Raw genomic sequence first — 71654 nt, 5'->3', positions numbered from 1 at the left:
CCTTTTTCTCCTTTAAATAGGGCTACAACCTTCTCTTCACCCACAACCCCTCTCAGTTCTTTTCCTTCCTTGCCACCTTTTATTGCTAAGGCCATGGTCGTGGATCCTCCTCTTTGGGGACAACTTTTGTTGGACCAGGTGAGATCTATATATGAGTTCATTGAGATTTTTCCTCCGATTACTTCTGGAATTCAAGGGATTGTCTTAAGAGATGAAGCTTCACAGTCTAGATCTTTTATCCAAAGATACAGGTGCTCTGAAGGACCCAAGAAACTTCAGAGGAAATTTTACTACTTATAGAGGGGCAGCCAAATGACCCATGGGTGTTGTGTGAAGGGCACAGCACATGTTACCCTTGGGCTAAAATTGATTGCTCCACTTGATGAGCTCATACGGCTTGAGAGGGGAAGTGGTTTTGACATTTATTTTTCCATTATGGAATGAATCAATATTTCCCTGTCTCGTCGCCCTTGAGCTTTTCTGTTTTTTGTTGCTTTCTTCGTCCAGGGCAACATATTGCCTCTTATGTGCCTTGGCAAGTTCGGACGAAGTGGGCTATTTTCATCTCCGCTCCATGGTAAGTTTGAATCCAGTGGGATTGACATTTTCTAAGTGTTGTGAGAACTTGTGTTTGTGAACTGGGTTATTTGCCTGAGGCTTACTGTTCTAAGGGAAAATGTATCGTTGTGTATTTGATCAGATTCTAAATGTAACAATGGACTCTTGTATTGAATTAAATGATTCTATGAAACTTTTCTGTAATTTACAAGAGTAACTGTAATGCTGCAATCATGACTGAGGTTGTCTTAACTGTGGGCATATCACGACTAAATTTTAAAATCATACCGGCTAATACAACATTATTTTGATCAAATACTAGTTTGCATTTCACAAGGGCATTGATTTTGACATCTATTCTTCATCTAAATCTTAATTCTTAAATACTTTTGTTTTAACCTGGGCTTAGTCAAAAGTCCAATCCCTTTTGTTTTATTATACCCAGTTATATACGTCTTCTTTCGAAGCTTCTTGGCTAGTGATTGGTTCTCCTCCAGGTGAGAGAGTGTTTAGAAACGTACTCCGAGACGTTACCAACCCTAGCGCGATCTGCCCTATTACATCCGATGTGGATGTTTTCATGATAGTATGGCACATACTTTTTCTGACTGTCACGTCACATAGGTCTTTTGCCTTTCTATTGTGATCCTCAGCGTATGCTGAGATACCAATGTCCTGATCTGACGATAGTCGTGCGTTTTTCAAACCCTAAACCTTTCGTCTCCTTTTTAAACCTCGTCCTTCCTTTTCCCTTCTCTAGAGTTCTTTTCCTGTTGCTGTCTCCAACCAGTCCTCGTGCTCACCGTTTCACGACGATCCCCTTTCTTGTCTCCAGTAAGTAATCCCTTGTTTCCCTAGCCTATACCTTTGTTCATGGCTGAGGAAGCAATTGCTCCTTGGTATGTCCATATGTCTTCTGTCTTTGATAAGAATGCTAGATTATCCATCCGTCGTCAATATGAAATTCCTAAGGAATATAGAATCATACTCCCAACACCGAATGATCGACCTCATCATCCTCCTAATAACTGTGTGACTTTTTTCAAGGATCAATTGATAGGGGGCTTAAGGTTCCCCATTCCTCCTTTCTTGATTGAGATAAGTAGGTATTTTGATATTCCTTTGCAGCAGTTTGCCCCTAATGCATTTCGCTATTTGTGCGGTACTTACATGTTGTTTCGTCTGCGAGATATTCCTCCTACTCCTCAAAATTTCTTCATGTTTTCCTATCCCAAGTGTTCAGAACCTGGTGTCTTCTTATTCCAGTCGCGAACTAAAATGGTCCTTTTTGGGGATATGCCATCGTCTCTCAAAGCCTGGAAATCTCGTTTTTTCTTTTTAAAGTTTTCGGGACCTATTCCTTGGTCTCATGCTTGGAAGTCTTTCTTGCCTCCCTTGCCCGACGTTAGAGAGTTTCATCTTCTTCCCTCTTTTCCTATTTATTGTGAGAAGTTATTAGGTCACCGACTCTCGATCCCGAAGTGGTTGAAGGTCGAGCTTCTGTACCTATTTGGTTTAAGCCCCGTCAAACCTGATACCCACATTTCCTTAGGTAACGTCTTGTTCCTTTCTTTTTGCTTATAACTGCCTAAACTATTTCTCTTTTCTATACAATGGAGAGTTTTTATGATGCTTTGATTGACGAAGAAATACGCGTGGAAGAAGAATTGCTTCGTGCTAAGGAGGCCGAATTTCTGGCCGCTATCGCCCCTCCACCCTCAATTGAAGAGCCGGCTTCCTTAGCCGAAGTACTTAGCTCTTCAGGGGCTCGTGAGGTTCCTGAAGGTTCTCCTGAGGATCCTGCTGTAGAGATCATTCCCAATCCTGTACCCATTGTTACCTCTCCAGTGGTCGCTGTTGTCTCCTCCCCTACCTCTCTTCCTTTAGCTGAGCTCACGTCTCCTGGTAGCTCGGGTAAATTGATAGCTGGGGTTTCCGCAGGCAAGCGTCCAGGACGCAAGCTAACCAGGGCTCCTCCCTCAAAAAGGAGGCTCATTCTTCCTGTTGACGAGTTGGTTTCAGAAGGCTTTGCTTCGGGTGACCTTCCTTCTGATAAGCCCACGCTGGCGGAGCTCTATCCTTCTCTTAACTTTCCTGCCTCGCCTTTCTCCAATGCCGGTGCCTCTGGAGATGTTTCTTTTACTTTTCCTTTATCTATACCAACTTCTGGGTCTTTGCCTTCTTCGCCTTCCTCTTACTTGATCTTTGCTCCACCATCTGTTCCTGCTTCTTCTTTCTCGGCTGGCTCTTCTACCATTCCTGTCCTCCCTATATTACTGGGGGGTTCTTTTGCTAGCTCTTGGGATGAGGTTCGTCCCCTTTTTGGGGCGCTTTCCATTCCTGAGGCAATTGACCGCTTTTCTCATAAAGAGAATAAGGTATGCTTATAGATTCCTGCTTTCTATTTCTGAAGTACTATCTCATAGCTATGATTATAGTTCCAGTGATGGCTAGAGAATATGGGTTTCTCTCGACTACTGCACAACCTATATACTGAGAACGAAAAATTGAAATCGGAGAATAAGAGGCTGCAATGGCAAGTTGCCGAGCTGTCTTCTGCCGAGTTTTCTGTTGCCGCCAAGGAACAGTTTGAAGTACAAATTGAAAATCTTCAGGCAAAATTTAAATCGGTTACGGACCTCAATCGAGAATTGACTTCCAAGCTGGGAGAGCTAAAGAATAATTATGAAGCAGAATTGACTGAGAAGCTCAAGGCCTTACAGCTGAAAGAGGATGAGGTAGCCTCTTTGACCACTTCCCTTGATTCGGCTAAAGCTGAGGCTTCTGCCAAAGAAGATGAATTAAAAACCTCTCAGATGGCGTTGGTAGTTGACAAAGGGGGCGAGGATGTTCGTTATAAGGAGTGAGCCACGGCCATGATTGAATCTCCCGAGTTCAACAGACCAATCGTGAGGTCCATTCTATCCGCTTTTACTGTAAGAGCTCAAGGGGCGATTCAGCAATTAAAAGAAGAGCATTATTTATCTCGCGATCCTCCTCCTAATTTCTTAAATAAACACAAACTAATTGAAAACAAACCTCCTGATCTGTATCCCAAGTTGACTCTAACTTAGGTTCGAGTTATTGCAATTCAGTACTGCTAAGCTCGCGTGACTTTGATTACTCCTCTTGGGTTGTAAATCTTACTCTTTCTCAGGATGAAATATCTATTTTCTGTAAAAGTATCTGATGTTATTTGGTTTATCATAACGCGGGATTTCCCTATGGGTCTTTTCTTAATGATCGACCGGTATATATTACAATTGATAAATACCGTCCAATATTTTATAGCTTAGTTATATCTCGCCTGATTTAACACAGCTTCGTCATGCTATCTTTGATATTGGTCGATTTGTTTTGCTCGACCGGTTTACCATTGTATCCTCATATGTCTTTTTCCGCACAGTAATTGAGTCTCACTGGGCTTTATTATAACGTATATTATTTGCCTTACTATAATAAGCCTTTGGTCAATATGTTTTGAATGATCTTTATTTCGGTCGATTTGTCAAAACCTTTCGATTTTCATCTACGGATTTCGTATATTAACTACTATCTGACGCTTAACTTCCATTTTATTATATCCACACCTCAAACTTATGGTTTATTGTACTAATTTCTATTTATCCTTATCAGGGTTTCCTAAGAATACTTCTGAGGAAGCTTACACCTTTTTCCGAGGTAGCTTTTCTAACTTTACTTTTTTCTCCTGATTTTATTCTTTAATATTATCACCTATTTATGACGATCGATATTCCAAGCACCTTTTTCCCCTTTTGTTGTTTCATCTTAAGGGTTTTAGCATAAGGCAACAAGAAAGATAAGGGCTTACGAAGTTTTCTCTCATTTTTCTTCATCTTTCGTCTTCTTCCTTGATTCCTTTCTCTGTGATTGCTTTTCCCTATGGCGGTTTCCTCTCCTGTGTGGTTTCTCTCATGCTCTTCCGACCTCACAGATACAGAAGAAGTGGACTTACAAGCAACCTATGGTTTTCCTTCCTATATCACTCGTCCTGCTCCTCATGAGGGTCCACATCTTCCCCCTCTAGGATGTATTTCCATCTTCCGGGACCAAGTCTTACAAGGTTTTAGATTTCCCCTTCATCCTTTTTTCTGCAATGTCAGTCGTTATTTTGACATCCCGCTAAACCAACTCGTCCCTCAATCCTTTTCTATTCTAATGGGTTTCATTGGGGTATCGAAACTATTGGATTTCCCCTTGTCTCCCCGTCTTTTTCATCACTTCTTCATTCCTCGTTGAGTAGATGTTGGCGTTTTCAAGTTTCAGTCTCGTCCCAAGGCCATTCTATTTAACCGCATTCCTCCTCAAGGTGAATGGTATCGTAAATTTTTCTACATGCGTCTCCCTTCTCCCCCTCCGTTTCCTATCCAATGGATACATGATTTACCTCCACTTCCGGGCATCCATGATCTTCTTAACGATCCCTCTGTTGCTTCTGTTTTACCTAAATTGCGAGGAGCGAAATTCAGTTTGCCACATCTAATTGAAGAGGGCTTAATGTTTCCCTTCGGGATAGGCAACATTGACACTCCTTTGGATAGTTCCTTTGGTGAGTATAATTATTTTACTTCGCCTTTGCTGATTGGCATATCGCTATGATAATGATGTTTATCCTCTGTCTTTTAGCCGATGCTATTCTTCCAGCTTTTATGTACAGGAATTCTGCTATGACCAAGTCCTTTATCAATAATCTTGGAGAGAAATGGTTATTGGCTCGCCGATCCAATCCTAATCCCTCTACTTTGGGCTTGCTTTCCGAAGAAGAACGACGAGCAGAGGGTGTCGCACTCATGGAAGAGGAGGAAGAAGAGCCTTTTGTTACCTTAGTTAAAAAGCCAAATCTTACCAAGGATTCTCCCTTTGGCGATTTCTTTGGTACTTTTGTGCAAGCTCCTCTTGTTCCGACGCCTATTTCTTTTGAGAGAGGTAAGGCACCCATGACTCCCACCAATATCATCTCCAATCCTGCTCTTCGGATGATGAGGCCTGGTCTACTTATCTCTTCTTCTTCTATTATTTCAGCTCCTCCTGCTTCTACCTCTGAGATGGCTGTTATCCCTCCTGTGCCTTCTACATCCTTGGCATTGGCCTTGCCTCCCTTGGCTTATAGGCCTCGAGCAAAATGAACACCTTGCCGGAGATCTTCTCCCAGTGTCAGCCCTTCAGCTGTTAGTGTTTCCACAATTTCAACAACCCCTCCTACATTGCTACCTTCTATTCCATCTAGTTCCTACCCCACTCCTCCTGCTTCTACTATCCCTTTTCCTTCTATTGCCTCCTCTTCTTCTCCGTCTCCAGCTTCCTCTATTCCCCCTCCTTTATTTAAACTGTCTGCGGGCTTACCTTCTCAATTGGGACGGCCTTCCAGCCCTCCCAGCCATGGCACTTTGCAACTGCAAGGTTTATTGGCCGAATCTTGGAGGGTTATGAACAACTACGAGGCCTTAGTCTTCCACATCGAGAGGATCGCCATAGTCGTCAGGCAGTGGCTGTAAGTATTCCTAGTTATGTGTTATTAGCTTTGTAACTTCATCTTTAACCTACATTATCTTCTTGTTTAGTTTCTCGCCACAAGTCTACATATCGATCAACTATTTACAGCTAAAGATCATGAGAACAATAAGTTGAAAGCTCAACTGGAGACATTGAAGGCTGCTTCGCCTTCTTCTAGCAGTGATAGGGCTCAGTTGCAAGAGAAAGTGGCCTTGCAAAATCAACAATTGGGAACCTTGAAGCAAGAATTGGAGGAATGTCAACAGCTGTTGAAAGACAAAGAGCTTGCTAGGAGGATGTTAGAATTATAGGTGGAGAGGTTACACTCTGGTCTTCGACTAGAGATTGCTTTGAAAGAGAAAGCTCTTTCAGATGCTTCTCAAAAAAGCCTTATTTTAGAGAAAGTAGAAAAACTCCATAATGTCTGTCTTTATGACCAAGCTCAGGACTTAGCCTCTCATGATTTCGCTCTCCTACAGGAACAAGAGCAAAGAAAAGCTCAAGAGGTTGAATTGTCATTGCTTCAAAAGGAATTGGAGCAGCTTAAATCAGAGAATAATGCTTTGAAAGATCAGAACGCCAATCTACAAGTTGATTTTCAAAGTTACAAGGAGCAAGAGAAGAACCGGTGGGAGGAATGCCGTCAGGCTTATTTGAAGTCTTCAGCCTTTGCTCGAGAATTTGCTCGTAGGATAGTAGGTGCTCTAAACCATTCTGTATCGGGAGTTCTTCAACAGTTAAGAGAGGGTGGTTATTTACCCCAAGAACCTCCTCTCTCTTTCATAAATCGCCGCAGGCTTAATGAAGAGCTGCACGCGGATTTAAAAGGTCCTTTTCCAAATGTTTAAGAAACTTATTTATAAAAACTTGTGATGTAAGAACCGACAATGAGAAAAGGTGTGGTTAATACTGAGTAATTAAGTACTTGCAGGGTATAAGAAAATTTTAACACTTACTTGCTTCCTCTTTATGCTAGTTTGAGAATACCCCTTCTGAAATGCTTTTGATTACTAAATATAAACTTTATTTAAAAATCCCTTGTTCATCTTTCGAAGTTGAGCCTTGTCTTGATGGATTCTTCCTTAAGTAACATCCGGTATGCTTTGTATCTCCCCGAGGATGAATGATCTCAGTTGAGACTGGATACGAAATTGTATAAAACTATTGATCTTCAAGCTAAGTATAATATCCCAGACGAATTTTGAGTAAAGACTTTCATATATCTGGGCTCCTGTATAGAATCCCTTCTTGATTCCTGGTTAATTAGGCTTCGAAGCCAGGAGATTCCCTGATTAATTATGCTTTGCGCTAGTTTAGCATCTTTGATTTCTTCTGTGGAAACCCGCCTGATGTATTTCATAGAATTTCCCGATCGACTTTGATTTGTCTTGGTTTATAGTCTCCGATTTCTCCTATGAAGACTCGTCCGGGTTACTTCATAGAATTTTTCCAATCGACTTTTTCTCTGAAATAGTTTAGAGTCTCCGGTTCCTCCTATGAAGACCCGTTCGGGTTACTTCATAGAATTTCCCGATCGACTTTTTCTCTTGAATAGTTTAGAGTCTCCGGTTCCTCCTATGAAGACCCGACCGAGTTACTTCATAGAATTTCCCAATCGACTTTTGCTCTGGAATAGTTTAGAGTCTCCGGTTCCTCCTATGAAGACTCGTTCGGGTTACTTCATAGAATTTCTGGATCGACTTTGATTTGTCTTGGTTTATAGTCTCCGGTTTCTCCTATGAATACTCGTCCGGGTTACTTCATAGGATTTTCCTGATCGACTTTGGTTTATAGTCTCCGGTTTCTCCTATGAAGACTCATCCGGGTTACTTCATAGGATTTTCCCGATCGACTTTGATTTGTCTTGGTTTATAGTTTCCGGTTTCTCCTATGAATACCCGTTCGGGTTACTTCATAGGATTTTCCCAATCGACTTTGATTTATAGTCTCCGGTTTCTCCTATGAAAGCCCGTTCGGGTTACTTCATAGAATTTTCCCGATCGAATTTTGCTTTGGAATAGTTTAGAGTCTCCAGTTCCTCCTATGAAGACCCGTCCGGGTTACTTCATAGGTTTTTCCCGATCGACTTTTGCTCTGGAATAGTTTAGAGTCTCCGGTTCCTCCTATGAAGACCCGTTCGGGTTACTTCATAGAATTTCCCGATCGACTTTGATTTGTCTTGGTTTATAGTCTCCGGTTTCTCCTATGAATACCCGTTCGGGTTACTTCATAGGATTTTCCCGATCGACTTTGGTTTATAGTCTCCGGTTTCTCCTATGAAGACCCGTCCGAGTTACTTCATAGGCTTTTCCCGATCGACTTTGATTTGTCTTGGTTTATAGTCTCTGGTTTCTCCTATGAATACCCGTCCGGGTTACTTCATAGGATTTTCCCGATTGACTTTTATTTGTCTTGGTTTATAGTCTCCGGTTTCTCCTATGAAGGCCCGTTCAGGTTACTTCATAGGTTTTTCCCGATCGACTTTGATTTATCTTGGTTTATAGTCTCCGGTTTCTCCTGTGAAGATCCGTTCGGGTTACTTCATAGGCTTTTCCAGATCGACTTTGGTTTATAGTCTCCGGTTTCTCCTATGAAGGCTCGTTCGGGTTACTTCATAGAATTTTTCCCGATCGACTTTTTCTCTGGAATAGTTTAGAGTCTCCGGTTCCTCCTATGAATACCCGACCGAGTTACTTCATAGAATTTCCTGATCGACTTTGATTTGTCTTGGTTTATAGTCTCCAGTTTCTCCTATGAAGACCCGTTCGGGTTACTTCATAGGATTTTCCCGATCGACTTTATTTCATATGGAAATATAATATTTAGGCTAACCTCGTGTTGGCTCACACTTCCTTGAGGGGAGCTGAATAGGGCTCTTAAGATTTCCCCTTATTTTACTGCTTGAAAAATAGAAAAAGGAGGATTCTTCTGAGCTTATCAATTTGTATGAACCATATTTATTTCCTGCGTCGATATTTATCCTGCTTGGTTTTCATCAAAAGAAGCAAAGTACATAAACTGCAGGTATCTCAATTCACCTGGGATTTCCAATAATTGTGAACACATTTAAAGTAATATGATCAAATCAGGCTCGATAGGGTTGCAAATGATTAGCGCTCCAAGGGCACTCCAAAATTCTTCCTTCAGCATCTTGGAGATAGTACGAGCCTGATGCGAGTTTTTCTATCACTTTATAAGGTCCTCCCCATTGTGGTGCCAACTTGCTAACATCCCCCACAGGCTTAACTCGTTTCCATACCAAATCTCCTACTTGGAAAAATCTGGGGATGACTCTTTTGTTATAGTTTTGTCTCATCCGCTGTCGATATGATATAAGACGAGTAGCCGCTTTATCTCTTATTTCCCCAATCAGGTCCAGCTCCATAAGTCGTCGGTCTCTATTATCCTCATCATACAATTGTCTTCTGTCAGATTCTGCTCCTACCTCAATGGGGATTACTGCTTCTCCTCCATAGACTAACTGGAAAGGAGTAATTCCTGTAGCTTCACGAGGCGTAGTACGATATGCCCAGAGAACACTGGGTAACTCATCTACCCAGCTACCTCCGACATGATCCAGCTTAGTTTTCAGGCCTCTAATAATCTCCCTATTAGTTACCTCTGCTTGACCATTGCTCTGCGGGTAAGCCACGGAGGTGAAGGCCTGGGTAATTCCATAACTCTGACACCAGTCTAGGATTCTATCGCCTTGAAATTGTCTTCCATTATCAGAGACTAACTTATGAGGAATGTCGAATCTGCAGATTATATTTTTCCATAAAAATTTAATGACTGCGTCTTCTGTAATCCTAGCAAGTGGTTCTACCTCCACCCATTTAGAGAAATAATCCACAGCCACCAATAAGAACCTCCTCTGTGCAACTGCCATAGGAAATGGACCCACTATGTCCATACCCCATTGATCAAAGTGGACACGAAACTATAGAGGTTCTCAATAACTGGGTAGGATGATGTAATATATTCTGATATTTTTGACAAGAAATACAAGTTCTCACCAGTTTAGCGGCATCTTCATGTAGAGTGGGCCAGAAGTATCCTGCCAAGAGGATTTTACAAGCCAAAGATCTTCCTCCTATATGACTACCACAGGAACCTTGATGCACCTCCTGTAAAATAAATTGTGTATCTTCTGTGCCCACACACTTGAGCAAAGGTCTGGAAAAAGCTCTTTTATATAATTGCTCTCCTACCATAGTATATTGAGCAGCTCGTTTTTTAAATACCCTGGCTTGTTCTGTATCTTTCGGAAGAAGACCTTGTTGTAAATATAATATGATTTGAGCTCGTCAATCACCCTGAATTTCTATATCAGTTTTTCTTTCAATACAGGAGATTAACAGAGTCTGTTCCACTGGTCGATCAAGATTCCATGGCACTACAACAGAGGCTAATTTAGCTAATTCATCTGCCACCTGATTCTCAGATCGAGGAATTTTTTGTATGCTCACATCTTGAAATTGAGCCTTCAACTTATCGAATGCTTCAGCATATAACTTAAGCCTGTCATTATTGATTTTGAAATTACCTGATAATTGTTGGGCTGCTAGCTGAGAATCAGAATATATAAGGACTCGAGCTGCCCCTATATGCCGAGCAGCTTGCAAGCCGGCTATTAGAGCTTCATATTCAGCCTCATTGTTGGTAGCTCTGTAATTCAACCTGATGGAGAGTTGAAGTCTGTCTTCTTTTGGGGATATAAGGAGGATACCAATTCCACTGTCTTGTCTAGTCGAAGAGCCATCTACATAAACCTTCCAGATATCTTCTTCTTCCGGGCCTTGAACCTTTATGATGAAATCTGCTAGAGCTTGTGCCTTGATGGCCGAGCGGGGTTGATATTGGATGTCATATTCCCCAAGCTCGGTTGTCCATTTGATTAACCGTCCCGATGCCTCTGGGTTGAGTAACACCCGTCCAAGAGTGCTATTGGTTAAGACAATAATCTCATGTGCCAAGAAATATGGGCGCAACCTCCAAGCAGTCAATATTAGAGCATAAGCTAATTTTTCTAGTGTAGTATATCTACACTCAGCTCCTTTTAATAAATGACTAGAAAAATATACAAGCTGTTGCTCTCTTCCTTCTTGCCTGACTAATACAGAGCCCACAGCGTTTTCATTAGCCGAAAAATATACCCACAGAGTCTCTCCTACTATAGGTTTAGCCAATACAAGGAGGGTAGCCAAATAATCTTTCAATTCTTGGAAAGCCTTATCACACTCTTCATTCCACTGAAACTTATTAGCCTTTCTGAGTATTTTAAAGAAATGAAAACTACGATCGGCTGATCTAGAAATAAATCTAGACAAGGCTGTGATTCGGCCTGTCAATCTTTGAGCTTCCCTCATGTTGTTGGGCGGCTCCATGTTCTGTAGTGTCTTGACTTTGCTCGGGTTGGCTTCTATCCCCCGTTCGGACACCATATACCCCAGAAATTTTCCTCCCTTCACGCCGAACAAGCATTTGCTTGGATTTAACTTGAGCCCATATTGTCTTAATGTCTCGCAAGTTTCCTCCACATCCCTGCATAGATCAGTAGCCTGAAGAGACTTAATTAAAATGTCATCAACATATACTTCCATATTCCTACCAATCTGCTTCTAAAAGACCTTATTCATAAGCCTTTGATAGGTTGCTCCTGCATTTTTTAGTCCAAAGGGCATAACATTATAACAATAAGTTCCTTCAGACGTTATAAAACTAACCTTTTCTTGATCCTCTTTAGCCAAAGGGACTTGATGATAGCCTTGGTACGCATCCAACATAGAGATATATTCGCATCTGGCAGTAGAGTCAACTAGTTGATCAATTAGGGGTAATGGATAATAGTCCTTTGGGCAAGCTTTGTTGAGATCCCGAAAGTCAATGCACACTCGTCATTTATTCCCAGGTTTAGAGACTAATACTACATTGGCCAACCAGCTTGGGAATTGTACTTCCCTGATGTATCCGGCCTCCATAAGCTTGGTTATTTCTTCTTTGATAATCTGATTTTGCTCTGTGCTAAAACTCCTTTTTCTTTGCATGACCGGGCGGGCATCCGGGAAGACATGCAAGGAATGTTCCATGACAGCAGGAGAAATGCTCGAAACTTCTTTGGGAGTCCAGGCAAATACATCATTATTCTTCTTCAGACATTGCACCAATTCAGCTTTAAGATCAGGATCAAGATCGGCCGCAACATAGGTGATAGCTTCTGGCCGTCCGGTTTGGATCTGAACTTCTTCCTTTTCTTCATAAACCCGTACGGGCTGCTTTTCCCGAATGGCATTAACTTCCATTCTTTGAATTTTCCGGGCGGTGTTAGCCTCAGTCCGAATGATTTCTACGTAACATTTCCGGGCTGTCTTCTGATCACCCCGCACCTCTCCAACTTGGTCCTCCACAGGAAACTTAATCTTCTGACAAAAAGTAGAAACGACCGCCCTAAACTCATTCAAGGCAGGCCGGCCCAGTATTACATTATAAGAGGATGGAGCGTCCACCACCATGAAATAAGATCTCCTGGTTCTCATCAAGGGTTCCTCCCCTAGAGAAATGACTAACTTCATTTGACCTAAAGGTTGTACCTCATTGCCTATGAATCCATACAGAGGAGTAGCAATCGGTTGAAGCTCGCTTGGATCAATTTGCAGCTGATCAAAAGCCTTCTTGAATGTAATGTTAACGGAGCTGCCCGTGTCTATGAAGGTATGAGCGATGGCGTAGTTGGCTATCACAGCTTTGATGATCAATGCGTCGTCATAAGGTATCTCTACCCCCTCAAGATCTTTGGGCCCAAAGCTTATTTCAGGACCGGCCGCTCGTTCCATGCTGCACCCTACTGCATGAATCTCCAATCTTCGGGCATGTGCTTTTCTGGCTCTGTTAGAATCCCCATCAGTGGGTCCGCCTGTAATCATGTTAATATTGCCCCGAGCAGCATTGTTTCTATTCTCTTCCTGACGGGTCATTGTGGTTTCCGAAGGTACTTTCTCTGATACTTGGCTGGTACCAACCGGGACTGGTATTGCTTCTTGACGGTTTCCATCCGGGCGATACTCCAGTTTGGGCGGACTCTGCTGCCTGGGGTACTGCTGCCGGTAATAGTTCTGCCTCTGATATCGCCCTTTATTGACTCGTCTATTCCTCAAAACAAAACAGTCATCAGTATGATAACTGCTAGTTTTATGATAAGTGCACCATCTTCTCGGTGCCTTTGGCTGCATCTCTACATGTTGTACAGCTTGTGGACGATAATCCGGTTGTCGATGAGGTGGATGAGTTATTCTAGGCCCTCTTGGTGGGGGCACGGGGGTCGGAGCCTTCTCCTTAACATGAGTAGGGGAAGAGGGAACACCTTCTTTCCTACGAGTAGCTTGGGCTTCTTCTACGTTAATGAACTCAGTAGCCCGTTCAATCAAGGAATCAAAATTAACAGGAGGATTTCTTACCAAATCTTTAAAGAAATCATTATCATTTAAACCCTGAGAGAAAGCACTTACTAAGATTTCAGTAGTAACATTAGGTACATCTATAGCTACCTGATTGAATCTTTTGATATATGCCCGGATGGATTCTTTAGACGTTTGCTTAATTGAAAATAGACTCCATGGGGTCTTATAATACCTTTTGTTGCTGGAGAAATGATGTAGAAAGACTTTCTTGAAATCCTTAAATTTTCAAATAGACTTCTCAGGTAACCTTTTGAACCAGCATTGTGTTGCTCCCCAAGAATAGTGAGAAACATCCGACACTTCACTCCGTCAGAGAATTGTTGCAACAAGGCTACATTCTCAAATTTTAACAAGTGATCTTCTGGATCTGTCGTCCCGGTATATTCTCCAATTTGAAGATTTTGATATCGCTTAGGAAGCGGGTCATCTAATACACTTTGTGAGAATGGAGAGATGACCTTCTCTGGTGAGCTATCACTAGTCATCATTTTGATCTTACGCTTTTCTCTGTCTGGTGCTTCGCCAGAGGATTCTTGGAACACAGGCCTTTTACCCCCTGGATCTAGGGGAGTGCGAAGGAAAGCTCGGGGACGCCTAGTCGGAGAAACAGTAGCTGAAGGAAAATATACATGTTCTTCTTCTTCTAGCTCCTTTCCTTTCCGATGCTCAGTGGTCGATATCGCTGGATGATGAGCCGTCGGCAAAGTGGCCCCAGTATGAGCTTGCAGTTGTTGTTGCTGTTGCTGTAGGGCTTTCTGAACATGAGAATTAATGAGGAGATCCAAATCCTCGCGACTGATAGTAAGTAGGTTCGACTTCCCAGCCTCTTCCATCACGTAGTCTCAAATTCAGGTGGAATTTCCCACAGACGGCGCCAAATTTGATCCTGTCTGAGAAGCTGACCGCAACGGAGATCCGGAAGAAAGAAACCTATCGTGCTGATGAAGAACAACGCTGATAAAACCTCAATCCGAGAAACCCAAAGCGGATCGGGAGAAAACTAGAATCACTAAAGGAAATTTGATAAGTAGGAGGGAATCCCAATCCGAAGGGAAGAAAGCGGGACTCCCAAGCTTCCAAGGCCCCCTGCACACAAGAGACCAGCCAACACTATCGTCAGTGACCCAAGACCGGGGTGGGAATCCCTGGCTAGGCCCTTCGACGCTCAAGTTAGTGATCTCTCTTGATGTGAAGGAAGAAGAAAGAAGATGAACAGTAGCCCAGAAATTAGGGTTGTGAAAGTACACGATGATGTGAACTTACCTAGCCAACGGAGAGGATTCCCCCTTTTATACCACTTCATATAACCTCCGTAATCATGAAGTGGACCCCGGTTTGTTAGAATTCGTTATGAGATGATGTCAGGTGCGTACTTGCGGAAGATGATTTTTAAGGAATATTTTTTGTACCCCAGATGTACCTTCTTTGTCGTTTAGCACCTGCAAGATAACCTGAAAGCATATTTCCCGTCGAAAAATATATAACACCTGTCATGAATTATTTTATATAACACCTCCTTGTTATGTTACAAAATAACAATAAGCTGCCTTTTATTCAACATGTTTCTAAGGCATTGATTGAATGATCTTTGTTAGCTATCTACTTGAAAGAACATTCCCGACCGATATTAATCTATCCTTATCCTAAGGGTATGTCACGACCGATGTTGACCTACCTTTACCTTGAAGACATGTCCTGGCCGATATTATTCTACCTGTTAGGATCCTTTGTACGGCTAGAGAGGGGGTGTGAATAGCCGACCCCAATTGCTCGCGTTTCTTTCTACAAACTAGGGTTAGCGCAGCGGAAACTAAATGCAGAAAGAAAACAGGAGAAGAAATCAAACCTCAACGCAAGGATGTAACGAGGTTCGGAGATGATACTCCTACTCCTCGGCGTGTCCGTAAGGTGGACGAAGCCTATCAATCCGTCGGTGGATGAGTCCCCGGGAAAACCGGCTAAATCAAACTCCTTCTGGGTGGAGAAACCTCGCCACAATGTCTTGCAACAGCAAGATAAACAGGAGTACCAGAATACAGCAAGAAACTAAGTACAATACAAGAATGTAATAACCCTAGCTTGCCTTCTTGTCGGCTGGATGAAGCAGCAACTTCAAGCGACGCCTACAACAGCAGGAACCCAGCCGGAAGCTCACGCGAAGCTTTGGAGGAGCTCAACAAAGCTCAAGCACAGCAGCACTTAGGGACAGGAAGAAGGAGAAGAAGAAGTAGCACCAAAGCCTTGATCTCCTTTTATAACCTGCGAACCTGCACAGCAAAGACAGAAGCCAGCGGAGAAGACGGAGCGACCCGTTGTGACTCAACGGTCGAATGCGGACCGATCAGGTTCCACCCTGATCGGTCCAGGACCCTTCTGATCGGTCTGGGGACCGATCAGGCCCTGGGCTGATCGGTCCCTAGACCGATCAGTGCTTCACAGAAAGTTGCCCAACTTTCGTTCGTTTCTGATCGGTCTGTGGACCGATCAGGCCACAGATGGATCGGTCCACGACCGATCCCACCTCTCTGTGAGAGACCGATCAAGCTTCATGCTGATCGGTCCCCAGACCGATCAGTAAGCTTGCTTTGCCTTCTGTTTGTTATCTGATCGGTCACCAGACCGATCAGATACACAAACGTATCACTGGATCGGTCTGCAGACCGATCCAGAGCTTGGTTTTTGCCCAAACCAAGTCCCAAGACTTCCAAACCAATATCCGGTCAACCTTGACCTGTTGGTACATTATGCTTAGCATCCGGGCACTTCCGTGACCTGCTAAGACTCTCCACCAAGTGTCCGGTCAATCCTTTGACCCACTTGGACTTTTCTCTTCGTGTCCCGTATCCGGTCCCTCCCTTGACCTACTTGCTCTTCTCAACCCCAGATGTCCGATCATCCTTGATCCATCTGGATTTTTCCTTGCCTGGCTTCACTCACCAGGACTTTCACCTAGCTTCACTCACTAGGGTTTTCACACTGCCTAACATCCCAGTTAGGACTTTCTCACTGCCTGGCTTCACTCACCAGGACTTTCCAACTGCTTAAATCCCAGTTAGGACTTTCCCACTGCCTGGCTTCACTCATCGGGACTTTCCAACTGCCTAACATCCCAGTTAGGACTTTCTCACTGCCTGGCTTCACTCATCAGGACTTTCCAACCGCCTAACATCCCAGTTAGGACTTTCCCACTGACTTCACTCACCAGGACTTTCCACCTGCCTAACATCCCAGTTAGGACTTTCCCTCGTGCCAAGCTCCCTGCTTGGACTTTTCCCGTGCCAAGCTCCCTGCTTGGACTTCTCCAGTGCCAAGTCTCCATACTTGGACTTTTCGCGTGCCAAGCTCCCTGCTTGGACTTTTCCAGTGCCAAGTCTCCATACTTGGACTTTTCAGGTCAACCAGGTCAACCTTGACCTAGGGTTGCACCAATAATCTCCCAACCATCTATTCTTGTCTCACATCAAGAATAGAACTCTCTCACGAGTGTCAAACATGCAACTCAACTAGGTTAACCTTGACCTAAGGTTGCACCGACAATCTTCCCAAGTCAAACATCAAAATACAACTCGAGTCAAGTCACCTCGAGTCGGGTCAACCAGGTCAACCTTGACCTAGGGTTGCACCAACACTACCTTCATCCGAAAGATATGTCTCGACCGATATTGGCCTACCTTTACCTTGAAGACACGTCCTGGCCGATATTATTCTACCTTCATCCGTAAGGTATGTCTCGACCGATATTGGCCTACCTTTACCTTGACGGTATGTCCCGGCTGATATTGGCTTATTTTCATCCAGAAGGTATGTCCTGATCGATATTATCCTACCTTTATTCGTAAGGTATTCCTTGACCAATATTAGCCTATCTTTGTTCTGAAAATATGTATCGGCCGATATTGGCCTGTCCTCCTTCGGCAAGGGATATCCCGACCGATATTAGCCTATCTTTGTTCTGAAGGCATGTCCCGGCCGATATTGGCCTGTCCTCCTTCGGCAAGGGATATCCCGACCGATATTAGCCTATCTTGGTTCTGAAGGCATGTCCCGGCCGATAATGGCTTATTTTCATTCAGAAGGTATGTCCTGATCGATATTATCCTACCTTTATTCGGAAGGTATTCCCTGACCAATATTAGCCTGTCTTCATTCTAAAGGTATATCCCGGCCGATATTGGCCTATCCTCCTTCGGCAAGGTATATTCTGACCGATATTAGTCTATCTTTGCTCTAAAGGTATGTACCGGCCGATATTAGCCTGTCTCCTTTGATTCTTTCTTCCTTTTCTTTCCTCATCGGGAGACCCATAAAACCTAACCCGTATCATGAACCATTTAGATATTTTATGGTATTAATAGATGCATCAATAAAATGGTCACAAGTGTGTTTATTATCAACTTGTAATCAAGCGTTTTGAGGTTGCTTGTACAAATTATTCGATTATGAGCTCATTTTTTGAATTATTTGATTAAAGCCATTGTCTCGATAGTGCCGAAGAATTTACTTCTCATGCTTTTAATGACTATTACATGTCTATTGGAATAAATATTGAACACCCTGTTGCATATGTTCACTCACAAAATAGTCTCGCTGAGTCATTGATTAAATGTCTTGAATTAATTGTGAGACCTTTGTTAATGAAGACAAAACTCCCAATTTCTGCTTAGGGACATGTTATTCTACATGCAATGACACTAATTCACATCATACCTATAAATTATCATGAGATCTCCTCTTACAATTAGTTCATGGTCAAAAACCAAATATTTCCCATCTTATAATTTTTTGATGTACGATATACATGCTTATTACTCCTAGGGATGTAAATGAATCAAACGGTTCGCAAGCTATTCGGAGCTCGATTCGGTAAAAAACTCGTTCGAGTTCGTTCGTTCGTTTATCTTATCGAGCCGAGCTCGAGCTCGATTTCGAGCTCGACAGTTTATCGAGCCGAGCTCGAGCTTAAGGATATTCGGCTCGTGAGCTCGCGAACATGTTCATTTATAGACTCGCGAGCCAAAAAAAATGAGCCTTAAAACGAGCCTTAAACCGAGCCAAAAAATGAGCTCTAAAATGAGCAAAAAAAAATAAGCTCTAAAATGAGCCTTAATTGAGATTTAAAATGAGCCAAAAAATGAGCTCTAAAACGAGCCAAAAATGTGCTCTAAAGAAGCCCGAAAACGAGCCCGAGCTCGCTTAACGAGTTAGGCTCGTTAACTTTGATAATCGAGCTAATAACGAGCCGAGCTCGAACTGTTCGCGAGCTTGATAATTATAAAACGAGCCGAGCTCAAGCCTTGTGATAAAAGCTCGAGCCGAGCTCGATTCGAGCTCGAGCCGAGCTCGAGCCCGAATATAACTTAAACGAGTCAAGCTCGAGCATAATACTGTTCGGCTTGGTTCGGCTCGTTTACATCCATAATTACTCCACCACAACACACTAAGATGAGTCTCCAAAAGAGATTGGGAATTTATGTTGGATATAAATTCATTTATTATTAAATATTTAGAGTCATTAACAGGAGATTTATTTACGACACATTTTGCCGATTGTCAATTTGATGAAATGATATTTTTAACATTAAAAGTGGAAAATAAGCAGTTGGAAAAGGAAATTATATGGCGTGAGTTATCATTATCTCATTTTGATCCTCGAATAAAGCAAAGTGAACTAGAAGTTCAGAAGATTATTCATTTGCAAAACTTAGCCAATCAAGTGCCAGATGCATTTACTGACCCAAAGAAAGTGACAAAATTATGTATTCCAGATGCTAATGCTCCAATCAGAATCGATATCCCCAAAGGACACCCTAAGATTGCTCATGAGCCTAAACTGAAAGTGAAACGTGGTAGACCTATTGGTTCCAAAGATAAACACCCTTGAAAACGAAAAGAAATATAGACTCAAAACAAAGAAGTAATAACTTCGGAAGAATTCCCCAATCATTAATAATATAATTCCAGAAGAACCTCAGGTACCTAATAATCAAGAGATATCAATAAATTATAGTATGACTGGAAAAAGATGGAACCGAGATGAAATCGACATCGATGATATTTTTGCATATCATATTGCATGCAATATTATAAAGATGATGAGAATCTTGAATCAAAGTTACGTTTGTTAATGAATACAGACAAAAAATGATTGGCCTGAATGGAAAGATGCGATTGATGGAAAATTGAAATCACTCGCAAAATATAAAGTCTTTGGACCTGCTATCCCTACACCTGAGGGTGTAAAACTGATTGGATATAAATGAGTGTTTGTGCGTAAACAGAATACTAAAAATGAGATTGCCAGATATAAGGCACGACTAGTTGCTCAGGGTTTCTCTCAAAGACCAAGAATTGATTATGAGGAGACATTCTCTTGTGGTGGATGCAACAACATTTTGGTATTTGTTATGTTTGGCAATTCATGAAAGATTGAAAATGTGATTAATTGATGTCATTACAACCTATTTGTATAGCTCATTTGATAATGACATATACATGAAACTCTCTGAAAAATTCAAACTGCCAGAAACATATGATTCATGTCACCGGGAATTATACTCGATTAAGTTTTGTAGATCTCTATATGGATTGAAACAATCTAGACGTATATGGTATAAACATCTTAGTGATTATTTGTTGAAAAAGAGATGTCTAAATGATCTCATATGTTCATGTGTATTTATTAAGAGATCTAAATCCAAATTTGTTATAATCGCAGTATATGTCGATGACCTAAACATTATTGGTACTATTGATGAATTTTCTGAAATGGTAAATTACCTAAAGAAAGAGTTTGAGATGAAAGATCTTGGAAAAACAAAATTCTTTCTTAGTTTACAGATTGAGCACCTTGAAGATAGATTATTTGTCCATCAAACTGCTTATACATCAAAGATGTTACGGACATTTTATATGGATAAGACACATCCATTGAGTAGTCCAATGGTCGTAAGGTCTCTTGATGTTAATAAGGATCCATTTCGACCTTAAATGAATGACGAAGAACTTATTGATCCCGAAGTACCATATCTTAGTGCTATTGGAGCACTAATGTATCCTGTCAGTCATATAAGATCCGATATAACATTTGTTGTAAATTTATTAGCAAGATATAGTTCTTCTCCAACAATGAGACATTGGAATGACATTAAACATATATTTCGATATCTTCAAGGTATGATAGATATGCGATTATATTATCCTCGTACGCCTAAAGAGGAGTTAATTGGGTATGCTGATATTGGTTATTTATCTTACCCTCATAATGGTAGATCTCAAATAGGTTATGTATTTACATGTGGTGCCACAACCATATCTTGGAGATTTATGAAATAAATGATTACTGCTACATCTTCTAATCATTCTAAGATCATAACAATTCACAAGGTGAGTCAGGAATGTGTATGGTTAAGATCTGTCATACATCACATTCAAGAGGCGTTTGGTTTACCTTTAAATAAAAATGTCCCAACAACATTATATGAGGATAATGCTGCATGCATTATTCAACTAAAGGGAAGCTACATTAAAGGCGATCGAACAAAAAACATTACTAAAATTTTTTTTTACACATAATCTTCAAAAGAGAGATGATATTAATGTTTGTTAAAAACATTACTAAAATTTTTTTTTACACATAATCTTCAAAAGAGAGATGATATTAATGTTCAACAAATCTAATTATCAGATAATTTAGTCGATTTATTTACAAAGGCTTGACCTACTTTAACATTTGAAAGAATGGTATATAACATTGGAATGCGAAAATTGAAAGATCTAAGGGAGATGTGATGGGAGGGGGGCGGGGAAGTACTTAACTAATTATACTGTACTCTTTTTTTCTTATCATGATTTTTTCCACTGGATTTTCCTTGTAAGGTTTTTAATGAAATAGTATCATAAATAGCATCCAAGGGGGAGTGTTAAAAATATAAGTAGGTGCTATTATGATTAAAGACCTATCATCTTACCTTGATTAATGATAGAGGCTTTTAGTTTTTTATCTCTCCTTTTAATGTTAAGAGACCTATCACTTCATTTTCTCTTCTGTAATACTTATATTCTTAGTCCTATAACTAGGATACGTACAAAGTTATTAAATATATTTGATTAGAAATCAAATAAATATCTTCCCTTTCTTCTCTCTTGCTCTCTTGTTATTATGCTCTTAGTTTTATAATAATATATGATATATTATAGTTTTAATTAAGTTTGAGTAATATTATTACTATCATAATTACTTATAATTTAGTCCATATTATAGTAGCTATGTCTAAATTACATAGCCATTATAAGTTATTTAAAACTGCTAAGGGGAGTGTTAAAAAGGGGAGTGTTAAAAATATAAGTAGGTGCTATTATGATTAAAAACCTATCATCTTACCTTGATTAATGATAGAGACTTTTAATTTTTTATCTCCCCTTTTAATGTTAAGAGACCTATCACTTTATTTTTTCTTTTGTAATACTTATATTCTTAGTCCTATAAATAGGATACGTACAAAGTTATTAAAATATATTTGATTAGAAATCAAATAAATATCTTCCCTTCCTTCTCTCTTACTCTCTTGTTATTATGCTCTTAGTTTTATAATAATATATGATATATTATAGTTTTAATTAAGTTTGAGTAATATTATTACTATCATAATTACTTATAATTTAGTCCGTGTTATAGTAGCTATGTCTAAATTACATAGCCATTATAAGTTATTTAAAACAGCTACAGTTTGGATTAATTTAAGTACAATTATTTTGATTAAATTTAAATAATTTTGATAAAATTGATAAAAAAAAATTAATATAATAATTCACTACATATAATTTTGAATTAAATTTAAAAGGAAAAATTAAGTCAACTGCTATTTTTTTATAAAAATATATATAATATTATTTTAATATTAATAAAAATTATACATTTTTTATGATAAAAAATTAATTTTATTAGAGTAAAAAAGTGATATCTATAAATATATTTTACACTAGTAAAGTGTGATTTGGGGGGAAAAAATATACATATCCTTTTATTGATAACATGAATAAGGGGCATTTTAAAAAAAATGTTTACACATAAATAAATTGTATGGCACGATCGTGAAATATTTTCGCCTTGCCTATAAAAGTTTATCACGCGGCCGTAGAGCAATTACCGATAAGGTATACAATTGGGTGTCGAATCATGGCGCGCATGATTTGTTTTCTCGTCGTCCCGACAATGGAGGTTTAAAACCTAACCCTAACTTCAAGATACGCCACCAGAACCCTACTCGAGGAGCTCGATGGACGATCCCGATGGAGCCCTCAGCTTCGACTTTGAGGGCGGTCTTGACTCTGCCGCTCCTGCCTCCGTCGCTCCGGCGGCGGCCGCTGGACATCTGACGGCACCAGATCCTACGGCCGCCGCTGCAAACGCGGGAGTCGCTCCGCCTATCGGACCGGCCGATCAGATCGGTGGCGCAGCTGGAAATGGGCACGGGAGGCGGAGCTTCCGGCAGACTGTCTGCCGGCACTGGCTCCGTGGCTTGTGTATGAAGGGAGAGGCGTGTGGATTCCTGCACCAGTACGACAAGGAGCGGATGCCGGTATGCCGCTTCTTCCGCCTTTACGGGGAGTGTCGCGAGCAGGACTGCGTTTACAAGCACACGAATGAAGACATCAAGGAGTGTAATATGTAGGTATCAAGAACACCTAACTGTTTACTTTGATCTTGTCGGCAGTATTTTGGCTTCTGCCAAATTGGTTTGCTGATAACTTCTGAGGCTTTCTTGTTGTTCGTCTGATACTTTGATTTGGAGTTCCTATTGTTTATTGTTAAGAGACTCTTGTCCCTTGCAAATCTTTGGTATTTCAAAGACTTCATTTCTTTGGGCCCTGTAACATAGTTTATTACAGCACCTGGATTCTTGTTTTCAAGTACAAATTCTTCTTTTCTCTATATTGTTTTCATTTGTTCTCTTGAGTATCCATATGGAAGTTAAATCTACTTTAGAAATGAAAAAATGGGAATATCTTTTTGCAATTTTTGTTTCAGGGAAGACAGTAGAATGAACTATACAAGAGAGAAAAGAAAAAGGGTAATAAGAGAAAGTACTTTTTTCACAATATTCATGTTTCCGCTTTATTTGAGCAGATTTGTTTGTTTATGAAAGAAAATAAATTTTCACTAATTATTATTGATGTTTCGGATGATAAAATTTCATTTATGTTTGTCGATTATACATTCTACCATGGACACAAGACATCTTAGTGAGATGAGCAATGTTTCTCTGCTGCCTTCCAATTTATTTAGACTGGGATCAACTAGTTCTATTGATGATTTAACTTAAACTTTTACATTTTCATTTTTATTTTGTAGGTATAAACTTGGTTTCTGCCCCAATGGACCTGATTGTCGATACCGACATTTAAAGATGCCTGGGCCACCGCCTCCCATTGAAGAGGTCTTCCAGAAGATACAACATCTGAGTTCTTTTGGTTATGGATCTTCTTCAAACAGATTTTATCAGCACAGGAGCAACAATTATAACCAACAGCCAGATAAGAATCACTTGTCATCTGCTAGTGGGTTAGCTAATGCAACGGTTAAACTGATTCCACTGGATTCGTCAGATGCAAAGGCACCAGAATCCCTGGTACAACAGCCTCAGCAGCAACAGGAACAGCAGCAGCAGCAACAGCAGCAGCCACCACCTCCGCCCCCAGCAGCAGCAACAGAGAATCAAGCCCCGGGTACTTCGAATGGCTTGTCAAATCAACCTATTAGAACTGCATCTCTACTCCCTCAGGGACAATCTAGGTGTGTCTGGAGTTTCTAGATTTGTCTGCATTGTGAAAATTTGTAGTATATAACAGTGATATGTTTTTCAAATGTTCTGAGGAAGTTGTATTTCGTATTAAGAGGCTTACAGTATTAACATCACTTTGGATTTATATACTTTGTCAACTTATATTTTTACTTAATATTGTCATTGAGAATTGTTCATTGGAATTTCTCATATATACTTTGTTAGTATGTTGATTATAGCTTACTGTTTATTATTCCTGCTCTCTTTGCTGACCGTATAACAAGCAATATTATGAGGAAAGCAGAATTAATCTACGAATGTGGTGTATTGTTGTGCAATGCACTTCAATCATCTTTACGAAGTGTAGAAGTAGACAAGAGTTCATATTTATTGATCTTCATAATATGTTTTAGTGATTTTATGTCTTTTTCGGTTTGCATTGTCAGTGATAGATCTGAATATTTACTTGGTTATTTGTACCTCTTTAAAGAATTTTGTGAGTTGTTTTATCATTTTAAGTTGGCTTTGTGGTGCACCAAAGTAGCTGCTATCTGTGGAACTTCATTTCTTTCCATCTTATTTAAACATTTATATTTAGTCATGTTTAAGATGAAAAACTAGATGCTCACGAATGAAGTACATATAAAATGGTTGAGTTGAATTGGCATCTTGCTTTACCCAAAACAATTGAGTCATGATATTGTATTATAAGGATTGGAACCAGATTATTCACGATTTTATGGAATTAATTAGACTGGTTCTTCAACATTTTTTGTTTTTGACTAGATGAAATTTGGACACAGTCCCTCCGTGATGTGCAGCAACCTGGAACTTGTTTTTTTTTTAAAAACTTTATTGTCATGTTGATTCCTAGGTTTAGTTAAATGTGACAAAGACCAAATTGGTTTTATGACATAATAAACTCTGTAAACATCTTTTTGTTTTCAGAGTTAAGGTTATCAAGTGGATGCACTTCTATGCTTTCTTTTCATTTCTATTTTTCTTTTGTTGTTAAAATGCCTTCCATATAGATCTCATCTTCTATTTTGCATTGTTCATACATTGTTATGCCTGGGATGAATTTTACTAGCACAAAAATGGTATACTGATTATTTGTTATTTAAAACTAGGTATTTTATTGTCAAAAGTTGCAATCGAGAAAATCTGGAAATATCTGTTCAGCAGGGTGTTTGGGCAACTCAAAGAAGTAATGAGGCTAAACTTAATGAGGCATTTGAATCTACAGAAAATGTTATTTTGATATTTTCAATCAATAAAACTCGCCATTTTCAGGTATTGCAGTTTGCCATTTTGAAATTTACTTTCCATCCATCATGTACACCTTTAACTTGTGTCATTAAATGTAAATGGACACCTAGTCAATTTCTTACCATGCTTTGCATTATTCAATAGGTTCTGGCTGAAACATAGAATGTGTGTCAATGATTTTCTTAGGGATGTGCTAAGATGACTTCTAGGATTGGTGGTTATATTGGTGGAGGGAATTGGAAATATTCTCATGGAACCGCACATTATGGCCGAAACTTTTCACTTAAATGGCTAAAGGTATGAATGATTTGAGATCATTTGGTACTATAGCTTTCTTTTCTTGCTCATTCCTCTGGTGTTATTTCTTCTCACTCTTTTGTCAATTAATGTTTCTTTTCCCTATTGACTTTGCTAAATTTCCTCCCATTCTGTCAAATACAAACTCAAGTGTGTTTCCACCTGTTAACAATTTTTGTACTGGGATATTCTTGTTTGTTTGTTATCTGTGAAAAAGATGTTGGATGTGATAATTGTATCTGTACATAAGCAAGTGTTCTTGGTTTTGTGACAGTCATTTAGACAATCAGCATACAAATTGCCCAATTTATAAATTAAGCACTATGTATGCAGAAAGTAGGTCCCAATGTGGGTAATAACTAATCCTTTTTAAAGGATTTGATACATAAGAGGAAACTAAGTGGGTAATCAGAGTATTATGGCAGCTCGACTAGATTGAAAGTCTAAGTGCCTGAGCACCACAAACAATCTGAATGCCAAACCCACATCTTATCCACCGAAACTGATTCAGCATCATGGTTTATGGTATTTACTTTAACCAATTTTAACAGTGATCTACCTTTAACTGCCAAGTATCTTACTGAAGATCTGACAGAATATTTGTTGCATACTCATGCCAGCACAACAGCAACAAACAGGTCTCCAGTTTATTGTAATTAATCTTATTGCATCCTATTTTTATCATATAATGAGCATCGTTGACTTAGGTAATGTAGTTGATTTAGTGCCGAATATTAGAGTTGCTAATGATGCTATATATATATATATATATATATATATATATTACTAATCTTATCTATCCAATTAATTATTTGTTATGCCCTTTGTTTTATACCAAGTTAATGTGCCCTCAAAAGTCCATTTCATGTTGCAGCTATGTGAATTGTCCTTCAATAAAACTCATCATCTCAGGAATCCATATAATGACAACCTCCCGGTGAAGGTATGCCAATTTCCTCTAGTAATTTCTGGGGTCTCAATTCCTCTGTACGCATGTCAGATTCCCAATGCTTTGATACTGATACTTATGTTGGACATTGACACTCTTGGTGATAATGTATGAATATTAATAGAAATAGTTGTGGTGCCATAAGTTGAAATGGACCTGAATCACCTGATGTTGATGCATTTAAACCTTAGTGTCACTTTCAGGTTAGACCCATGTTAATCTATATCATACAAATATCAATATTAAGATGTGAATGACTTCATTGCCTACGATTCAGGTTATCATATATCCATTATCAATGTTGCCAAAATTTGCAAGTTATGTTTTTTATTTGGAAGGGAATGTTATCACTATGGGCAGCAAAATGGTATCCATTGTTTCCTTCATGCTTATCCGAAGGGCTTATTCCACTCGGAATATCTATCTGCTCTCGCTTTTCATCTTTTTAGCTAGATGTTACTTTCCTGTAGCTGCTCTTCTATGTTGAATGCATTTGTTTATATTTTGAAAGTTGATAGGTAATCCAAAATTTTAAAAGGAATTTTGAGTTGGCGATTAACTCACCGCGTATTGCATATGCTTTATGCAAGGGGATATGTTGTTAGTATTTTGAAAAATATTTTAAAAGAATTATATTAACAAAATGATTAGAAGAAATCTATATATATATCATTCCATCAGCTTCAAAATTCCAAATAGAAAAATTTTATGTCAAGGATAATGTATAACAAATAGTATAACAATATAAAATAGTTCATATTTATAAGTAAAATTTAATAGTGTGACAATATAACATTATATGTAAAATGTTCATCACTTGCAAAACATTAACACTTAGAAGTTATGTGCTACCGCATTAAAAGTTTAATTTAGGGTTTCACAATCACAAGAATTAGTCTTTTATTAAAATTTCTCTTTAATTTCTTAATCATCAAATAAACCTAACAATTTTTTTTTCACCATGTGGATCGCTTGCCTAGGCTGCCTCTGTGCTGCCACGAACTGCCTAAAGGGACAGCATATTGAATATGTGATGCAGTCCCTTTCTAAAACACTATGTGTTGCTTTTAAGAACACTGATAGAAACTAGTGGCTTGCAGTGTTATTGTTCAAAATTTACTATTTATGACAACTTGAAATCTCATGAAAGTATGTTGGACTGCTAGCCATATTTAGGGTGATGATGTTCATAATCTCTGTTCTATTGCTTTTTGGAACATTTGTGAATTTTCCTTAGTTGCTATTTGTAATCTATTCTTAATGAAACTTAAGGTGTTAGTTTCCGATGATGAGACAAATGGATGTGTTATCTTAAACAAATAACACATCCAGGGTTTGTAGTCCAATTTTTGGAGTGGAGTATGCTACTACGTTCTTCATTAACTAAATGCCAAGAACTAGAAGCACATAGTATATAAAATTCCACATTTTTTGAGATGACGCTAAAATTAAGAGTAATGTTTATACTTAATAGTGGGAAATGATCTATTTAGCCTTAGCTCAAATAGGATGAACATTGTGTCTTCTCATTCTTGTACTGTTAAAGAGGCATTTTATGGTTTTGAATAATTTTTCTTAAACAAATGTATGTTACTAAAATTAAAATTAAAACTTTTGACTTCTCACATGATTGCAGATTAGTCGGGACTGCCAAGAGCTGGAACCTTTTATTGGAGACCAGTTGGCCTCGCTGCTTTATCTGGAGCCTGATAGTGAACTGATGGTGCGCTGTTATTCTTTTCAGCAAATTTTCCACTCTAAATCATTATTGCTGTAGATTCACATTCAGCGTAGGTCTAGTTTGATTTACACATATCATGCTTTTTCATAAATTCAAGTTAATCTTCTGTCTCATCATCAATCTTCTGTGACCTGATAGTTGGCCATCATCACTAAAAACCCTAAGCTCTGTTTTCAATTCTATTGGATGAGAAGAAGTTGCTAACTTCTTGTTTTCATACATTCAATTCTGCTTTCAATTCTAGAATAATCCTATGAGCCATTCTACTTTGAATTTGACCAGAGAAGAAGTTGCTAAGTAACTTCATAGTTTTTGAGGATGCTTCAAGTTTCAGTTCATAATCTTGACTTTGGAATTATACAAATTCTGAGAATTGCATATTAAAGGTGATTGTTGTGTAAATCAAAGCTACTTTTAAAAAAACATCACATGGATATCATTAAGAAGATTTGCAGAAGTTAAAAATAGCATGTATAATTCTGTGTGAATTTGAATCTCTCAAGGTGGTTTGCTATACTCTAGCCATTGCAATCAAAATCATTAAGCCACACGCTGATTTTCTATGCCCATATTTTTCTCAACGACTTTAAACCTGAATAAGCTTATGCTTCCAGAATTTTCTTCCTGACTTCATATAGGATTAACAGTAGCAATTTGGCATACACAGTATAGCATTTTAACACCTAGTCTATTTTGTAATCTTATATATTCTTGTCTATATGGCTGTTCTTCAACCGTTCCATTTGAACTTTTCCTGACCTAGCAAATAGCTCATGTTGCATTGGCATCATTTTTAACATGCGGGTTATTCCTATTTGAGGATGGAAAATCAATTGTCTGGTTAGTTTTTCTTTGCAAGTTTGTGATTTAATGTTGGATGGTGAATTGTCCAGGCAATGCTGGCGGCTGCAGAGTCCAAGCGGGAAGAGGAAAAGGCCAAGGGAGTTGGCATCGAGGAGGCGAGAGAAAATCCTGACATTGTCCTCTTCGAGGACAATGAGGAGGAGGAAGAGGACGAAAGTGAGGAAGAAGATGATAACAGCAACCAAGCTACACAAGGGAGAGGAAGAGGAAGAGGGATGATGTGGCAGCCACAGATTCCATTTGTACGCGGAGGAAGGCCTATGCTTGGCGTACGAGGTTTCCCTCCAATGATGATGGGGGCTGATGGATTTGGTTTCGGTGATGGCTTCTCTACACCAGACATGTATGGTCCTCGTATTTTCCCACCATTTGGAGGCCCTCGGTTTGCTGGTGATTTTTCAGGAGGCATGGTCTTCCCTGGCAGACCCCTGCAGCCAGGGGCAGTTTTCCCAATGGGCAACCTAGGAATGATGATGGGTCCTGGTCGACCACCATTTATGGGTGGCATGCCAATGGGTGGGATTGGTCGAGCTAATCGTCCTGTGGGAGTTCCACCATTTCTACATCCTCCTTTGTCGAATAACCGAGCTGCAAAGAGGGACCACAGGAGACCAGCCAATGATAGATATGAGAGTGGATCTGATCAGGGCAACAGGGGCCAGGAGATGGTTGGAACTCCCAGTGGAGTAGATGATGATGCAGGGTATTGGCAAGGTGGCGATAAGGCTTCTGATGACAAATACACTGCAGGGAGAAGTTTCCAAAATGATGAGAGCGAGAGTGAGGATGAGATGGCACCAAGGCGATCTAGACATAGCGATGGCAAGAGAAAGCATGGCGGATCTGAGGGGGAAGCTGCATTAAACTAGTTCATTACATCAGCATCCACTCAAACAGCAATGAGTTCCCAAGATATTGCTCGAGAGATTTCAGAGAACAAAGCGATAATTTCTCCCTTTTGTTGCATTTTGTAATATTTGTACTACAAATTCGGAGTTGGTTTATGAGAATGTTCGAGTGAAATAGTACTTACTAATCACAAGCCCTTCTAGGCGATTCAAGCCATTTGTTTCTCCACATTTAACTCTGTATAGGAGGATTGTTGAAATTTTTAGCTTGTATAAGCATTTGAATCATTGAAGCTTATGGTACTGCAACTAGTGGTCGTCTACTTTAAATTAGGGACACAACCCAACCTTTTTATGAATGCAAAGTTGGGTGCAACTATACTTTTTTCATTTATTATATATATATATATATATATATATATTCCTTTTTGGCATTTGATTAATGGCATATAACAACAAATTAACTTTCTGATCTTTATTCTGGCCATTACAGAATAAGTTTTGTAACTTGCTTGTTGAATATGACAGTAAACCCTTAAGCCGATGCAGGATTGTTCGCGTATCATTTGCAATTTTGGCATTGGATGAACCTTCTCCTGCCGGACTCCATGATCATGGATTCACAAGAATAAGAAAGTGAAGAAGAAATCAATCACTAGTCAGTACCAAAACCCACAATAGAACTTCATCTGCTTCTCTAGCTGTGTCAATGTACAGTTGGCCATAATGACACAGCTTTTTGCTTGAACACTGGAAGAAGTTTGTTTTATATAAAAATGCATGTTTATATCTGAAGTCATTATAACTTCATCATCATAAACTTAATTGGTCGAATTGAATAGGTTACACGATCATTCTAAACATGAGATTGATATATTAATATAACATTTTTTTACTTTTTCCAAATATTAGACATCAGAAAAGATTTAGTTGATGCACCTCCCTCTGTGTAAAGTTACAAACATAAGAGCAGAGATTTAGTTGATCACCAGTAGTCTCCACAAGAACAAGTTCCTTCTCTGAAGTGGTGAAACCTGTTTGCATCTCGAACTATGATCTCCCTCTGAGTGACTGCCGATGCCAGCTTCGTAAAGTTATGACAATCTCCACAGACTCTGAGGTTCTTAGATATCCTTAGCGTCGTGCCACCCGGTGTAGCAATGATACCATATGCAATGGCCAATTTCTCACTGTGGGTGGACAAGATTCCTGCTTTAAGTTCCTCATCTATGTCATGAAGCACAAAGTTTGTATCAGGAACATAGCCAGCCAACTCCAACTTCTCAATCAACACTTTCAGTGTCTTGTATATCTCCTTTGATAGTGGATTGGATTTGTCCCCCACTCTGAAGCGATGCGTCTTCTTGCCGATCTCAATCAGTGTCCAACCAGGGGTCTTCCTCAGACCCTTGCTGGCCATCAACTCCCTAACCTTGGCCACATCATCCCACCTCCCGGCATTGGCATATATATTCGAGAGCAAAACGTAATAGCTCGGAATCCTTGGATTCAACTCGAGAAGACTTTTTGCAGCCCTTTCTGCAAAATGTGTAGTACCATGGATCCTACAAGCTCCCAGTAATGCACCCCAAAAGCCTTCATCTTTTTCGGCAGTCATCTTCTCTGACAGCTCGAGTGCCTCTTTCAGCTTTCCTGCTCGGCCAAGTAGATCTACCACGCACGTATAGTGCTTCACATCAGGATAGATAAAGTATTCCTTCTCCATCGAATGGAAAAACCGCAGACCCTCATCGACTAAACCTGCATGGCTACAAGCTGACAAGATGGAAACACATGTAATCCGGTTTGGCTGAATTCCACTCTGCAACATCAGGGGAAACAACTCAAGCGCTTCTCTGCCGCAACCATGAATTCCATACGCAGAGATCATCGTGCTCCAGGTAATGACATTCTTGTCTCTCATACCGTCGAAGATCTCTCTGGCAGCATCCACACTGCCACACTTTGCATACATGTCTATCATTGCGGTTCCTAATATTAGATCCACCGAAAACTTGTGGTTCGATATGTAATCATGAATCATCTTGGCATTGTGCATCACCCCTAGCTTTGCACAAGCAAAGACCACAGTTACTGTTGTGATCTTATCGGGCGCAACGCCTTCTTCCATCATCCGATCAAACAATATCAGGGATTCCTCAGGATTACCGCAGTCAGCATAACCAGATATCATGACTGTCCAGGATACCATGTCTCTCTTAACCATTTTATCGAACACTTTTCGTGCGTTCTCAACGTCGCCACATCTAGCGTACATATCGACCAGAGCCGCCGAGACGAAGAGATCGGAATGAAGGCCGGCCTTGAAAACCAGGTTGTGGACCTCGACGCCGAGTCGGAGAGACATCGTATCCCGGCACGCCCTTAAAACGAAAGGCAGAGTGAAGTTATCGATTCTGGAGCCGGAGCGGACGAAATCCCGAAATGTACCGAAGCAGCTAGCGTAATCTCCTACCTTGGCGAAGGCTCCGATGACGACACTCCAAGACACGTTGTCTCGCTCCCCCATCCGGAGGAAGAGCGCGTAGGCGTCGGCAAGCGCAAAGTGCTGGGCGTAGATGTAGATGTGCTTGTTGGCGACGCCGAGGTTGCGCATCATGCCGGTGGTGGTGGCGAAAGCGTGGACCCTTCTGATGTCGTCCACATATCGGCATCGGACGAGGGCGGAGACGAAGGATCTCGGGTCGAGGGTGGTGGGGGTAGGGGTAGGGGTGGGAGAGGAGAAGTGGGAAGCGAAAAAGGAGTCAACGGCGGCGCCGCAGGAGGAGAAGGAAGAAGAAAGGAGGCACCTTTCTTCGGCTTGACGGCAGGCGAGGAAGGAGAAGGTAGTAGAGCATCTGAAATGGAGCATGGAAGAAGAAGAAGCAGCAAAGGCTTTTTGCGGCGCTTGCCAATTTAAAAGTGTTACGGTCAAATATATGATCGCGTCACCAGTCGAACGTGCTCTCTCTAGAGGTCCTCGTGAGGAGGATGAGAAATATCCGAAACATAATCCAAACGTTGGAGAGATCCGACACTCAAATTAGAGAGTGCTTAAGTATTATGCTACAAGAGGAGGAAGAAGAATCCGGTGGAGTGCTCAGGAGAGTTCCCAATCCTTTGCTCTTATCATATTATTAGAGGGACACTATGCTGTGTCTTCTTCATCGTCCTTATGATGGTAAAAGATGAATACGTTCATTTCTAACATACACGAAGGAGAAAAATCACGAATGACTACTAGTCTTTGAAATAATGACTAATACATAAGGGAGACATTTATCATTCTCTTCATCATCCTCGTGTGTGAGTGAGTAGTGAGTGAGGGAATCAGATTAGATAGCAACGTGTTTGAAGGAGAACATCTAGAAAATCAGATTTGACGGCCCAAGCGATATGTTCTGAAATATTCATAGAGAAACTATCTCATTGAGGAAGCGATTACACTACTTCCTTATTCATGTGTCCCCCATGTAGGATATAAGCTCAATCTGAATACAGATAAGAAAATGAAATTGATATTGAGTGACTGAAAATAGATAAAGTCAAATCGAGACAGGGATGGTATCAACGACTAAAGCCAAAACATGGATTATACCGAAATGTGAGGTTGAGATAGAGAGGATGTCAACGATTGAGATCGAGACAAGGATAATGTCAGGATCTGAGATAGAATCTTCAGTATAAGCATATTTAACTGGTTCAATTAGATCCGAATCTCATTTGGACTGCATGTCTGACTTATCTTAATTTTGAATGACAACTCAACATGACTTTTAATTATATAAATAAGGTGGGAACGATAGAATTCAACCGCTTCAAAAACTTTAAAAAAACATATTTAAAAAAAATACTGTAATAAATTTTTTTTTTAAATGTCTGATGTGATTTTTTAGCAAATGTCCATATAAACGGTTTAATTCAGTCCTTTGCCACACAAGTTGTCAATTGACGTAATGGCATCCAACAAACATCCATTCTTATAGGGGATCATTGCCAATTGAATCGCCTCTGATACAGATGAAGGAATCCAGCTCATAGAACCCAAACCACTATCTCTTGCATCACTAACAATACCTTAGGTGCCCCCACGGGCTGGATCAGCTGGAGAGGTGCCTGATTCTTGCAGCTAAGGTTCCCATTCTTATAGGGGATCATTGTCAATTGAATCACCTCTGATACAGATGAAGGAATCCAGCTCATAGAACCCAAACCACTATCTCTTGCATCACTAACAATACCTTAGGCACCGAAAAAAAACTTCTCCCATTTTTTAATTATTTGACGGTCGACTATAAACTGATCCCGTAATTTATCTTCCTTTACATGACCTGAGGACATATTGTAACGGATGCTTGGGATGAACGTAATCATCTTTTACTATAACTAACAATACCTTAGATCTATCGGAAGAAACCCCTCTACGAAGCAACATCCTCAGGTATGATCACTTGTGGGGCATCAAAAGCAACAACACATCTAAAATTTAAAGATAGCATTTGCCAAACAAAAACAAGAAACAAAGAAGCAACTGGTGTCATTGTTTGTTTAGAACGAGCAAAGAACAGAAAATTGGTAGTCCAGTGGCAAGAACTCACCTGCTATTTTAGAATGAACACAAGATTCATAACCAGGAAGATGACAAAAAGATCAAGGGCCGAAGGACTATGCAAATGGCAGTGAACAAATTCTTCAAATCTGCAAACTAAACAAGTTGCAGAATTAACATTTAAACCCTCCACATGCCATCAACCACAACACGAGAATGATTGCAAGGATGACACCAGCCACCATCAGTTTAAATCTGAGGTTCTGAAGCCACATCTTTCGCCGGAGTTGCCTGCCTTGTCTCTGGAAACTGTCTGCCTGAGGAAGCAATATTACAAAAAGGATGTCAATCTTTCTCTTTCTTTTTCTTTTTATTTCTCAAGTGTGCAACATATCAACTGCAAAAGGCAGTACCTGAAGCTGTAAGTTTTCAGTCTTGTCTACAAGAAATTCAATCTTTTCACCTCGATCCAGAACCTGCTCAGAATCAAGCTTCACTCAGCTTACAATTGTAACATATTTTATGAATGTGTAACTTGAAGCAGAATGACAAACTAGAAACACTATACAAACTCAGCAAGGCTTGGTAACCACTAGTCAAGAAAAATTCTTCAACTGTTATAAAAAGAAGCAAGTACTAGCATAATTAAATCCATCAATAGCTTACAAACTATCTGCTCTACTAAATCAAAAACAATTTTCCATTCACTGCCAAACAGGTTAGCCAATGTTCGATCTTAACATAATGTTTCTATTTGTGATTCTTAAACTTATGTGTGTGTGTGTTTTGCTCATCGGACATCTTGTCCCGAGTTTTCTTAGGTGCAAAAAAAGTGCTCTGTCACTAATTTAAATAATATCTGTTACCTTAATCTATCTGTTGTTTGGCATTCTATATGTATATCTCCGATAGGCAGTTGCAATTTAATGTTTCCTCAATGATTCATCAAGAACTATAGGAAGAGTAAAATAGAAGGTAAACCTCTGATCTTTTTCCTGATAAGAATGACAAATACTCCTTTACATAATTTAAATGGTTAGTATCCTACTAATTTTGCTGATGGTGAGATTGATGCCTTGTAGTAATAATGTTATATGATATAATGTGGGCATAGTTACACCATTAAAGAGATTTTGATTTATGTGATTGCATTTATAAATTGGTACAGTTTTCTATTAGGTAATCTAAGTATTAAATATGTGTAAATTATGTGTCTGAAATTCTTTTAGATTGATTTACTTATTAATGGGCGATTTTGTGTGTTCCGTTAATATGATATTAAGTGTTATTTGACATACTTGTACATGCATATAAATCATTTACTTCATATTTAGGTGCACACCTGGACGTAGGCTCTTCAACCTCTCAGCGCTTAATCACGCCTTGTGCCTTTAAAAACACTGCTCCCAACTATGCAATCCAATAATATCCACTATCTAGCTTGTTCATATTCATATAATTCTCATGCGTGTTCAATATTCTCCCAGATATGATGAGTACAATAATTCAAACTACATGTCATAATCATGCGATCGAAAAAATCAAGATATTTGTTTGCACAACATGGAATTACTGTATAATAACGCACCTGAAAGAACAGAAAATGATTATGCAACAAATGTTGGCATCAGTCACATCATATGGTAATGCTCAAATACTCAGCATTAAATCCATAAAACCACCACATTTTAAAGCAGTAAACTTATGTTTACAGAGTGCTATTACAACTTGCTAAGTTGTTAGTAACAGGGCCAGCAACAGCATACCTTTTCTATATTGTCCATCATTATTCCTTTAACCTCAGTTATATGAGCTTTCAGCTTTGAAAGTTTGCTCATTTCCTCTGGATGATTTATGCAATACTCCATATGCTCCTTCAGCCTTGGACTGTAAAAAGCAGTCACATGTTAAAGTATGACCAAACAACTACAACTAAACTAACAAACTGTAAAATCCCACTATTTCTAGTTGCAAATGTTTTTAACTGAAAATTCCAATCAACCCTGTGAAGATCATCTCATGTTATACCAAGGGCAAAGAAATTGATAAACTGGAAGCTTAAGTGCAACAATGTCTACATACCCAAATTCCCTATCAAGACTGTAAGCAGTGCTAAATCTGTCCCCAAACAAATCAGCATCTTCCTCATCAATGAGTGGATGGGAGTTGTTACCACTGATACTTTGTCCATAGCGGTGCATGAAATCATCCTTGACACGTTCTAGAAACACAAATGGAACACTTCTTCCAGCTGATTCATCAGCTACCACGAGGAACACTACACAAAAGAAAAGCAGGTATATGAAAAAAAATATCCAACACGGTACAGAAGTAAAATTTCAGTTACTGTACCAAATTCTTTATCAACCAGGAAGTTGAATGTGCGGCAATCAGATGAGAATGTGAATTTCTTATTATTTTGAGGCAAATTCTGTAAGCATTGGACAGCAATAGTGCTGAAATTCCCCGAAAAGGGAGTGTATTCAGCAAGCACAACACTCCCTTTAGCCACAAAACTATAAATTAACGGCGGCTGGCTCATGTTTCTTGAAAAATTATCCAATTAATCGGCAAAAAAATCTATCTTCGCACCTGTAGATGAGAAACAAAAGACAAGATCTCAACTTTCACAAGCAATAAAACCAACAATTAGGGAGCGGCAATTGTGAATTCTCAATAACTCGCGACATACAGATCTGCGCACTGTCAATGGAAATCAACTGAAGATGGCAACATCACAGCAGAAATAGGAACGAAGAAAATACATTAATAATAATAATTTTGCTAAAATCGCCCAAAACAGTCTTCCTGGGCAAAAATTCCAAGGAAGTACAAGTCAAACAGCCCATGGATCCAGAAAAGGAACATAAACTAGAAAATAGATCAGAACCGTGATCTGATAAGGATCTCAAACTGCGATCCAGAGGGGGGCCAATATCGTCGACGCAATAGTTTCCCTGTCACTAACAGGATCAAAATCAAGAGACATCGAATGCAATCAGACAGAAGAGGGAGGAGAAAGAAGTGATCGAACCTCGTGAACCCTAATTTACGAGCCTCGGCGATTGGATCCTTTCGCGCAGTCTCCGTTAAAAACAGCCGTCGAACTCGGACTGCCGTAGCAAGCAACCGGTCATCTTTTACATAGCGGATACCGGCTATAACACCTGCCCGGTGTCACACCGTTTTCAGATATATACCGTCTCGTTATCATATGAAACGTTATATTCATGTCATAATCGGTTCGAGCGGTTTGGTGAAACGGGCAGGTATGATTTTCTTAGTGTAAGTTGATTTGCCAACTAAAAATAAAAACTTGTGGTAAGATGATGGCTTTCTTACCATCATGCTCTCTTTTAAAATTTTTAAATATTCAACTTGAATAAATATCCCATACCATCAGTCTCACAGTCATTTATAGAGTGTTAAATTAAGAAATTAAACATCAACATATGAGAAAGTATTTCTTTGACTTCATCAAACATTAATACATTTAAGATGGTTAAAAAATTGATGATAAATTTCAAAAAGTATTCTAAATATTTTATTATAAATTTATCATCCATTCATACATTAATCATTTCAAATGATAACATATGATCAACCTGAAATTGATTCCTAATGGATACAAAATACTCTATGATTGCCTCACCTTTGTATGTGCTATTGTTGTTTGATAAAATCCTTTATGGGGCACCAAAATAACAGTTTTACCTTTTGCTAATAATTTAAAATGGATTTTTTTTTTTCAAAGTGAAATAACTAGTAATAGTCATGTTAGAGCAATTTTTTAAAAAAATACAATAATTAATTTAAACTAATTTTATCAATTTAACTAAATTGAATTTTATACGGACTCCGGGTACCCCACATAATTGGTCCACAATCATTTTTAAAGAGGTAAATCAGGAAACTGAACAAATTAAGATTATTAAAAAAGTTAATGATAAATTTGAAAAAGTTCTAAAATTTTTATTATAAATTTATCTGTCACTTGTACGTTAATCATTTAGAATGGACGCCTACGGATTAGTAAAAATGATTCATATGTGGTATCATCATATATAAACTTGTGATTGATTCCTAACGGGTATGGAATGCTCCATAATTATCTTATCCTTGCACGCGCTAGTGTTACTTGATGAAACCCCATAATTTAGCTCATTTTAAAAAATACGAGGCTTCAGAGTGAGAGTTTCACCTTTTGCTAATCATTTAGAATGGATATTATTTTTCTCAAAATGAAATAATTAGTCATAGTCTTCTTAGAGATTTTGTTAAAAAATATATAATGATTAAATTAATTAATTCAAACTAATTTTACCAATTTAACTAAATTAAATTAATATAATTTTATCAATTTGCTAATCATTTATAGAGAGTTACATCATAAAATTGAATAAACCACCACATGAAAAAGTATTTCTCTCGACTTAAACAAATTTTAATATATTTAAGATTGTTAAAAAGTTTATGATAAATTTCAAAAAGTATTCTAAAATTTTTATTATAAATTTATCTTCCACCCATACGTTAAATATGGTGTTACTATAGATAAACTTGGGTTCGATTCCTAACCGGTGCAAATGCTCTATGATTGTCTCACTCCTATATGCGTTAGTGTTGCTTGACAAATTATGCCCTTTTAAAAAAATATAGGGCACCAATGTGAAAGTTTCACCTCTTTGCTAATCATTTAGAATGGATATTTTTTTCCCAAAGTGAAATAACTCGTTATAGTTTTGTTAGAGCATTTTTTAAAAAAAATGTAATGATTAAATTAATTAATTTAAATGAATTTAACTAAATTGAATCGTAATCTTTTAATTGAGAAATTAAAGAAATACAAAATTATTTAACTAATTTTATTAATAATTATTATTTTTTTTACTGATTTCCATCTAAACAATTGCATTGAGTGGGCCAAGTGACTTGAATACTTTAATAAGCCGAGCAAGCCAACCAGATCAAATAGATTCAACAAATCATTCTCTACTGTTTACATAATTATTTATTATTGAAAAGACAAGGTGTTGATTTATTCGTTCCTTGTAGCATTTCCTACTCTACTCAGCATTCCTTTTCATGAACCAAACATAATACAAGGTCTGTTACAACTATTACAAGCTAGTCCTGTTCGCGTACACCCCATGTCAAAGGATAGAGAGGCATAGGGGAACATAAGCACGAGTGAACGAAAAGAGGAATAGGAACCCATGATTACAGAAAACTTCCATGAAATCTTTCTTTACTGGCTCCAATTATCTTCATCTGCTTTCAAATTTAGTCTCTTTCTTTCTTCTTCATCCTGTACAAATATAAAATAGTTCGTTTCAGGAGTATAATAAACAACTATGTTCCCTTTGGGGCTTTGGGGACCAGAGAATCATGGCCACTTCTGACTTCATCTCAGAAGTATCAGACACTAAGAATGCATTGAATTAGTTTGAATGGAGAGACGAGTTGAGTTCGAGCTAAGAAATACCATGTCACTAAATGAAGAACTCGGAGGAGACCAAACAAGAATATGCCGATCGTTGCTCCCAGTGTACAGTTCCTGCTTGGAAAAATATTGTAGAAACGATCAGTATTTGAAACCAATAAAATGTTGCATAGTGAAAGTGACTAGATTTAAGAGCACTGTTACCTGATCCTGCATATTGAAGTAACAACAGTTGACCATATCGTAATGACCATAAAATGTTTGTAGGTTCAAGCCAGACAGCACGTCATACACCTATCAATATCACCAAGAAAATTATGGAAAAATTAGAAATCCTCTTCAAAGACCAAAGGTGCAAAATAGAAAATTTCAGCGCACCTTCACATTTGACATGGATGGAATAAATACAGCAGATGAATCCTGGCTGAGAGCTAGCTGAATTGCTTTATTTGTCTGTAGGCGCGTTGCTTCAAAATTGACTGAGATGCTGCAGCCAGATTCAATATCCCACAGCCTTAACCGCGAGTCTGAACCTGCAGAATAAGTACTTGAGTTCCACTAAAAACATGACTGCATAAGCAGCACACAGACATTTGAAATGTATATACACACACACACGTTTGTGTTCTATACTTTCTGTCATCTGCTTCAGGTCATATATTGGAATATTGAGTTAATCAAAACTAACCAGAGCTAAGTAGATACAGGCCATCTCTGGTTGCTCTTAATCCAGTCACTGCACCGAAATGGGCTGTTGCACGACTGTAACTTGACGCCGTACCCGGATGGGATTTATGCATCGTATGTGAGGTTGTTAGATTTTGAAGTTTACATACAGCTTGTGATTGCTTCTTCCCATTACCAAGAGTAGCCTTCTTCTTGGATATAAGTTTATTTACAGAAGATGACCCAGCAGCAGCTGTTCTAGTAACAACCTGGCAAAGATCAAAAAGAACAATAGAGACATAGATTTTATCAAGCTTAGTAATGGATTTCCAGAACAAAACATAAAATACTACACTACTTGCTAGTGCAACTTCACAGGCAAGGTAAAAGTTAATAAATTGTAGAAAAAGGATGAAAACTATGCAATATGCATCACACATATGTAGGAAATGCTGCCACAGTCCTACTATCCCTAAGCGTGATGCAAACTGCAATGGCTTCTTTTGCATTTGCTATGAGCATGATTGTATGGAATTTACAAGATACATGAGGAACAGACACTAATTACAGGAGAAATTAATTCTAAGAATCAAGTGAACTTAGAAGAGGAAAACGTGAAAATTTGTAAGATTCCAATAATAGATTTGACAAACAACAAAACCAGAGTAGATACTGAAAGAGAAAAGATTCAAACGGCAATTGCATAATCATGAATTGCAGATGACTTTCTTTAGGTTTTTCCCAAGACAATTGTTTACTTATATCATAAAATTTCTTAGCCTGTGGTGAATTTTCATATAAAACCTCATGTTTATAAGCAAACAAAAGACTTACTAGTAATAGACTAAAATTGCAAGGAAGCAAATAGGCCAAAAACGAGCTAGAACATCATTCACACCAGATTACAAATGTTAAATGGCCTTCCAAATGTAAACTTATATGAAGTTATGGAACATGAAGCACAAAGTTCATTTTTCCATTGGCATCTGATCTTGTTGTCCAGATACCTTTTTTCAATTTATATTGAGAGGTCATAATGCATATAATAATGTGACAGAAAAAACCATAAGATTTGATAAGACTGTCGAGCAAAGCATACTTCTGTTGGTGTTCTTTCAGGAAATGGAGGTCGTCTCCCAAACTGAGACTGTGACTGATCTAAAATGCGGAAGCATCCTGCGCGTCTGATATCCCAAAAACGTATTGCACCATCACAGCCACCAGTCATCAATATCCACTCACTACTGGTAGACCATTCCACATTCATAATTCCACCTGACATTACAGACAAGACAAAATAAATAAGCCATTCACAAAAATGCAGAGAAGGAAGAAGGGGGTATATGGAACATCAACAATGACAATTTACTAGAAACATGGCAAACCAAAGCGTCATACAAAACCAATGTGTTTGTCACATTTATCTTATGTGTATTGGGATACTTATTAGGGAAGGGTACATAGAAAATGTCAAGACCAGTACACAGGAAGGAATAAAGGGATACAGGGAGTGTTAACAATGGCAATGCACTAGCAACATGGCAAAACAAAGAGTCGTACAAAACCAATGTGATTGCCACATTTATCTTTTGTGTGTTACAATACTTGTTAGAAATGGGGAATACAGAAAATGCCAAAAACAGTATGTCACTGCAAAATGGAAAAAAAATATATAAATTACAGTTTGCAGGTAACAGGGAGTTCAATTGAGAGTGTGCAGCACTGCAGGAGCTCATACCTTGGGATGACCTTCTGCTCTCCAGCTTTATGTTCAAGTTAATGATAAATAGAATTTCAACATACAATTCAAGATTTCAAGATAAAACATTTTTGAGGAATGCATCAAAAAAGAAACACACAAAAAAAATGAAAAATTAATCTCATGAAAATCATCACAAGATGGTGGTCTTACAATGTATGAGAAGTTGCAAAAACTGAGACATTCAAAGCATACAAAATGCATAAACGCATATTCAAAAAATAATCTTGTGGGTTAAATATCTTACCACGATGTCCAGACAATGTATGAGTGAACGCCCCAGAAGCAATGTCGCACAGCCGAACTTGAACATCTGCACTCCCGGCAGCAATAAGCATGTGTGCCTTAGCTACTGAAGACATTGCTGTACCATAAACCTTTCCAGGCATCTTAAAATCCATGACTACCTAACCAGCATTGGATGGGCAAGATTAACTAAATATGTATAAAAAGAGAAACTTGATCAATAATAAGAACATACCTGAGCCATATTTGTATCCCAAACTTTGACATAGTGGTCAAAAGAACCAGTGACGAACAGTCCAGTATCCACAGGATACCAAATGACAGTTGATATAGCAAACTTATGCCCGTATCCATGTTGTTTGTCAACTACAAATAGACTTTTGTGTTTTGCAATCAATCCTTTCTCATACTCAGTAGCCTGTTGGATATCATATATGGCAGCTGATCCATCAGATGCTCCAGATAGCAGATATCGTCCCTCTGTCAAATCAACCTGACCATGTTGTACTTATATGACTAACACCACTGTCTTTAAAAATTCACTAGAAGAAATCAACTTAATTTTAAATTCATGACACAAGAAATTTAGATGTTGAAATTCTGCAGATGTAAAGCACACTAAAATGTCTTCTACAAAGATATGTCCACTGTAAAAGATTTAAAAATTTAAATATTAATACAACAGATTGTAAGTAGAAAAGTTAACGCCGCACCAAAATTGAACGCTCTTAACTCAAATTTTGCTATAAATTTCATTAGGATTGGGGTTCTTTTAAAATATTCCAACAAAAAAAAATACAAACAAACAAAGTTATTCAAACAAAAAAAAACAATCCTATACCTAAAAGGATTTGATTAAACTTGGAATTAATCCCTATTCACTATGCAAGATAATTATCAATGGAAAACTACTTTAATCAACTTATTCACTTATAAAAGGACTAAACTTTTACAAATTCCAAATTTTGTAAAAATTAAATTCCTAATTAGAATTAGAAAGCCTCTTCACATAAAACCAAAGTGAACAGCAATAAACTTCAGCTATCTACTTCTTCATCTGCCAGAGTATTAAAGGACAAATGACACTGGAACATCAAATGTTTAAGTGGTAAACTGCAAAATATGTCCACTAGGAAAAAAAAAATATTAGGGCATGGAATTGGAAGAAGAGAAAGCTTCTTCATATAGCTACAAATTGTAAGTGGTCTGCTTGTCCTACCTCCCCTCTGCAAAAATGCCATCAAATTTTACGTGACCATATAGGATCATATTTCACAATCTATTACATTAATTCCAGATCCATATATGTCATGACTTGTGTGATTAAAACAGGTCAAGTACACTGATTGTCTTGTTTCTTTTCCCATAATATTTCCTTTTATATTGAATTAGAATGGAACTGGTTTGATAATATAAGCAAAGGCATGAAAATGAATTTTTGAACTATCTGGACATGATTGCAGGCCATTTGTACTTGTAATTGTGGAAAACTTGGAAGCATAATTTGGAGATACAAACAGCCAAAACAGAAGTGTGTATTATAAGAAACTCCAGTTACTTCTTGAAGCACGGATCAAGAAGATACAAGTGGAATGTGGATCGAAAGATACAGAATCGATCTATTAACATTGTTTTTACATAATAAGCAAGGCTATGCTTCAAAGTCAACTGTGACCAATAAATTGGGCGATGATCTGCCCGAAAATAAGGGATTGAAAATCTATGCTACCTAATCAGTAAAAGCAGCTAAGTAGAGAGACAGCAAAGGATGTGATGGAGCAACCTTACCTTGGCATCAGCGTTTCTATTTGAGATCATATGGTTCTTGAGAACAAAAACTTGAAGTCGTGGTCATTAGACCAAATAGAACATTAAGGAATCAAATGAACAGAACCACCCTTGATTATCGGCAAGACAAATATAACATAGATTGACAAGGAACAAGGGGAAAAGATCGAAGAGAGAGAGAGAGAGACCTGAAGGGAATTGACGGCGCCGTGGTGGGGGCTGATGATCTCCTTGTGGTTGCAAATGGCGAGGGCGGAAAGGCGGCGGGAGCGGACACGGCTGGCGAATGCGCTCGTTGGCAATTTACCCGCTTCCCTGTCCCTGACTTCCTTCCACATCTTCTACCTCGCATCTTCGTCGGCGATCTCGCCGCCGTATGACCGCAGACAATCGGAACGAAAGTCGGCGATTCGATCCCACGTCCCCGTTCTCGGCTCCTCCCCTCGAAGTCACGAATGAATAATGCACGGGAAGAGAGCAGCTTTCGCTCGCGTTGGGAAACGGTGAACCTGATCCGATTCTTCCTGGGCTATTTCTAGCGTTTTTTATGCTTCAATAATTTCACTATAAATATATTTCTTATGCAAAACGAACATTCTTTTTGTAAAATATATATATATATATATATATCAAGGAACAAGGGGAAAAGATCGAAGAGAGAGAGAGAGAGAGACCTGAAGGGAATTGACGGCGCCGTGGTGGGCGCTGATGATCTCCTTGTGGTTGCAAATGGCGAGGGCGGAAAGGCGGCGGGAGCGGACACGGCTGGCGAATGCGCTCGTTGGCAATTTACCCGCTTCCCTGTCCCTGACTTCCTTCCACATCTTCTACCTCGCATCTTCGTCGGCGATCTCGCCGCCGTATGACCGCAGACAATCGGAACGAAAGGCGGCGATTCGATCCCACGTCCCCGTTCTCGGCTCCTCCCCTCGAAGTCACGAATGAATGCACGGTAAGAGAGCAGCTTTCGCTCGCGTTGGGAAACGGTGAACCTGATCCGATTCTTCCTGGACTATTTCTAGCGTTTTTTTTGCTTCAATAATTTCACTATAAATATATTTCTTATGCAAAACGAACATTCTTTTTGTAAAAATATATATATATTTATTATTCAATAGGGTAATCAGTGATAAATATTTTCTTTTTATTTTCTTCAAAAATATTCAAAATATAAATTTTATTTTAAAAAAACAAAAAAAATATTTTTTATAATTTAAACAACAACTGAGTGAGATCATCTCGAACTTAATAGAAATATTAAAGGATATCTATCCTTGTGATTTTGTTTTTTTTTTTAAATTCATCTTATCTTGAACATGAGTATTTATATACCATATTAAATGTGAGGATTGAATTGATTTTGATAGACTTTTCTCTCTTGATTATGTATCACATTGAATATACAATTATTCTCATTTGACCAAAACAAATTACAAAAATTAACCTAGCGTGCAAGTCAAGCCGCTGGACCGAATGTGGTTTAGTCCGCAAGTTAAATGAGACTCAGTCATAAATATTTCAAACGGATGAGATTTAAATCCTCGTTACTTACAGAGTCCATCTCATCCCTTGCCATCACACCAAGCCTCAACAATCACGATCCTCGAGGCACCAAGCCTCTGGACAATCTCATCAAATATTAGACCTAAAATTTAATGTTACTCATTCTCCTCTTCTCTTTTCCCTTACTTGAGCATCTTGAACTAAGCTACATGTGATAGAATTACTGCTACAAGCAAGCCCAATAGTTACCACTCAACACAACACATGCAGGAAAACAACATGAAATAGAAATGCTTAACAGGTCTTTTATTAATTGACAAAACAGTTGTAAATTTAAAGCAAAGGCTAGTGATAGGAAACAAAAATATCACTGATCTTTGCAATTTGGTTCTAAATGAAGCTCCCAAGAGGGAATTTAATTAACATTGTAAATAGTGGTGAGGTGTTGCAAACATAACAGTAGAGAAACTTGAAGGAGGGAAAGATATCCTTCAGTATGTCTTATTACAGTGCTTGTGAGACAGAAGGAAACATGAAACCTTTGAATTATGCAGGGAGGACAGATTTTTCTCCCGCCTGCAATAAAAATGGCATAAACATGAATTAATTATGGAATTGGTGAACTTGAAGACTTATAGCAAAAGAATGTGCAAAAAAAAAAACTGCATATCCAATGAACAAGGACTTGATTAAAGAAATCAGAAAAGATAATTCTGACGTCTGAGTTCCAGATGGAAGGAACTTAACAAGTGGAGGATGCTTTTTAATTAAAATATATATTTTTATATGAAAATTTCAAGTTGCGATATCACAAACATAATTGATAAACATTTACTAGTACCTCTGCCTTGTTTTCATTATTTCCACTGAAAGCCTTGTATCCTCCATAAATGAACAAACCCCAACCAGAGAGACTGAGAATCACAATCTGCAATAAAATGCAAAGTTACTTCAAATCAGATAAGAGAAGGTAATTGAAAAAAGAACACGCCCTACCAGCATCTGACAAGCTAGATGTACTTTTGAGGAAAGCAAGCTAATAAATGTTGTGGAAAACAAACTTAAGATTATTTTTCATTAAATTATTCCCTCTGAGACTAATGAAGTCAGAGACCCAACTTATTCATAGATTGTCGTACCACCAGTCCACCACTTTTTGATTTCAGAGCAAATATGATGGAGTGAGACATACAAACCCAAAGAGGAAAAGCAAATATTACTAGATTGAAAGATGAAATAATTACAGGGATTGGGAGGTCTCTTTTAAAAGGCCTAACCATTACTAGTTCTCCTTAAACCATGATACCTATTCCTAATAAAATGGATCACACTTGCCGATAGATACACAAGTTCCAAATCTACTAAGTACCAAGTCAAGAAATTTTTATCCCACCCTTAAGTAATTACAAAAGTAAACAATATTCCTCTTTTGCATCAAAATATATTGATTTTCAAAGCATATGTGATAATCCCTTCTCGAGTATCATTCCTCAATTCATAATAAAGAGACAATACAACTGATTGCTCCAGACATCTACAAATCCCAGGACACAAATTAAAGAGTGAGAAAAGAGGAACATAGAAAACTTGAGCTCGGGCAATAATGCAATCTGATTCCTCATTTATACTATTCAACTATCAACGGATTTGAGAAGATTGAATCACACAAGGTTGGGAAATAGAAAAACAAACAACTAAAAAATAGAAGTAAATTTTCATTCGTAGTGCTTTAAATAAATTAATATCTTACAAGATAACTATTGTATTCGTAGTAGTGTAAAAATATCACCAGATATGAAAAAATATTCCAATTTCCTAATTATTATGAATACAAAAATCACTTTTAAAACCCCAGTCACATTCCAAAGCACTACAAATGCAAATAGTCAATTCTCTAGAAAATTCAGACATATATAAGTGATAATAGATAAAAAGGACATCAAAATTCAGATTCATGACTTATAACTCTTTTATAATCTAAAAACTGTACTAGGAACCACAAAAAATTACCAAATTCAGGTAACATTAACTCATGAAATTTTCAGTTTAATTGCCTCAATAATGAAAAATGACCAAGAGAACTGCTATAAATATCCTTCCAACTTTATTTTCTAAAATCTGGCAATAAGTTGGCTTTCCAAGTCAAGGAAAAACTAAATACAACAGAAAGATTGATCTACTACTTTTTGTAACTAATGTTTATTCTCTTACCTTGAAAAAAACACAGAATCATCTAGTATGAGATTTGTGAAGTAGCAAAGAATTTGAAACTTACATGTTCTTCCTTCCACTTGGATGGGCTGACTGGATCTTCCCAGAAGTTAATTTTTGGAGGCCCATGATGATCTACAAAAATTCAGGTTGAACATTAAACTACGATATGAGAATATACAGTCAAATGAAAGAATGATTATGTATATTAATTATTAAAATATAGAGAGAAAAAACTCAATAACAAATTCGAAAAAAAAGGAGAGTGAGAACAAAGAGAGAGAAAATAAAAGAAGTGACCTAAAAAGCAGCAAAAGAATAGACTTTGTTTTTCCTGTTTTTGTAGTGAGAAGCAGGGACAAAGCCAAAGGTGATGGGGTTGAGGAGAGGAGAATTGGTATGGTTTTTGTAATTTTAGAGGAGCTAGGTCAGAGTAGAAAGGATGCTCGGTTCTTATTCTAGTGTTACTTTCTTCTAGTGAGCCTCACCTATAAATGAACTAACAATTGACCCATAGCCCCGACTATTTTCAAGTCTTAGGTTGTCTTACTTAGCCTGCACAAGTCTTATATGGTGGAATACTAATTTTCCTTATACAGTTACCTTCACAACAGCGTTACTTGGATAAGGACTGAGGGAGAAGACATTGTCTTTCTTTGACCTAGAAAAGTTGTTAAGCTGCCATAAAGAAACTACTTTGATTACAACTTCTTAGGAAATTACACACATAAGAAATTACATAAAGAACTTCAGAAGGAAATTACAAAAACTTTACAGAAATTTCAGAAGGAAATCTTGCACACAAACACTAACTTGCACACTTGCTCTCTTCTATCGTATTTCTACCTTCCATCAACTAAGCCCTTATATAGAAGCATGCCGGCTTCAGACTTGAGAAAGAAGTTAATTACAACAAATAATAGATCAGAACTCTGATAAGTGCTGACTGAGTCATCAGCTTTTTGAGTGATGGCTGAGTCACTAAAGATAAGAAGGCATCTTGCTACATACGCCATCGAGTGCTAGCTGCCTTGTGGGGTCCGGTTAGAGTTCCATCATATTAGTGAGGTTTGCATCTTCAATAGAAGTGACAGATGGAGGAGCTACGGGTAGTGAAGCCGCCGGTCCTTGTTTGCTAGTAGCCTGCCATTCATCGCTTTTCTTTTGGTACCATTCATATAGACTTGATACAAAATAGTACATTTGAAAGAAAGAAAAATAATACCTATTTCTTTAGGCCAGTAGATTTTTTCAGTATAAGTTTCTCCCGCTAAAAGGAATTCATGGAGGTCATAGTATTGGTCTCATAACCACCATGAGCTTCCTTGAAATGAGGCTCTCCAATGTTTTAATTGTTTGCCTAAAGTTGTACTGGCTAGCCATAATGTATTAGGGTTAGAAATGTTTCAGCAAACGTTTCATAGCGGCCATTGACTTCATTAATATCCAGTAGGATTAGATGTCTGGCTGGTTCAATTAATTAGTTATCCATTCGAGAGGAGAGCTTTCAAAATGGAAAATAACAAAAGTTTCCGTTTCCAAAGTTTTTTTCATGGTAGTGCCTAGTTTATAGGGAAACAATTGAGTAGACTCAATATCCCTGAACCAGATTCTATTTAGAAAACCATAATCCATGATCGTAAAAGGAGACATCAGTCTGCCCTTGAAATTATGCTGCTCAAATTCTTCAAAATTGATGTTGGCTTTGCGGATTGAATAAATCAATTAACATTGGCACCCTAACTAAGTAGGATTAGAGCATTAAGGAAAAATTTTAAGGCATTTCCTTTTATAATAAAATCCGGCTTTATACATGACGTTGACTCCTTTTGTTATTTTTGTGGAACCATTTAAGTGTTTTACATATCTCCTTGAAGCTTTGAAGAGTAGTATTAGCAATCATACTCTTGATATAGGATGTCTAATTAGCCATTGTGTCAACAAGTTTCTCCTTGCCTTCACTAGCATTTGCTTGTAATATTTCTAAAGATTGATAGTCCAAAGGACGTTGTCTAGGAAGTATTTCAAGTGGGATATCTTGGACATCATTCATAATTATACCATAGGGGGATTTGTAAGGAGTATGTATTTCGTTGCTAGTGCTATGAGGTTATCTGGTTGGTTGGGAAGACCATTAGTTTTGATAGTAGGACTAACAAAGTAATTGGGACATCTTTTGGTTCGAACTGAATCAAGAGCTTCATCTAAAGAGTAAAACACTAGGAAGGATTTTTGTGTCCCAAGATGGCAGTCTTGACCCCATCCCAAGTTTAATAGACTCTTGCTTGTACGCCTGGAATAGTAAGAATGTTCCAAATATTGTAAATAAAGCATTGTTGTATGTAATTCAACTGTGTTCAATTTTCAAAGTGGAATTGTTCGTCTGCTTGAGTAAACTGTTGAAGTTCGGGGTTTCCGAACCTCATAGTTTGTTTTGAGAAAGATCTAACTTTTTTCTGTCGATCCATATGTCAAGTAGACGTTATTGTCTGTAAAAGCAAAGTAAGATTAGGTTAATAGACGAGAAAGTGTGTCTGCTAGGGAGTTATTTGTTCCTTTAATATGCTCCCAAGTAATTATTAAATCTTTGTTTATGAGGGTATTAGTAAATTTTAGTCATCTTTTCGTAGCAAGACTTTTTCTTATGTTTTTGGTTTGTTGGCTATATTTTGCAATAGCCTCACAATCTGTCCTAATTGTTATTTCTTGTTTTTCACAAATGAATAACATAAAGGAGTTCAAACAATATACAACATAGTTCATAATCCAATGAAATAAGATGCCCCTTTTCCTTAAATTATAGATTTAGAAGTTTTAGGCTCATATTTTGAAGTTTTTCTAATAATGCCCCCCATCCTACATTACAACCATCTGTTTCTATTACAAGATAGTCAAAGTTAAGTGGTAATGTGAGGATTGGTAGTTTAGTGATCATAGATTTAATTTGTTTTATGAGTTCTATATCTTGCTATATTTTTTGCCCTGTTACATGTCTTGTTATATAATGGGTCACTTATTTTTCCTATATTCTTAAGAGATAAGGTCTTGCATAGTTTAATAGTCCTAAAAAGGATATAAGTGTTTTGACGTCTTCCATTTTATTTGAATAAGCTAGAATCTTAGTAATAATGTGGGTTTGGAGGGTAATCCTTCCTTATCCAATTTCTGCTCCAAGAAAATCTATACAGTGACTGCTAACTTCATTTTCTTGCAAGAAATAATTAGTCCATATTTTTCAAATAAGTTAAAGACCATGTGTAAATCAGTATAGTATTCCGTATTGGTTTTTGAAACTATTATTAACACGTCATCTATATATACACATGTAAATGAAGATATTTCTCTAAAGATGTTATTCATTTTTCTTTGAAAAATTTCGGGGGTTATCTTTAGCTCAAATGACATTACTAGTCATTCAAAGTGTCTTTCGAGGCACGAAAAGGTTGTTCATTCAATAGAGTCAGGGTGCACTTTAACTTGCCAAAATTTAGATTTCATGTCAAATATGAATACCATTTTGAATTTTGTTAAGTAGTTATTCCTTATCAGGTATTTTATAATCATCTTCTTGACAATTATCATTTAGTCTCTTGTAATTAAATAACATTCTAGAATGCCCACGTTTTTGTTCAGATCCCTTATTGACAATAAAAATCGGCCTCCTATGTCTGAAGGTGGATCTTTTGATTGCTCCAAGATTTATTAATTGTTTGATGTACATAGCACATTCTTCAATTTCCTAATTAGTGTATCTTAAGTCTTGTGCTTTTATGCTAGGGTATGCCTTGTCCCTTTCCCAATATTTTGAAGGATTTTCAACAAAAATTTTTAATTTTTCGAGCCTATAAATCAAGGAGTCTAAATAGAAATCAAGGAGTTTAAATTTGGTTATGTATTTATTAAGTGAAGTAAATATGCTCGAGTGAGTAAATCTCTTGGAATGTCTTAAATCCTTGATATCAAGTTTTTCTTCCAAGAAATCTTGTTCTGGGTAAAGGCTTGTACAACCAAGTATTTCTAGTTTTCATGTAGTTCTTGAGTTGCTAACAAGCAATAGTCTTTACATGGGTTCTTGCTATTGCATTGACATAGAGTCACCCGTAAGAGTGATGTTAGGACCAACAGGAGCAACAAAAATAGAAGAGGTAGAAGAATCATCAGTAGAGGGTGCATAATCCTTAGTCAACAGGACCAACATGTGGCAACACAGCGGAAGGATAGTTAGAGACAATAGGGGTTGATAGAAAATGTGCATAATCCTTAGTCAGTAATAGAGCTCGGTCAGGAGCAACAAGAAAGTTAAGCCCCAAAATTAAGTGTATATTTTGGTGTAATAAAGGTTTAATCCATAATTTAGGAAGAGAGAGAGAGAGAGAGAGAGAGAGGCTGCAAGTGTCACAATTAGTATAAAAATGTAAGTGTAGGTAGCCTTTTTGATCTGTTTTGGAGGTAGAATAGTGAGAATGGTCGCTTCATCAATAGTGGAATTAGTAGCTCCATTGTTAAAGAAAGCATGAAGTGTGAATTCATGACCATGTATATTAACCAAGCAAGACTCGTATATCAATTGTTCTTCCAGTACTACAAATAGGTGTTAGAGGTAGGGTCTTATATCATAAGTCCTTTACCTCTGTTGTCAGGTAGATATGTAGGGTCCTGCTTAAGGCTTATGAGTTCGGCTTCTAACATATTAAGTCTAGTTTCAAGTACTGAGACTCGTGTTTCAAGTAGTATATTTCTCATATTGCCTCGAACTGTATGGATTGTAGGAATTGTGATTTGAAAGATTTATTCTAAACAAAGATTGCAACATTGCTTCTTGCAAAGTTTGCAAGTTCCTCTTTTTAGTATAAAGGGATAAAATCCACGTACAAAACAAGAAATATTATATGTTCCTTCTTTGAGTGACCATTCATGAGAACATGTCCTTTGATCAGATCTTAAATCTGTAAAGTTTTGTGGTATAAACTAGTGATACATTAGGGTATAATCCTCAAGAAATGATTCATCTAACTCCACTAATTCATTGTGACAAAGGATGAGTTACCCCATATTTTTAAGCTAATCCATAAGGATGCTGAAGAAACAAGTTGACCAATGTATAGTCTGAACAAGAAGGTACTTCATCCATGTCTTCCACTGAAATAATAGAATATATAAAAGACGTATTAGATACATTGGATTTTACTGCTACTAAGCCAAGATTTGTGCAACCTACTAATTTAGCTTCTCTGTTATACAGATTGTTTCCATTTGGACAAGTTCATTACATGCAAAACATGTTATGGTAATGACATACGTCTTTTTTTATTTGAATTTTCTAACATATTTTTCTTTGTTAAGATAAGACTTTTTAGCCTTACTCTTTTTAAGATAGTATGTTGTCTTTGGTCTAGTTTTTGGTATAGGAGTTATAGGTTTTCTCCTTATATGTCGACGTTGATTTGTAGACTTGTATTGTTAGGGTGTATAAATCTGGCTACAGAAATCATATTATTGGTTTTTTAATTGTTTATGTATTTGAATATATGTATATTTTTCTTCCAATTTAGCAAGAATATGTTGTACCCTTACTCTTATGTTATCATAGAGTGCAGGAATATTATAGTCAGTCCATGACTTAAGAATATCTTTTCCTAAGTCTCTAGGTAGCTTACTAAATAATATTTCTACTAAAGCAAGGTTATAGGAAAAATGATACTTCAGTTAAAGCTAAAAAGTCATTGCAAAAATGCTTGATATAATTCCAACTAAAGAGTTTTGAGTTGTTCCAAGTCTCTCATATCTTCTTTTTGTCATATGTAGCCCTGTGTTTGCGTCTCTAGCTGGTAAGAGGCTATGAATGGTATAACAAAAATTTAAAATGTTATTGCCCTATGAGGCAATCCTAGTGACTTCATCTAGGAATTTTAATTTAAAAATTTCTCAGACTCCTCAAGTTACATCTCCTAAGTAGTTTTCATCTACTCGGATCATAACATCTCCCGTTTCTATATCAAGTTCGTGTTTAGCTTGGTAACCTAGTTTTACAGAGACTATCTATTATTCTAAGTATCATAGAACTAAGGGTCACATTCAATTATATTTAGAAGTATTGAGTCTTTTCAACAGAAAGTTACTTCTAAGGGTCTTCTTTTTCCCGTAGTCCTAACTAGAGGATTATTGTTAGTGTATGGATTGACTTCCCTTCTAGGAGGATGTCTTCGTCCATAATCTATAGTCCCTATGGGCACTTTCGGATAGTTTTACTTCATATGGTGTCCTAAATGTTGAGGTAGATTCTCCAGTATTCATTAAGCTTTGGATGATGTTGGGGGACTTATAGTATCATTGTCAAATTTTTGAGCTATTATATTTCGGTCTAAATATAAGTTACTGGTCAAACTCTTCAAGTTCTTCTAAGTCTTATTTAATTAAATGTATAGCAACTTTCTCTCTATTAACTTAATCTTACTTTGCTTTTATAGACAATTACTTCTACTTGTACTATGGATCGATAGAAAAAAGTACGATATTTTTCAAAACAAATTATGGGGTACGGAAACTAGGAACTTCAATAGTTTACTCAAATAGACAAACAATTCTACTTTGACAACAGAACACAGTTGGATTACATCCAACAATGCTTTATTTACAATATTCAATATTTGGAACATCCTTCCTATACTAGGCAGGCACAACTAACTATAACATTGTCATTATCAATGCTTTATCCAATTATTTTCTAACTATGGTTTAAAAACCAGCGGAGAAAAAGTTTTCTTGCTATGCAGTCTATTCAAGCATACAAGCAGGAGTCTATTCAACTTGGGATGAGGCCAAGACTTCCTTCTTGGGACATGAAAACACTCCCTATAAGGGATTCTACTCTTTAGATGAAACTCTTAATTTAACTCAAACCAAAAGAGGTCTCAATTACTTTGTTAATCCTACTATCAAAACTGATGGTCTTCCCAACCAGCCAGATAACCTCAATAGCAGTACCAATGAAATACATACTTATAATCCATACAAATCACCTTATGGTATAATTCTGAATGATGTCCGAGATATCCCATTTGAAATACCTCTTAGACAACGCCCTTTGGACTATCAATCTTTAGAAATATTACAAGCAAAGGTTGGTAAAGGCAAGGAGAAACTTGTTGACACCGTGGTTAATTTACCATTGGATATGACATCCTATATCAGGAGTATGGTTGCCAATACTATTGTTCAAAGCTTTAGGGAGATGTGTAAAACACTTGAATGGTTCACAAAAATAACACAAAAGGAGTTAACATTATGTATGAAGCCAAATTTACTTATAAAAGGAAATGCCTTAAAACTTTTCCTCAATGCTCAAATCCCACTAAGCTAGCGTGTCAGTGTCAACTAATTTATTCAATCCACAAAGCTAACATCAATTTTGAAGAATTTGAGCAACATAATTTTAGGGGCAGACTAATCACTCCTTTTACGATCATGGATTATGGTCTTCTAAACATAATATGGATCAAAGATATTGAGTCTACTTAATTGTTTCCCTATAAATTTTGAAGAAAAAAAAACCTTGGAAATGGAAACTTTTGTTATTTGTCATTTTAAAAGCTCTCCTCCAACCGGTAAAATTAAACCAGTCAGACATCTAATCCGAATGGATATTAACGAAGTCAATGGCCGACATGAAACATTTGCTGAAACATTTTACCCTGATACAAAATGGCTAGGTAGTACAACTTTAGATGAACAATTAAAACATTGGAGAGCCTCAATTCAAGGAAGCTCATAGTTATGGGACCAATACTATGACCCCCATGAATTCCTATTAATGAGAGAAACTTATATCCCAAAAATATACTGGCCAAAAGAAATTGGTACCATTTTTCTTCCTCTCAAATGTACTACTTTGTATCCAATTCAGTATGAATGGTACCAAAAGAAAAGTGATGAATGACAAACTACTAGCAAACACGAACCAGTGGCTTCCGTACCCACAACTCCTCCATTTGTCACTTTTACAGAAGATGCAAACCTCATTAATATGATGGAACTCTAACTAGGCTCCACAAGGGAGTCATACTCAGCTAGCACTCAACGACATATGTAGCAAGATGCCTTCTTATCCTTGGTGACTCAGCCATTACTCAAAAAACTGATGACTCACTTATCAGATTCGTTCTAATCTATTATTCTGTTGTAATTAAACTTCTTTCTCAAGTCTGAAGCCTCCATGCTTCTATATAAGGGCTTAGTTGATAAAAAAGGAAATAAGATAGAAGAGAGTAAGCAAGTGTGCAAGTTAGTGTTTGTGTGCAAGATTTCCTTCTGAAATTTTCATAATTTTTTTGTAATTTCCTTTTGAAGTTCTTTTTGTAATTTCCCTATGAAGTTCTTTCTATAATTTTTTATGTGTGTAATTTACTAAGAAGTTGTAATCAAAGCAGTTTCTTTATGGCAGCTTAACAACTTTTCTAGGTCAAAGAAAGGCTCTGCCTTCTTCCTAAATCTAATTTTATTAACTCTCTCTGAGTCCTTATCCAACTAACGATATTGTGAAGGGTAACTATTTAAGGAAAAACAATATCCCACTATATAAGACCTGTGCAGGCTAAGTAAGGCAACGATCAACCTAAGACCTGAAAATAGCCACAGCTACGACTCAACTATTAGTTCCTTTACAAGTGACGCTTATCGGAAGAAAGTAACACTAAAATAAGAACTAGGAATCCTTTCTACTCGACCTAGCTCCTCTAAAACTACAAAAACCAAACCAATTCTCCTTTCCTCAACCCCATCCAGTATTGTAAAAGGCGGTAGGCGATGACGGGGGGCGGTCAGTGACCGCTTACCGCCTTGGCCACCTAGACGGTTGAATTTTTTTTAGGTCCCTATGATACAAAAAGTGTCCTACATAATCATTTTTTATGATGTTTATGCATAAATAAGTTCCTACAATATAATACAATTTATATAAGACACAAATAAATATATAAATGCAACTAACAAAATAATTAATAAAAATTAATGACCATATGAATAATAAAAAAGTAATATCACTACTTATACGGTAAGTTTAAGTTTAAAATTAAAAGTTTCAATTTAACATGGCAACAAGTCAAAAACTAGACTACACATAACTAATTTTCTAAATCATCTACACATACACCATCAACTACATCCATAATCCTCTCATCATCGGACTCAAAATAAACATCTTCTTCATTCTCCTACTCTGATGTATCTAAATCCTTATCAAGTTTTCTAATGAGATGTTCCTTGCACTCCTTAGTTGTAGCATTTCATCCTCTCCCCAAGCCTCTGCCACTATTCTCCAAGTAAGTCCCGAACCTGGCTCGACCTCATCTTTATCACCACCATCAACAAGTCAACTTGAGCTTCCCTAGCTTGAGAGGATTGAAGCAAATCTTTGCCCATTTCTCTTTTACTCTTTTTCTTCATAAGATTGGCGTTGAATTTGACATATACAAGATCATTCGATCTTGATGTCTCCTATTCCTTTTCTTAGTATGTATCTAAACAATTAAAAAATTATTAAAAATAATAAAAAGAAAGAATAGATAACATAATTTATGAATTACTACTTATCCATTCAAATTGACTCTAATTTCATTCACCCCAATGAACTACTTGTCAAAGAGAGAAATCTCATTGTCATTTTTTATAAGTTTGGAATGTCGCCACCATAATTGGACCACCATCCAACTTAAAAAAAGTAAAGAGACAAAAAATTAATAAACCCAAAAATAGGTAAAAGAGACATGTATGTTAGTGAATAGAAATAAAGGAAAGAGATGTACCCGGATCAAGTCTTGGTACACACCCACCTTCTCATATGTTGTGATTGTTATCTTTCTTCCGAAGTTTCCAGATTTACTTTTATACTTCAACAATTCATCGTTAGAAAGGGTGGATTGCATGACATCATCAGTGTGAAAAATTCTCTCACAATTCAAGAACTCATTCATAACATTAGTGTCATTTTGTATGTTCGATCTTTGAACTAAAAAATCAGATACAAGTAAGCAGTATAATGCAAAGGACTATCAAGTCTACCCTTAGACGTCTCATCAATAATCTTCAAAATAGGAATGATATTTTCTTCCTTTTTGAAAGTCTTTCTAATATCTTCCTGGGCTTATTTAAGTGCACCAATAAAAAGACCATTGAGGGTTTTTTGTCATCGTCAACAAGGCATAAAACTTTTACTAAAAGGATGAAAACATTCAAAGCCAAAGAAACACCACCAACAACAACAACCGAGCCTTTTCCTACTAGGTGGGGTTGGCTGTATGAATCCTTTTACATCATTGAGCTCTATCTCCTACTATATCATCATGTATATTTAAATAAATTTTATCTTGTTTTATTGTTGCTAACCAAGTCTTTTTTGGTCTTCTTCTTCCTCGTTTGATATGCATGTTTATCATAGTTTCACATTGCCTAACTGGAGCATTTATTGGTCGTCTAAGTACATGTCCATACCATCTTAAACATGTCTTTCGAAGTTTTTCCTTAATAGATGCAACTCCGACTTTCTCTCTAATGCTCTCATTTCTTATTTTGTCCATTCTTGTATGTCCACACATCCACCTTAACATCCTCATCTCTGCAACTCTTATCTTCTACTGCTTGAGTCATAGCCCAACATTCAACTCCATATAACATAGCAGGTCACATAAAACACACGACGCTCCCTTCCATTTCAACCATCCTACTTGTATTCTATGTAAGACATCTCTCTCAATCCCTCCATAGTTTTGCAAAAATCCTAAATATTTAAATCTCTTGATTCCGGACAACTCATCCCCTCCTATCTTAACAATTGTCTCATTACTTCTAATATCACTAAACTTAAATTCCATATATTCTGTCTTTAATCTACTAAGTTTAAAACCTTTCCTTTTTAGTGTTTCCCGCAAAAATTCTAATTTAGCATTTACTCCTTCACATATTTCATCTACTAAAATAATATTATGCACCACGGTACTGTTTTGAATGTGCGCAGCGAGTTCGTCTATAATTAGTGTAAAAAGATAGGGACTTAGAGTTGATCCTTGATGTAACTCTATCTTTATTAGAAAGCCAAAGAAACACCATTCCAAAAAAAAAAATACTTGTTATCGTCGCCTCCGCCGCTTTCCCCTTCACACTACTTCTTAATTTTGCGCGTCTCCTCTCCTCATATGTAAACATAAGTCTTAATTAATCTTTTTTTACCTTTGAGACTTTTCAATGTCAAAAATGAAGTAGCAAATCTAGTCACCCCTCGCAATATCGCTCTTCTTGGTATATTTCCTCGTAATAGACAAAGTTCTATGATGTGCATAGATGAATATTGTTAGAGCCTTTGCTTTTTCTAGTATTTCGCTAAACTTGAGTAGCTTTCCAATTGCTTTAAACCTGAAGTTGATTGTATGAGTCGCACAAGAGGTCCAAAAAATTTAAGGTTGTGTAACCTTTAACAACCACACGACCACCATATTATTTGTCACATTGTCCATCACTACTTGAACCACATGTTGAGAATCAATTTCATTGATGTATTTTTCCGCAAACTCAAAAATGTAAATCCTGGTGTGTGGCTCATTGGATTCAATAGAACCAAAAAACGAAATACCTATTTTGCAATTAACACATAAATTCCTAGTGCTTCTCCTCTTGTGATCCATCCATGCATTGGTCATAATTTAACATCCATTTTTCATCCACTCTTCTTCATGTTTTTTTAGAGATAATTTGGTTCGCTTAGCTTCTTGTTTCAAAAGTGACTCTCTTAAAAGATATTGACTTCGAGGTTTATAATCCCGACCGAATTGGCCAATCGCCTCTACAAATTGTCTAAAGCTTTGATTGTTAATTGTATGAAAAGGAATCCCCGCCTCATAAATCCATCTTCCAAGGTACTCATGCATATCATTTGTAAACTTTAACTTTAATGCATTATTTATGTTTTATTATCTTGCCTTTGTTGGATAGATTGTGGATGCCCACTTATCAATAGGCCTGAGGTACTTTCTTTTAGAAGAATCTCCCTCCATCTGATAATCTTCATTCTATATGTCAACACCTATATTTACTTCCACCCTCTCTTCTTGTAGTTCTTCCACCCTTTCTTGCTTCTTATTATTATTATTTTCAAGATAAGTTCTTACTCTTTTTTGTCTTCATCAAAGACATACTTCAACTTATCCTACAATACCTGCAATATGATGCTTCATCCGATAAACTCCTCCCTTAATAGGCCTCATATATAATTTGCATGTGATCCAAGCTCTTTTTTTTTACAATACAATACCCCATAATCCCAAACAATATCACTAGACTTCCACTTCAATTCCACCTCCGGTTGTTTCTCATTTTTTTGGCCATTAATCTTCAATAATCAAATAAAAGATCAAAAATTAAAAGTTCGAACACAAAATAATATAAAATATATTAACTACAAATAAAAAATTTAATCTAAATATTTTAAAAAATTTATATATATATATTAATTATTAAATTAATAGGATAATTTTATTAGACTTTAATTAAGTCTATTTAAATTATCCCAATCATAGCTAGGAGTTGATTAAAATTATTAATCTGAAGTATTCGATTAAATTCTAAGTTAAAAAAAACAAAAAAAACCTAATTTCATGTTCCTGCTTCCATCGGAGGCTTGTGTGATGGATACCTCGCTGGCCTCGCTAGATCCGCCACACGAGCATGAACGCCTCGTCGGGCTAGGCGACACGTCCGAGTCCGCCGCCAGGCTCGGGCGACGAGTCCGTGCCCATGCGATGAGTTTGGCGAGGCATCCTTCACGCGAGCCTTCGAAGGAAGCATGGAGAAACTTTGAAATCGATATTAGGTTTTTGAAAACCTTACCAAATGACGATAGATGATCGATGATGACAATAGCAGCGGGCGACAGCAGCTGCGAAGCGATAGTTCGAGGCAAGCAGAAGGAGGTGAAAGGGGAAGGCAACGAAGGTTTTTTTTTTCTAATCTATGCGTTTAACCCGCCTTAAAGGCCACCTTCAATAAAAGCGGGGTGGGTTAGTTCCGCCTCCCGCCTAGGCGGTAACCTGTAACACCATTTAGAACACTGACCCCATCAAAAAAAAAATGGTATCAAGGCTTATTGCAAACTTTGGGACATTGATGAATGCTTTCTAATATTCCACCGGAAGTTAGAAAACTTGATTATTTAGATTTTGCGTTACAACCAAGAACAATCATCACTCTAGATCAAAACAAGCATTGTTGCTACATCAGAATTAAATCTAATACTCATTATCTACACGCAGAAAATGCTCACTTTACAGACTTATAAGTCTAGGGCTTTCTTTGGAAACACACCAACAAACTATCATTCAAAACATAGAAACTTCTAGAACCATGGGTGACCGTAACTAGCATTTGTTGAGCGTAGAGATATGACTTCGAGTATTCCTTCACGGAAAGAGGATATGGATCGTTTTGGATCAATTAGGAAATCAAATTGTTCATAAAAAAGGAAAAGAGAAGATAAAGGGAAAGCATTAAGGTTGCATTTGGTTAGGGGTAATATAATCAAGCTTGTAATGTAATAAAATTTGTAATGTAATTAATATTACATTACTATGTTTGGTGAAAAGATTGTATACTATGCATGTAATCTTTGATTGCAAGGGTGATTACATTCTTTTGTTTAGTGTCCATTATTTTTTTATAAGAAACATAATTCATATTATTATAAAATGACAAAATTATCATGCGACATCTGTCAGCGCCGGCAGTTGATGACGGCGTCGGGCGGTTGGCGGTGCTGGGCAGCAGCGATGTTAGAGACCAGTTGGTGTAGGAAATGGACTAGGGGTATATTGGGATTTAAATTTTAGTTAAACATTGAGCTTGGAATGTAATTGGATTACATGTTGGCCTTGTAATCCAGATTACAAAACTCTATTATCCTTTATAATCTAGATTATATTACATTACAGCTTTAAAATTGTACCAAACAAAGTAATCAATATTATAATGTAATATTGATTATATTATAAGGCTGATTACCCCTGACCAAATGTAGCTTAAATGAGATAAACTTGCTTGAAGAATATCATTGTTGTAAAGACAATATATATATAGCCAACTATTATAAATTTATTTAATTTAACTCTTTCCTTAAACCACTCTAATTAAAAATAAACATAAAGCAGACTTATTCAAATGAATTCCATAACATAATTGCCTTACTCATTTTGATTGCTGACATGAATCCCTCAACCATAGATGTGACCGAGAGACATATAGCCAATTTAAAATGGTGTACATCACAAATTAAGGTGTGCATATATCATAAAGCAGGAGGAAAAAAAATTTGATACTTGAGGCATTATGCAATTAAAATAATTTGATTTCTTGTAGCTCAAACCTCAAAACAATTTGTCTATTTTAACATTGGATCGCAGTCCAAACTGTGAGTTTGTTGCAAGTTAAAATAGATTGAGATAGTGCAAACTCTTTCTGTGGTCATGAGTTCTAGCTAGGAACTATACTCTTATCAGACTACCCGACATTAGATCTTTCTTTTCTGTTTATAACAATCATAAAGTGATGATCCATCTGACTTCCACTCTTTCCTCTGGTTTCTTAGTTTCATCGCAAATTAATTTCACCCACTGAGACAGAGAGCAAACAAATTGACATGTCTGTCCCACATCAAACTCCCAACACGGAGGCCATACCCTAACTTTTACTTCAGAAACCCATTTGCCACCACACTATCATACCAAAAAAAACACTCGTGAGGTCTTATTGAATACGGTTCCAAAAATTTTTGTCTGCCTAATAACCATGGCATACCAATCGAGATATCATTCAAGCGACACCTCAAGATTAAACCAAGCTTTCCGCAAAAAAAACATCAAATTATCAATTGGGAACTTAAGGGTCAATTAAGAATCACGGCGATCGGGATAAAGAGGATAAAAAAAGAAGCTGTACAAAACCAACCTCCGCCGCTAGCTAGACCCCGGCGGGGAACGAATCTGGCAGCCGAATTGGCCGATGATGAACGAGAGAGGGAAGAAGCCGCTGCCGCCAACACCGCCCGTGCTGCCATTGATGTAAACTACCAGATCGCTAGGGTTCACCGTGAGGAAGAGAAATCCCGATCAAGTAATGCTCAGATGTCGCATTCTGGTTGTTTATATAGCAATTCCTCTCTCCAGGGCTTCATATGTAAATTACATATCCGGTCCAGGTTGGCCGTTTTATCTCGTTTAATATTATTTGTTAATTATTTTGCTCAGTCAACTTCGTAAAATTAACCAGCAATTTCTCAAAAGACGTACCACGGTTTTAGATTTTCCGAAAGACGCATACAACATTAGGATTGTCCAAAAAGCATTTACGAGAAGAATTTATCGATCGTAGGATAGGATGATCCATTGTATAGATTAGTTTATTTTGATGGATTCTATTTATTGAATAGGTTGGATCTATCATAATCCATTAATTAAAGAGAGTGGATTATCGTCTGATCCGTAAATGATGGACTAGAGGATTTCGCCTATCCTTTTTCCATTTTACCCTTCTGCGTTATCAAATTATATACCCACTTTTTATTTTATCATCGTCCTCAAATTAATTCGACGACTGTTTTTTTCCAATCGAATTGATTTCTTTTTATGTGTTTGAAAAAATTCATCAGTCGATTTCGGTAAAAATCGATTAACGGACTAAGAAACCTTAAAATGACATAAAATCAGTTCCTATATGTTCGTTTAGTTCTTATGATTGTAAAAATACTATCAAATATCAATTTGACCAAATATATTGAGAGTAATGATTTTTTAAACATGAATATGTCCGAAAAACTAATTTGTGTTTAAAAATTACTGTTCTCAATATATTTAGTCAAATTAATGTTTGATAGCATTTTTACAATCAGGAAAACTAGACGAACATATAGAAACCAGTTTAATATCATTTTGAGGTCTCTAGGTTCATAAGTCATTTTCGATCGAAACCGACTAATGGACCTAAAGACCTCGAAATGACATGAAAGCAGTTCCTATGTGTTCGTCTAATTTTTCTAATTATAGAAATACTATCAAACATTAATTTGACTGAATAAATTGAGAATAGTGATTTTTTAAATATGAATGTGTCTGAAAAATTAATTCGTGTTCAAAAAATCACCGCTCTCAATATATTGAGTTAAATTGATATTTGAGAGTATAAATATAATCATAAGAACTAGAAAAACTCATGGGATCTGGTTTTACTTCATTTCGAGCTCTCTAGCTCTATCAATTGATTTTGGTTGAATGAACTTATATTGATTTTATTTAAATTCATTCGATCACAGTTTTAAAAAAATTTATTGATCTCAATATATTGCGTTAAATTAATATTTGATAGTATTTTTATAATAAGAAGAACTAGACAAACACATAGGAACTGATTTTATGTCATTTCAAGGTCTCTAAGTCTATCAGTCGATTTCGGGCAAAATCTTCTGATGGACCTAGAGACCTCGGAATGATATGAAACTAGTTCCTATGTGTTTATCTAGTTCTCTTAATTATTAAAATGCTATCAAACATCAATTTGACACAATATATTGAGAACGGTAATTTTTTGAACAGGAATGTGTCCAAAAAACTAATTCATGTTAAAAAAAATCACTACTCTCAATATATTAGGTCAAATTGATGTTTGATAAAATTTTTATAATTAGGAGAACTAGAAGAACATATAGGCATTGATTTCATATCATTCCGATGTTTCTAAGTTTAGCAATCGATTTTGGTTAAAACCGGTTGATGAAATTTTCAAATAGAATGAAATCAATTTGACTGGCAAAAAAATCAGTCGATAGATTTATTTTTCTAGTCGAATTAATTTGAGAACGAGGGTAAAATGGGAAGTGGGTACGTGATTTGGTAATTGTAAAACTATGATACATGATTTAGGTATTTTGAAACTTATCTACTGGGTTTGGTAAAAAGCTATATTTTGTTCCTGTTTTCTATTCAAGCCACGTTTAAAAAAAATAATTAAAAAGAGCTTTCGTTGGTTCAGATTTAAGTGATAGCTCTTTGCACATGGAAAATAAATATTTCTTTCCCTGATCGGGTAAAGTTCTCTTTTAGACCTCTGAAAGCAATCTCCTTGTCTCGTCATCGAAAATCTCAGAAGTAAAAACCTGACACAGGTCATCTTATTCAACTCTCAACTTGCAGCAAGTGAGTTTGGGTTTTTGTCGAAACTATACTAGGCCTCTACCTCCTTTCCTATTTTGTACTTGTGTTTCAGAATGACATAAGAAGGTATTGTAAATGTATGTTTAGTATTTGTATTTTACCCATTAACTTGCATTCTTTGATTTTTTTTTTGTTGGTTTTAGGGTCCCGTATTTTCTACCAACTATAATGTTAATAGTTCAAGGTCTGAAAATCTATCATAGTTTCTAAGAACCAACTGTTTTAAAACAAGGCGTTTACTTTGGTGCTTGATTTTGAAAAATAACACCACGCTGAAAGTAAGTATGAACCATTCTAAACATGATGGTGCTGATTTTCAAAAACCAACACCATCCAATTTTAAAAAATAGAGAAGTCAGACCAACGTGGTTAAGTGTCTAAAAAACCAACATTGTTGTGGTACTGTAATATGAAAACTAGCATCAACCCAATATATTGATAAAGACATAGAAGTCAGAAGAGATTGTCTTTCTTCGAGGAAGAATTAAAAACATAATCAACTTGAATTTGGGACAACTATTTGAAATATTAGGGAAAGACTTGATTTCTTATCTCATGTTTGCTTTTTGTGAAAAAGGACCAATTAAAGGGGAGGGTTTCTTCAAACAATAAGGAGCTTAGGTAACTATTCAATCAAATGATATTGAGTATGTTTTCTATCTCTTCTCGAGAAACAAGTGGGGTATTTCTTTGTAAAATTGTGCTCAATTTCATATGTGGTAATATATCAATGTCAGAATCTTAGAACTATTATTTGTGCATATGACCATTTGTTTATTTACGTTAATAATGTATATTTTTAATAATTCTAATCATCAATTGATGTTGACCATAAACTTCAATGGATAAGTGTTTTAGGTCACTTTAATAGTTTTCTTTTACCATCCAATAATGAAAGGAAAGGGTCGTGAGTTTGTTCGTTTACATGATTGATACAAAGTGATCATTAAACAATCTCCTTTTGCTATTTTTTGGACATATAAGATATTTAACAAATTTATGGTCTATTAGTGAATATATTTCAAAGTTGGAATTTAACATCTCAACATTTATATTTCAGGTATATTTTCTAATTTCGAAAGTTAGAAGCATATTATAGAAAACTAATCATTTAAAATTTTTATGTGTCCCTGATGCTTTCACTAGAAGAGATGTATCTTTGTTACTTGGTATTTCAAATAGAGGTGTTTCCATTCCTATGAACTCAACTAATGCATTGAGTGACCTCTTTCTTGCTCATTTCTCTAATACAAAAGAACCTATTAGGTCAAAATTGAGAAGTTGCTTAAAATCTATTCTCATAGAGTTGAAGTAGACGATAATGTTTTAGTATTTTATAAATTATACCTTTTGCATATATTTGTTTGTGTATTATTTTCTTCTAGTACATATATTGTTCTATTAGGTCTTGTAGATATTGTAGATGATTTTAAAAATCTAGGTAGATTCAATTGGGTTGAAGTCATTCATTAATTTATTGCTCCTAAATTACCTACTATCGGGATTTTTTTTCATCAAGTAAGACATATCAAATGAAGTTCCATACCTAAAGGAATTTGATGATCTTTTGGCTATAAGTTTTTTAATGGTAAATGTGATTTTTTATATGAACATTATTATATAGGTAAGATTCCGTATAATGAAGCAGGCATGATTTTTGGAGCATGTCCCAATTCAGAAATCATATAATACTGAACATGCACGAATAAATAAGTGGAGGTCTACTCCATCATATATTAGTAAGGTGAGAGTTTTATTGGACCAAGTCTCACATGAAGAGGCAAATATCAAAGATTATCATCTAACTTTCATTTGCAATTTCTAAATAATTATTTCTAATTTGATAGATTATTAGTGAACTAGTCTTTACCCCTTTTGAAAATACATTGGTAGAAAATCTCTCTTACCTGTATGATATTCCACATCCATTAGAGATATCACTGGTATATGATATAGAAGCCGAATGCCCAGGTAATAGTGAATGCCCTAATTGCATTATTCATCAGAATTGAATCAAGGAACTAACAATAGAGAACATGCAGTTAAATGAAAGGGTGCAATAATTACTTGGAATAATAGAATAGCAGGGCATATTGGCTGAATCAAGCGACCTTATAATGGATTCTCATCCTAAACCAGTTGCTTCTAGAATAAGGACTAGGAGAGGACATGATTGAAGTCATTACGATTGCAGGGATACTCCTATTGATAGTCCTATGTGTTTCAAACTTTTATCTCAGAAGAAGAGAAGCAAAATAGAAATTTGCAAGCCTTCTGAGAACATCACAAGACAAGGAGCAAAAATTGTTGTTGATCAAGGGAAAGGAAAAATTGATATGTATGATATTCAAGAAGAGGGATAGATTATCTCAATTCCTAAAGGAAATTAAAAATAAGAGGCTAAGAAAGAGGTTGAAAGAATTTCTAAACTTAACAAAATGAGATTGAAAGTCATTGTAGTAAGTCTGTGTTTGCACATCAATTAGTCTGAGTAGTTTAATTTCAATCAGTAATTACAATTTTTTTTTATTTATGGTAGTTTATCAAGAAAAATTTTAAAACTTCCAAGAAGAAAAATCAAGATAAAGATGTGACCTACTTGTTAAATATATTGGAAAAATTAAAGTATGGTAGTTTCAACTTCTCATTATATAGTTAGTTTAATTCTATCACAAGTTTAAAAATTCACAAGTTCTAATATTTATTTAGCTTATTAAAAGTAATTGATTTTCTTTGCAGACCTACTACAGAACTTGTTTGAGAGTAAGCACCTTTTTGTTTAACTATGGTTTCCTTATTATCTAGTGTAATGGTAATATTTTTATAAGAGGAAAGTTAATTGATACCTATTGTTTAATTTTGTTTAGGGGGCCTCTTTATCTATTAGGTCATACAACAACTCTATATATTTTTCAATTAACTTCACTGTAAAGAATTTAAATTATCAAATAATATATAATGGTTGAATATGTTATATTAATCGGTTACTTATATATCTCTTTGCATAATTGTAATCAACATCAAAATTTTTATAGAAGACTGTCACGATACAAATCATAAAAATTGATATGGTAGAGAGAGGGGTTAGGTATGTTTTTATACCTATTACCATTAGTAATGCACACCTTCACTTGTTGTTTATTGACACAAAAGTAATAACTTTCAATTATTACAACTCTCTCCAACATAATAGTAAATAATCATCAAATTTTGAAGCAATGGTGAGCATACAATATTCTTGTTTATGTTAGTATTTCATAAATCACAATTTATGTTAGTTTTTCATTTCATTCTTATAGGTATCCGAATTTAAAGAATATTCTCATGAGAAACTTACTTCTATTCATCCTGGTTTAGGATGTCATCATCCCTTTGACAAATGAGTCTATGCTACAGTTGATTGTCCATAACAAGAAGCTAAATAAGTATAAGAGAATCAATATAAATATGTAAATTTAACTTAAATTTGAAATACTGAATTGCTCATGTTATTTTTGTGGCTTCTTTATAATGTAATACATTAGATGCCCACTAAATGATCTGAAGATGGATTTCAAACACACAGATAAAAAAAATTAAAATAGATGTATCAATATCAATTTTGAGGGACAATTTTTTAATATTTTCAATCTAATTATATATTGTGCTATAACATGAAAACTTGGGTAGGGATTGTAAATATAATATTGCGTACTTATATTACTTGTATATCTGCATTTGTAAAATACAATAGAGCTATGTGCATGAAATGTTAAATTTATACTGAATTGTCAAAGAAATCAATTTACTGTCAAGCCAAACAAAATACATAATGTTATTGGTACAGTGGTGCTGATATACGAAGACCATCACAAGGATTTATGTCACTTGGCATGCAGCCATAACTTCTCATTGAAGACTCAGAACCATGACTTCACAGCATATCTACCTTCTCCACACTCATATCTTCCATATCATGGCAAGTTTTCAGAAATCCAATTCACCTAGGTCCATCAATGAGTTTTCAGCAAAACCCATTAATGTACCTAGGGAGCTCAGATATGACTCATTGTAAGCTCTGTGGATTTTTGTCGTGCCCCAAAATCCAAGTGTGCCCTCAGTTATCATTTCCAAGTGTTGCTCAAAAGGTTTAGGAAGTTTCATACAATGTGTCAATTAACATAGACTCATAACTATTTATACGAAGTTCAGACTAATGATTTTAGGCCATATGTACCTTCTAGACACTCACCTCTTCCATATCACGATTTTTTTAGAAATCCAAGTCGCCTAGGTCCATTAATGGATTTTGGTCAAAACTCATAAATGGACATTGAGAGCTCAGATCAAACTCATTCCAAGTCCTGTAGATTTATTTGGTTTATAGGAGTCTAAAGGGGCCCTCCTTTACTATTTCGAGACCTTCACGACAATTCTCAAAACAATTTTAAAATTTTAGAACATTGTGATGCTGATATTAAATTATCATCATCATGTTGATGCTGATATTATCAAACTAGCAATAGGAATTTTGTGAAGAACACAAGACACTAGTGTTGATGTGCGAAAAATAGCACCAGAGTGGTGTTGTTATTCGGATACCACCACTAGTGTCTGTGTCACTTGGCACACAACCATAGCTTCTTGTGAAAGTCTCAAAACCATGGTTAGAGACTATATATACATTCTAGATATTCACCCCTTCCTTCCCATGCCTAAATTTTAAAAATTCAAGCCCTCTTTTGATCAAAACTCATTGATGAACCTAGGGGACTCCGATTGGACACATTCCAAGTCCTATGGGTTCACATGGCTCATGGAAGTCCAAATGTATCATCATCTACTATTTTTAGACCTTCCCAACATTTCTCTAAATGATTTAAATCTTTTTATACATAGTGGTGTTGGTTTGAGAAGATAGTAACAACATGGTGTTGATCTTCAAAAACTAGCACCAAGCTTTCTGATGAGAACCTAAGGTCACATTGTTGCTAGTTTAGGAAGACCAGCACCAATATGGTGTTGGTTTTGGAAGACCAACTCCAAGGTCCGTGTCACTTGGCACATGGTTATAGCTTATTGTGGGAGTCTCAAAATCATGGTTAGAGACCATATATACATTCTAAACACTCACCCCTTCAATCCCATGCCAAATTTTTAGAAATCCAAACCCCCTAAGTCCATCAATAAATTTCAATCGAAATCCATTGATGGACCTAGAGGACTCAAATTAGACTCATTCCAAGTCCTATTAGTTCACACGGCTCATGGAAGTCTAAATGTGCCATCATTTACTATTTTTAGGCCTTCCCAGCATTGCTCAAAATGATTTGAATCTTTTTATATATAGTGATGCTGGTTTGAGAAGATTAGCAACAACATGGTGCTGATTTTTGAAAACCAGCACTAGACTTTTTGATGAGAACCCAAGGCCACATTATTTTTAGTTCTGGAAGACCAGCACCAATGTGGTGCTGGTTTTAGAAGACCAGCACCAACATGGTGCTGGTTCTAGATGTAAAATACGGTGCCCAAATAATAATTAAATAATAAGGTTATTTGACAAATAATCTTATTGGAATTTTTAGGAATTTTTAGGAATTTTCTGGGATTTAATCGGAGCTTGTATGACGTATTTTAAGGGGATCAATTATTGGGTTTAGAGAAAGCCTGTTTGGAATACCCTTTAGTGGGAGTTGATTGAGGAAACCAACTTAGGGTTTAATTGATTGAACCTAAGTTTAAAACCTCACCTATACCTAACCCGTGCCCTAAGTTCACGCCGACCACCTCACTTCCCGATTCCTTCCCTTCCTCTCACGCGTCGCCTTCTCCCGATCACCCTCCTCGTGCTGTCGTCGGCCACCGCAGCCTGATGCCGGACGTCGCCGCCTGCCGCCAGATCGCCGACCTCGCTCACCCCGCACTGGCAGAGCCTCCCTCTCTCAGCCCGAAGTCGCGCCACACGCCACCGTCCAGCGCTGGTTCTTCC

The 71654-nt window shown here is 37.0% G+C and overlaps 5 protein-coding genes across 11 annotated transcripts; 1 reads left to right on the top strand and 4 right to left on the bottom strand.

The window, feature by feature from the left end:
- Window positions 1-22756: 22756 nt before the first annotated feature.
- LOC121996163 (zinc finger CCCH domain-containing protein 45-like) lies at window positions 22757-30587 on the top strand. The gene is made up of 7 exons (XM_042550011.1): window positions 22757-23196; window positions 23881-24321; window positions 25441-25603; window positions 25766-25876; window positions 26751-26819; window positions 28462-28548; window positions 29460-30587. Exons 1-7 carry the CDS (start codon window positions 22805-22807, stop codon window positions 30297-30299), a joined length of 2103 nt encoding a protein of 700 aa, XP_042405945.1. The 5' UTR covers window positions 22757-22804; the 3' UTR covers window positions 30300-30587.
- Window positions 30588-31093: 506 nt separating this feature from the next.
- Window positions 31094-33376, bottom strand: LOC121996161 (pentatricopeptide repeat-containing protein At4g21065-like). The gene has a single exon (XM_042550010.1). The coding sequence runs from the start codon at window positions 33148-33150 to the stop codon at window positions 31264-31266; it is 1887 nt and encodes a 628-aa protein (XP_042405944.1). The 5' UTR covers window positions 33151-33376; the 3' UTR covers window positions 31094-31263.
- A 1420-nt stretch (window positions 33377-34796) lies between these two features.
- Window positions 34797-38012, bottom strand: LOC121996160 (vesicle-associated membrane protein 727-like). 4 transcript variants are annotated; one of them, XM_042550006.1, is made up of 7 exons: window positions 37862-38012; window positions 37718-37784; window positions 37180-37419; window positions 36910-37105; window positions 36594-36714; window positions 35241-35303; window positions 34797-35144 (listed from the first exon to the last, which is right to left on the bottom strand). In XM_042550006.1, the coding sequence occupies exons 3-7, from the start codon at window positions 37367-37369 to the stop codon at window positions 35001-35003; spliced, it is 714 nt and encodes a 237-aa protein (XP_042405940.1). In that variant the 5' UTR covers window positions 37370-37419; window positions 37718-37784; window positions 37862-38012; the 3' UTR covers window positions 34797-35000. The 4 variants fall into 4 exon arrangements, with proteins under 4 accessions (XP_042405940.1, XP_042405942.1, XP_042405941.1 ...); XM_042550008.1 differs by having other exon boundaries at window positions 37718-37790; window positions 37862-37985; XM_042550007.1 differs by lacking the exon at window positions 37718-37784 and having other exon boundaries at window positions 37862-38008.
- A 1864-nt stretch (window positions 38013-39876) lies between these two features.
- Window positions 39877-45746, bottom strand: LOC121996159 (WD repeat-containing protein ATCSA-1). 4 transcript variants are annotated; one of them, XM_042550003.1, is made up of 9 exons: window positions 45404-45746; window positions 43177-43434; window positions 42943-43102; window positions 42036-42211; window positions 40959-41205; window positions 40649-40803; window positions 40475-40564; window positions 40313-40384; window positions 39877-40135 (listed from the first exon to the last, which is right to left on the bottom strand). In XM_042550003.1, exons 1-9 carry the CDS (start codon window positions 45551-45553, stop codon window positions 40076-40078), a joined length of 1368 nt encoding a protein of 455 aa, XP_042405937.1. In that variant the 5' UTR covers window positions 45554-45746; the 3' UTR covers window positions 39877-40075. The 4 variants fall into 4 exon arrangements, with proteins under 4 accessions (XP_042405937.1, XP_042405939.1, XP_042405936.1 ...); XM_042550005.1 differs by having other exon boundaries at window positions 43177-43421; window positions 45404-45501; XM_042550002.1 differs by lacking the exon at window positions 45404-45746 and adding an exon at window positions 44918-45277.
- A 768-nt stretch (window positions 45747-46514) lies between these two features.
- LOC121996157 lies at window positions 46515-63626 on the bottom strand. The gene is made up of 4 exons (XM_042550000.1): window positions 63426-63626; window positions 48508-48578; window positions 47074-47160; window positions 46515-46808 (listed from the first exon to the last, which is right to left on the bottom strand). The coding sequence occupies exons 1-4, from the start codon at window positions 63532-63534 to the stop codon at window positions 46779-46781; spliced, it is 297 nt and encodes a 98-aa protein (XP_042405934.1). The 5' UTR covers window positions 63535-63626; the 3' UTR covers window positions 46515-46778.
- Window positions 63627-71654: the final 8028 nt, after the last annotated feature.

The sequence above is a fragment of the Zingiber officinale genome, chromosome 6A (assembly GCF_018446385.1).
Source record: "Zingiber officinale cultivar Zhangliang chromosome 6A, Zo_v1.1, whole genome shotgun sequence".
NCBI lineage: Eukaryota > Viridiplantae > Streptophyta > Magnoliopsida > Zingiberales > Zingiberaceae > Zingiber > Zingiber officinale.
The sequence above is the reverse complement of the archived record's forward strand: the minus strand, read 5'-3'. Positions and strand labels throughout refer to the sequence as shown.

Coding starts and splice junctions, on each gene's coding strand:
- LOC121996163 (XM_042550011.1), top strand. CDS start 22,805: ATGGACGATCCCGATGGAGCCCTCAGCTTCGACTTTGAGGGCGGTCTT. Junction 24,322..25,440: donor CTCCCTCAGGGACAATCTAG/GTGTGTCTGGAG, acceptor ATTTAAAACTAG/GTATTTTATTGTCAAAAGTT. Junction 28,549..29,459: donor AGCCTGATAGTGAACTGATG/GTGCGCTGTTAT, acceptor TGAATTGTCCAG/GCAATGCTGGCGGCTGCAGA.
- LOC121996161 (XM_042550010.1), bottom strand. CDS start 33,150: ATGCTCCATTTCAGATGCTCTACTACCTTCTCCTTCCTCGCCTGCCGT.
- LOC121996160 (XM_042550006.1), bottom strand. CDS start 37,369: ATGAGCCAGCCGCCGTTAATTTATAGTTTTGTGGCTAAAGGGAGTGTT. Junction 37,106..37,179: donor CCTGGTTGATAAAGAATTTG/GTACAGTAACTG, acceptor TCTTTTGTGTAG/TGTTCCTCGTGGTAGCTGAT. Junction 35,145..35,240: donor CTGAAAACTTACAGCTTCAG/GTACTGCCTTTT, acceptor TTGCTTCCTCAG/GCAGACAGTTTCCAGAGACA.
- LOC121996159 (XM_042550003.1), bottom strand. CDS start 45,553: ATGTGGAAGGAAGTCAGGGACAGGGAAGCGGGTAAATTGCCAACGAGC. Junction 43,103..43,176: donor GGGATACAAATATGGCTCAG/GTATGTTCTTAT, acceptor AATGCTGGTTAG/GTAGTCATGGATTTTAAGAT. Junction 40,565..40,648: donor CATCCATGTCAAATGTGAAG/GTGCGCTGAAAT, acceptor TGATATTGATAG/GTGTATGACGTGCTGTCTGG.
- LOC121996157 (XM_042550000.1), bottom strand. CDS start 63,534: ATGGCAGCACGGGCGGTGTTGGCGGCAGCGGCTTCTTCCCTCTCTCGT. Junction 47,161..48,507: donor CCAAGTGGAAGGAAGAACAT/GTAAGTTTCAAA, acceptor ATTTTATTGCAG/ATTGTGATTCTCAGTCTCTC. Junction 46,809..47,073: donor ATAATGAAAACAAGGCAGAG/GTACTAGTAAAT, acceptor TTTTTATTGCAG/GCGGGAGAAAAATCTGTCCT.